Raw genomic sequence first — 72,089 nt, 5'->3', positions numbered from 1 at the left:
TTATAAATATAGGTCCCTTCATACTTCCTATTTCTTCTTAATTCATTTTTCATAATTTTTGTCTTTCAAATAGCCATCCATTCCATCCACCTTGTCAAATTTATGAACATAAAGATGTTAATAATATTTCTTTCTTATCTACGGAATATCTGTAAGATCTCTCGTGATACCTCCTCCTTTTTTCTGGCTTTGGTTGTTTGAGCATTGTCTCTTTATTTCTTGATTAGCCTAGCCAGATGTTTATTAATTTTATATATTTTATGAATAACCAGCTCTTGGGTTCTTTGATTTTCTCAACTGTTGTTATCTATTCCATTAATTTTTACTCTTCCTATTATTACTTCCTTCCTTCTTTTTACTCTACATTTAATTCTGTTTCTTTTCCTAGTTTCTTAAGGTGTAAGTTCAGATAATTGACTTTAAAGTTATCTTCTTTTTTAATATAAACATTTGAAAGTATAAGTTTTCCTCTAAAGCACTCTTCTAGCTGCATTCCATAATTTTTAATAGATTTTATTTTTCATAGCATCAGTTCAAAGTGCCTTCTAGCTTTCTTTTTGATGTTATCTTTGACCCATGGGTCATTAGAAGAATAATATTTTCTTTCTAAATATTTGGAGATTTTTCCAGATGTTGTTTGTTCTCTATATGATTTCAAGCCCTTCAAATTCATTGAGATATTTTTATGGTCCAGTATGTGAGCTATCTTGGTGAATGTTCCATGTGCACTTGAAAAAAAAAATGTGTATTATAGGTTCTGGAATGTAGGGTTTTATAAATATAGATTAGACCAAGTTGGTTGATAATGTTCAAATCTTTATATTCTTACTGGTTTGTTTTTTTTTTATCTCCTTGTTCTCTCAGTTACTGAGAGAAGAATATTGAAACTCCAACAATAACTATGGATTTGTCTGCTTATTTTTCTAGTTCTGTCAGTTATTGCTTTGTGTACTTTTAGGTCTCCTTCATGAACCAACATTTTTATCATTTAAAAAATGTCTTTCTTGGGGTGCCTGGGTGGCTCAGTTGGTAAACATCCAACTTTTGATCTCAGCTTAGGTCTTGATCTCAGGGTCGCAAGTTTAAGGTCTGCATTGGGCTCCACGGTGGGTGGGGAGCCTACATTAGAAAAAAAAAAAAGTCTCTCTTTATCTCTGGTACTATTCCTTTCCTGAGTCTACTTTGTCTGATTTTAATATAGGAACTCCAGCCTTCTTGGAATTAGCTTTTTCATGCTATATTTTCCATCCTTTTCTTTTAACCTCTGTCTTTAAATATAGTGTTAAACTAGCCCTAGAATAAAGCTTACTCTTGATGTGCCCTAAGAAAACTTAATCATTAGCCTCCAAAAATCAAGCTAACCTCTAGGTAACATCTCTAACCTGTTAAAACAAAATTTAAATATTTTATTAAAGAAGACAACAAAATCCAGGAACTCAACCACTCAAGATTACAATGACAATCAAAATCATACCAGATATGCCAAGTAGCAGGAAAATGCCATCTAAAACCAGAATACAAGTCAGTCAATAAAAACAGCCCCCCCAGATGGTGGTGATAATGGAATTAGCATGTAAGGACATACTCAGTTACTGATGCTGCCTGCCCGGGCTGTGCAGGCCTGATCAGCCACATCATTTCCCTGAGTCTTATCTCAGTATGGACTCTTCCCGAGAATGTTCATAGGAGATACATAAATGTCCTATCTGGCTTCAGCAATGGCTTTCCAGAGCCCACAGCCTCATAGAGATATGTCTTTAATATACCCAGTCAGTCATCACTCAGGTGCCCAACCAGACAGTTATGTTGTTAGTCATGGCTCAAGAGTCAATAAAATAAAACACACCTGGCCCTCAGGAGTATTGTCTATAGCAATGGAGGGTGACTTCCATTGAGGCCATTGTGCTGACCTGACCTTATCACAGTCAGTCTTCCAAAATTGTCTCTGGTTTAGCCAGCTGCTGCCACCCAGTAGACACCATCAGCTTCACATTTGGCTCAGCCCTCAGAAACCCAGCTGCTCCTGGCCAGAGACTCCAGTCAGCATTGTCATCAGTACTAGGTACCCCTACTTCAAGGCTATCCTGGGGTTCATGGGCCCCAAGAGTAGGGCTGCTGCTGGAACAGCCTGTTGCCCTGCCTCTATTTCTGCTTGCTGCTCAAATCTCCAGCTAAATTTGGCATATTTTCATGTTGTCTTATCTATTGGGCTCAACAAAACGCCTAAATGAGGCAACATTGTCTCCAACCCAAACAATCAAATAAGGAACTGGGCTCCCATTTTGGTAGTGGGGGCCGGAGGGTAGGTAACTCTTTCTTTACTGTCTCAGGAGTCACACTTTGAGCCTCATAACACATGGCTCCCAAGAATCTGGCTGTTTTCTGTATTTTATCAGAATTAACTCCTGTGCTCTCCTGTGAGTTAGTATGTGCTCTGAAGTCCCTGACACCTGTTCTTTATGTGGTCTGTGGTGTGCCAACTCTAACAAACCCCGCCTCCTGGCATTCACAGCCTTGTATGGTCCTGCTTTGGAGTAACTTGCTTCTAAATCAATAGAATACCTCAGGATTGAGGGGATGTCACTTTGTCATTACATTACATAATCTTACGTGACATCCATCCTTCTAGCAGTCTCTCTCCCTTGCTGGCTTCAAGAAGCAAGCTGCTCCTTGGAGAGGCCCACATGGCAAGAGCTAAGGTAGCCTCCAGCAAACAACCAGCAAGGAACTGAGGCCCTCAGTCCCGCAACCCTTGAGGAACTAAATTCAGCCAACGATTATGTGAACTTAGAAACAGATACTTTCCCAGTAGATGCTCTAGAGGAGAGCCTAGTTTTGGTCAACACCTTGATTGTGACAGATCCTGAGGCAGAGGACCCCAGTTAAGCATGCCAGATTACTGATAGAAAGAAACTAAATACTACCTGTTTGTTATTTTATTTTTTTAAAGATTTCATTTATTTATTTGAGAGAGAGAGCACAAGTGGGGGGCAGAGGCAGAGGGAGAGGGAGAAGCAGACTACCCACTGAGCAGGGAGCCTGATATGGGGCTTGATCCCAGGACCCTGGGATCATGACCGGAGCCAAAGGCAGATGCTTAATCAATCGAGTCACCCGGGTGCCCCAAATGTCTGTTAGTTTAAACTACTAAATTTGTAGCAATTTGTTACCCAGAAATAGGTAATTAATAGAGGGCTTGTCTGCATGACGTCATCAATGCAGTGAAACTAAACCTTTTGAATGGAGAGAGATTTACTTCATGTCCCAGCCCACCCATTGGTGACAAAGAACATGAGAATTCACATACTCCTGTTGCAGTACCATAAATGTGTATTGAGGCCCCAGCCAGGTAAAGGTCACTGATCTTGACCTCCTTATGCAAAAAGGATTTTTAAAAGGCATTAGCAATGCTCAAGGTGAAATTCCACGTGCCACCAGTTTTTTTATATACAATATCTGGAACAGCCAGGGCTATAATAACTGAACTCAGTGGCAATAATCCACCCTAAGTATCCAGTTTCTATTGGTCTTTTCAATGGCCACACTGTACTGTTGTGAAGAATTGTATCCTCAGTACCCCTGCTGCCTTTAAGTCCTTAATCATGGCTTTGAATTCCTTTACTTCTATATTATAATTCTATATTGCTTTCACTGTATAACATGGATGGAACTAGAAGCTAGTCAGTGCCTTCTTCCCACTACCATCTCCGGACAAACAACGCCTCTCAACTGGGAAAACCCTCTTGTAATTTATAAGCATTTACAGTACAAGCATGTAAAACATCAATACAAAGTATGCATTCAGCAATGAAAACAACAACAGCAGTGTTTAACAGTGGTTTCAACAGCCCAATACAGATGACTACAGTTCTCTTCCACATTTCACTGCTTTTTCAAATCTGGTCAGTTGACTCTGTGGTTCTCACTGCTCCAAAGAACCTGATAAAAGCTTAGCTTCCAGCATGGCATACACTGGCCGGGGCCAAAAAGTGCAGAAAGTGATGGTACAGCTCCTCAACCTCATCTTCAGATACTTGCAAAATAAATCTCAGGTTCAGGTGTGGCTTTATGAGCAAGTGAACATGCGGATAGAGGGCTATATCATTGGTTTTGATGAGTACATGAACCTTGTATTAGATGATGCAGAAGAGATTCATTCTGAAACAAAGTCAAGAAAACAACTGGGTCGGATCATGCTAAGAGGAGATAATATTACCCTGCTCCAAACTGTCTCCAACTAGAAATGATCAATGAAGTGAGAAGTTCTTGAGAAGGCCATGTACTCTGGGGTTTTTTTTAGATGTCCTTTGTTGGAAGTGTAGTTCTAAAACATTTGTTCATATTGCTTTGATTATCTTTATGTTATTACCAGATGACAATAAATGCTGTGGGATTGTTTTCATTTAAAAAAAAAAGAACTGGACAAAATAATCATGTGAACGTGGCAGCCAAAAATGCCATAGAATTTTGTACCCCCAACCCTTCCAACCTATGCCATTGTACCCTCAATGTAGTGTAAGATCTTTAGTTCTTTCTAAGGTCAGAGAGTTTCTTCTAGGTCCAGTTCCCTTTTGGTCCCACCCTTAATCTGTCTTTTCCTTATAGGCTGTAAATCTGGACATAAGAATGTAAGGTAAGAAAGCTCCCTGACTTATTACCTCTAGTAGCTGGAGGTTGATCACCATAGAGGAATCTGGTTCTAAAGAGTCACTTTCTGTTTCACCTGGGTGGACAACTCCCTCTTGGATCCCACCTCCCCCAGTTGATATATAAGCTAAATTTCTCCAGCGCTCACTCCATCCATCTCTTCTTTGGGAAACCCCTGTTAATCTATATCCAAATGGCCTTATTGCTGGGTTCCTTTGAAGGGGTATCGTTTTTATTCCCATTCTTGATTTTGTTTCAGATTGCAGAGACATTGCTTATTTGGGGGGATGGGAATGTATCTATACTGGGCAATCATCACAGTCTCCTGCACAGGGACTCCAGGTACCAACAACAAAATTCATAAAGTTCCCCACATTGAAGGTCAGATTTTAAGAACTCATCAATCATTCTCGGGGTATGGGACTCATTATTGGGCTTGCCATTTTTTCCATTGTACTAACCAGTTTGAAGAAGCTACACCCTCATGCTTTGAATAGCTTATTCCATGGTATTTCCTGGAACTTTGGCATGCTTGAAAAAGTCTCCATGAGTTGGCCATGTTGTAACCATTGACACAGAAATCCAAAGACTTTCTATGTAGCATGATTCTGCCCCAAGTGAATAGCTTGCATAATGGCTCGAGGCATTGGGTTACATGTGAGACAGCCGAGTTGCAGCCAGTCACCCTCTAACAAAAGAACCTTTGCTGTTTTCTCATCAACCGGAAACACCTGCCAAGTCTCTAAGAGTCCCTGCTGGAAAAATGTTTCCTTTAGATTCTGCTCAAAAATTCAATAATTTCTTCTCCAGTTCATCTCTATCGATTGATACTTTTTCATATATAGCTAAAAGAAAACCACTGATACTTTTTACTCTGCCTGGCAATCCCCTAAGCCAAACTGTGTTAAAAGTATGACTCTGCTATTTACCAGTTGTGTGATGTTGGGAAAAGATCTCCTCTAGTTTGAATTTCCTCACCTCGGTAATAGGGATTTTGATGCCATCCTTGCAAAGTTGTTGTGCAGATATGGAGCACAAAGCTCAAGCCACAAGTTCATTAGATAATATTTGCTATTTTCCATTCTATCAACTTTCTGCCAAGCTTTTGGTCATGGGTAACATGAGTCAGCTTTTCTCCGTCCTTCCAGGCCTCACTTATAGTCTCCCTGAGTCCCTTCCAGCCTCTACCCACTCCAGAGCCAAAGCCAAACCCGTATGTTACAAATTTTTGTGATTGATCTCTCACGAGGTTATGATCATAAGGGGGTGAGACGGAATCATTTTGAGGCTTCCCTCCGACACTGGCATGGATCCGTTCTTTCTCTCCATGGAGTGTCACGTGGTCTCTCCAATAGCGCAGCCAGATTTTTATATGGCCTATCAGGGCTCCCAAAAATGTAAAACCAGAAGCTTCTAGACCTTCTTAAGGCTTACACCCATTTAGGTAAGTGTCACTTAACACTGCCTTTTGTTGGTTAAGTAGTCACAGGGCAGGGAAGATCCTTGGGGGACATAAAGTCTACCTCCCAATCAGGGGCATGATAAAGGAACTGTGGCCATTTGTTAGGACTTTCATGACATTTTTAGGCTTGTTGGAGACATATTTTAAGAAGTATTTCCTCCCAGGTATATATAACTTGGCATACTGACTTGTTGGTAAAGGTTCATGAGAGCTCATCATGAGCTGTGGTGATCTGGAAGAATCACCTGACCTCTTTGCTCAGCTCTGGGCTCTTGCTAGAACAATGCATTTCATTAAGAACAGATTTTGCTACAGCTATTTTATGCAGACACATTTTCACTGACTCATTTCCTGGGATAACAATCTTAGCTATCAAGAAGAATAGACCTTTAATTTGTTCTTGGTGGTAGGGGGGAGGTTTAAAACAGAGATTAAAAACAGAAGATAAAACGACACATCTCTCGCTGCTGATAAAAAAAAAAAAAGTGTCGAAACGGAAAGCTAAAACCAAGAACACTTCCAGCTTTTGTTGCTGGAAGGAGACAGGCAGCACTGAATTTTTATAGAGTCTATTTCTGACATGTATTTTGCTCACCTGGATGTATCACCTTATCACATTAATGCAGCACCAACTTACAGAAGCATCTTCTAAACAAGTGAACTCTGCCAGTAGCACTTATATCTTTACGTAACAATCAAGTTGATCAGTGGTTCTTGCCGTATCTAAATGCTTCTCAAGAAGCAGAAGAAAATGTTTGATTATACCTCATTAAACAAAATGACATAAAATTAGGTGCCTGGGAATATTATCAGACTTGGGCAAAAATCATGGATTAATTAATTCATTCAAAATTTTGTGTTGACAAGACTGCTATGGGACAAATACTGCTTATGATTGCAGAATAAAACATAATAAAAAGCAGTATGGGAGAAATGCCTTTAAAAAGGGGGAGCTCATAAGAGGGGGTGACACTGTTAAAATTATAAAACCACCCACTATCTCTGAGGCAGGCTGGTGATGCCCTCAGGAGCAGATAAAAACGCACCCCATCAGTAATAGAGAAACTACCTATGCCGTTGGTTTGAGAATGCCAAATCCTCCTTGTGAATGAAGAGATAACTGTGCTTTGTCCTAATATGGTACATTGGTGTCACCCTTAGACTCACCTTCTAGGGAGGTCATTACGGGACCATTGGAAACATGTCAGCCTTTGGTATTAAGTCACAATCAAGACTGTTCATCCAAACTGCTAGCTGAGAGTACAGCTTGAAGTGAATGAGACGTAATTCAGGTGCAATTTGATACGAAAGTCTAGAGAATGATGTCATGCCACAGAAGAAAAACCTGGTGTAGAAAGCATTACTGTATTTATTCAACAAAGTGTCAAGACTATAAGAATAGGGAAAACAATCTCTATTCTCAAAAAAAATACCCATTACCTCCTGTTGAGCACCTCCATCTGCCTGTCATGCTATGAGCCCTTGCATAAGTTCACACTGCCCCGGTAACAATCTTGCAATAATGGGGTCAATGTTCCCAATCTTCTGGTGAAGAAACTCAGGCTAAAGGAGGCTCAATATCTTGCCTGATATGACATCATTTTGCCCCAGGTGTGCCTGACATCAAAGCCTCAGCTGGTTCTACTACATGAAGCAGTCTCAAGCAGAGAAGACGACTAGTCAGGGGCCACAAAGGAACACCATCTAAATCAGACCATCAGACCAAGGCGTTATGAAAGGTTTCAGGGAAACACTGATGCTGGGATTCGGTCTTGGAAGATCGTAGATTTATTCATTTAAATTTCAATTAGTTTGTTAATTATAAGTATAAGCTCTCGGTAGATAGTTCAAACTAAAGGAAGACATAAAACAAAGAGCAAGATCTCTCCTCTTTCCGCCCTCATACCCAGCAAGTCTAGAGTTCAGAATTAGCCATTGTTATGAATGCCTTGTATATATTTCTGGAAACTTTATCTATAAAATCCTTTAAAAATTTGCTTTACATTTAAATTATGCGTTAAAATTCTATGTAAATCTTCTATTTCAACTATGTGTTTGATTTTAAAACTCATTGTACAGATCATTCAAATCATATGTGACATGAGTTTTTTGATTTAAAATACACCAACACCTCTCTGCGTAAGCATTCATGGCTGTAGAGTGTTTCACTGTAAAGAATTTCACCATTTATTTTTTAGATGAACAGACTTGTTCCCATTTCTTAGTTATTTGCTGTCACAAATAATACTACAAGGAGCATCCCCACATACCCACATATTTTGTGCACTTATGCACAGAGGAAGAAATTCCTAGAAGAAGAATTCAAAGTAGTGTTGAAAACATGAAGACTATGGGCTTGGAGTGGGGGGTACTCTGAGGCTGAGGATCCACTTAGGAGACACCAGGAAAGTAGGTGATGTCAGGAAGACAAAAGCATCAAGAGCAGAAGTAGATCATAAACACGGATGTGACCTAAAGAAGATTGTGGAGAAAGCCTGGAACAAACTTTTTGCACATCCATCTCCTCACCAGCACCCACCACACATGACACACACGCATGCACGCACACAGCAGCCCTAGTCCGGGTGCAACCGTCCCCCATTCTAATGAGGGTTTTTCATAAAATGCTGTGAATTTTAACCCTTCCATGTCTCAGATGCCACCACATATAACTGACCCCGGGCAGGGCAATAGGGATCATACAAGCAATCCCGGGAAGACTTTTGAAACCCAACAGAGGTCCCGGGAAGCCAGACAAAAACACAGTGTGGGACAATGACCCACATGCACACTAGGGAGCAGACTCATTTCTAAAATTACCACTGTAAAATCATCATTATTTTTCTTAGACCTTAGACCTTCTTTATAGGAATCCTGGGGATGGTAAGGGAATTGAAGGGGGGAGAGAATAGAAAAAAAGCTTCATTTTTTGCAATCCCCCAAACTGCATATACATCCTCCAATATGACAAAAGTTTTCCTGCATATTGATACTGAGATGAGAACGCCTAAGTCAAAATATTATAGTTTAAAGAAAAACAAAAAAACCTCAACAAGGGCAATGGAAAAATGTAATCAAACCTCAATAGCTCCCTCTGCTGTCATTTTGGGTAATTTAAAAAATGTTTTGGTTTTATCTTTGTTTTATTTTGTAATTATTCACTTTGGAACCACATTAAACTGGGTAGCATTAAGAGTCAGTTGATAAAATCCTTACCGCTTTGGTTACAATTGAAAGCATCCCTCCTGTACCATGAACAATGACCATTTTATGATCAAACTTCTTCTAAATGGTTGAGGTGTTAGTGTCATTGAAAGAAATGTTTACAGTTCTGAAGTGAAAAGTTCTAAATGGTAGAGGTGTTAGTGTCATTGAAAGAAATGTTTACAGTTCTGAAGTGAAAAATACGCTTCAGAACACGGAAACATTAGTCTCTAAAAATGAGACTAATTTTTAAAAATAAAATGTTTGACGTTTCACTTATGTAGGCAATTTTTGGTCACATGGAAGCCGAAAAGCCCATGGCTTTGAAGAGGATCTACAGTTGGATGAAAAGAAGGAAAGAAACACTAGCCAAATTAGGAACGGAACACGATCTTCCAGGTGTGGACAGCCAGAAGCGCAGGAGGGACAAGAGGGAGGGTGGAAGAAAAGCCTGCCACAGAGCGGGCTTCAAGATGTCACGCACAGTGCTTCTTCATTTCACTCTCCAACAAATCTGTGCGTGGATATTTCTCGTTTTACAAGTCAGAAAATGGACAGCTGCATTTAATTGTTTGGTCGGTCAACAATTAAGTCAAAGGTTTGGGCTCAGATTTAGAAGTGTTTGGCTTTGAAGTAGAAAGGAGAAATTCTGGGCTTGAAGTCCTAGTTCTCTCACTCCCTGGGATCTTAAAAAAGTCCAAGCCTCCCAGCCTGTTCCTTCATCTGTAAACTGTGATTGAATCACCCCCTAGGTCCCTTCCAGCAGTCTGAGTGGTCTCAAGATAAATCACTGGATTCCCACACCTTATCTGACCCAGAGAAAATCCAATTTAAGTTAGAATTGAAGGCAATTTTGGAAAAAAAGGAAGGAAAGAAGGAAGAAGGAAGGAAGGAGGGAAGGAGGGAAGGAAGGAAGGAAGGAAGTAGGAGGCAGATCTCCAAAGCAGTTAAAGAGAATACTGAAGGTAAATGGGGATGTTTCAGCAGCCTACTTCCTCCTTGCTAAGGAAAATGAATGTCACGTAGCTTTTTTTCAAGCAGTAATTAGCAGCACCAATTTTCTCCTACTCTGTGCCTCCCCAGTTCAGAGGCTGACTTCTGGTTCCCAAGCAATGAAGGCCACCACTGCAGCAGTGATGGCGATGGTGGCCTTCCTCAATCTAAGAACAGGCTTGGAGGAGTGCCTGACTCATTCAGCAGCTCTTGAGCACTTTCTGTGCTGGGCAGCATTTATGGCAATAAAGAAGACAAAGTCCCTTAATCTCATGAATGTCACACTTTACAGAACAAAGACCATACAGAGAAAACTTTAGATAAGTTCTAGGAAGAAAATAGGAGGTAAGAGAATAGGATAACAGAGTAACTACTTCAGATATGGTGATGAGGGACTTACTCTCTGAAAGTTCTTGTAGCAGAGAAGAGAGAAAATATCCAAAACAGGCAGAGGACAGAAAAACTTGGAGGTAGCAATGAATCTTGGGTTTGTGGGGGGACAAGAAAGCCATTGTGGCTGGAGCAGAAGTGACAAGGCAGAAAGAAGGCAGGGACCCCAGCAGGGATCCAGGCTGCCTAACAAACAGGAATGAAAACACAGCTGAGGAAAGTGGAGACAGCAATCACTGATTACTCGGCAATTTCTCTGGCTCTGGTTACCACGGCCTTTGCTTGACGCGTGGTCAGTTAAGTCAGTGGCACGGGAAGAAGTGCAGAGGCCAAGGGCGGTGAGGGAATGCTGACTGAGTAGGAGGGCGGGGCTTAGGGAGACAAGTAAGGAAGACCCAGGATAAAAACAAGCACTTCCCTTCAGACACAAGTATCCTCATAAAAGCTCCTTACGCATACATACGTATCCATACTAATTTCATGGCACAAATCAAAACTAACTTTTGGTTAAACCATTCCTGTTCTTATTTTTATAGGCAATAAAGTATCAGATAAGGTGAGCAAATATGAAGTTAAAAAAGTTCAGCGATGACAAAAGCTAACGAATCAATAGATCCCTTGTAACGAATCTGCTGAAATGTGATTTTGACTTTATGTTCATAGATCAAAAAGGAATGGTGTGCACCTGCAGGAAGATAAGGGGGCCTGGGAGCGTGTATGGTGGGGAGTTGCCAAGACAGAATTCAAGAACTGGTTCGACACATCTTGAAGGATACCCATTCACACAGCGGAGTATGTACACCCCCAGTCCATCAACAAAGTGTGCCCCAGAGGGGTCTGCAGAGTCCAATGTATATTCATAATCATACTAAGACTTTTCCTCTCATCTCTCAGGAGGGCACAAGTCCAGTTTTCCAGAGGATTACATGGGAAGTGATACTGCAAAGACTGAACACAAGAAAGATGAAAATCCAGTTACTTTACAATGTTTCAGTTTTAACTTCAGTATGGTGACTACCAACAGATACAACCCGCATGAACAAAAGCTCTTCGGGTTCCTCAATAATTTGTGTGTAACGGGGTCCTGAGACTAAAATGTTTTGAGTACTGCTGCCCAACCTGTTAATAGATTTGACATTATTAATATTATATATTATGAATATTGTACATTACAAATAGGACATTTATGTTGGTGGTAGTTTTATTATTAATAAATTAGGAGAGTCCACTAAGTACTGGGAGGTAGATCCAGGTATCAAAACCATTCAAGGGGCGCCTGGGTGGCTCAGTTGGTTAAGCGACTGCCTTCGGCTCAGGTCATGATCCTGGAGTCCCTGGATCGAGTCCCGCATCGGGCTCCCTGCTCGGCAGGGAGTCTGCTTTGCCCTCTGACCTTATCCCCTCTCATGTGTTCTCTCTCATTCTCTCTCTCTCAAATAAATAAATAAAATCTTTAAAAAAAAAAAACCATTCAAAAACCACTCGAAGGTAGGAAGAATCTGAGTGTCTACTGTCGGCCTGTGCAAAACTCCTGAATGGTGTAAAAAAAGTACACAATACACAATAATGAAACATCTGAGGTTTTCCTCGAAACTACTTTAAGACCTCACCATGAATGGAAGAGTTTCCTCACCCAACTATAAACATGAACTAAAGAAGACGGGTACCTACATGTTGAGTAAAACTTGGTATTGATGGGTCTTTTTAAAATTTGAACCTTTGTGAGAAAGCTGTTCAAAGGGTCTTCTGTAAAATCTTTTTAATCCGGTTGAAAATAAATACTAATGTGAATAAGTAGTTTATTTCTTCAATTATATGCTATAGGAAAGCATTCCATTGGTTTTTCATTTGTTTTTAATGTGTGACCTTTCAAATATTGCCTGGACAGCAGTAAAAATTAACAAGCAAAATCAAAATGAAGAAAACAAGCCTATCTGGAAAGCCTAGGCTACATAATTCCAAAATAACTATTTAATGGCTTACTTCCTCTTCCTTTTTTTTTTTCCCTTATTAAAAGGGAGTAATGGGGGAAAAACCATCAGTTTCTATAAGCTCTTAGAAATGAAACACGTGCCTTTCTTTCCAAAAGAGAAGTGGTTTACTCAAAGCAATTTCTAAGACTCGAACAAGGTTTCTGCAGCTGTAAATGTAGATACCAGTAATTATTCTGGGTGTATGTCTTCTCTCCAGCATTTCATACAGAAAACATTTCTTACACTTTAGATATTTGAAATAAATACATAAGTGCTAGCACATTACATTTTCTAAGTGGTATGAATACTTCTTTCTCTTTATTAAATTTATTTGCCAAGATATCGTAACAGATTATCATCACACACGTACACATGCAGCCACATGCAGAAAACGGTTAACCTGTGTAATGCAGAGGGGAAAAAAGGTTTTGGGCTTTAAAAGAATAGTTTAGGTTAAAATCTTAAAAATGAACAATGTTAAATAATGAAATCAATGTTGGTTAAGGAATGGATTCATAAGAAGTGATACAAACAAACTTTAAGCATTTTAATTTAAAAGAGACGTAGACTTTAATTCACCAATTATTTGCTATACGTCCAAGACTTTTTCTTTGATTAGGAATCTGGTGATGCAAGTTCGTTGATGTCTTTCTTCTATGAACCATGCCTCACCTTTAATCGCCTAAGATTTCCCACGGGAGTGAGAACTGAAAATACACTCGCACACTATGTGCAAACTTGCACATTTTTCTGACTTTGCTGACAAGTATTTACAGTTTTCTGATCTATACCTAATTAGACAACTCACCTCTATCAAGTATTTCCAAAGCCGTCAATTTAGTTTTCATAGAAACAACTCGTTGTCACATTTTATCAGTTTACATATTTAAATCTCATAATAGAAGAAACAAGTACAACTGGAATCAACAAGTTCAGAAAGCAGCACAGATGACTCTTGGGCAGCATACACACATGGACAAACTACAGAATAGCCACGAGATGCGCAAACCGAGTGTGCTCCAAGCACCGGGTGCCTCCCAGAGGAATGCAAAAGTCAGTTCATACAGCAAGCCCAAGCAGAAATAATCCACTTAGTATCTTAGTTGGAGATCATAGCTTCAATATTAGCATGCAACGATATTATGTTGAAGTTGTATTTGTAAACATTTTATCTCAAGATATCTTTCTTTCAAATACATACGAGAGGGTTGAAAGTGCCATCTTGTTTCATGGATGTCAAATACCTCTTGCTTCTAAATTGCACAGTATCGCTGATGACACACGGAGGTAACATATCCACATTAGTGTTTTTCATTCTGAATTGTTACTATTCATGATGAAGCTTTTACTATTTACTAATGATAAAGTTAATTTGTATACTGGCACCCACAAAATGGAGGCTGCCCCAGGGGCCAGGCCATCGGGAAACTGAACCCACTTAAAGTCAGCCTGCACTCATACCTGAAACACCTGTCAAGGAAACCAAACACACACCAATCACAGTCCTCCAACTCAGCCTTAGCTAGCTCACCGTACCCTAGAAAAAAGGACCTGCTAACCAGTCATGACCTGTTTCCCTGTTGTCTCTTATTGCATTCTGTAAAACTGGCACTTGCCCAAAATCCTTCATGAAGCATGTTCCACTGCTTGGGAGGCACAGTACTGCCCAATCCATGGATTATTTTCCCTTGAATAAAGGGCATCAAACTCATTACTAAATTGTTTTAGCTTTGTCATCGGATACTAATACACTTAAATGGTATCAATATCAAGGATTGTTTGTAGCAAAGCAAAAAATTTCTTCTTAGGACCTAATTTTCATCTTTGGCTTCAATTTTCTTCTATTGTTTATAGGTTTTCTTATGCTATTCCCCCATATTTGCTTTCCTTTTGGTCTAATTTGCCTTTGGTTCTGCCATCTGCTCTGCTCTAGCCAGATAAACTAATTTTATGTTGTTACATTTTACTTATTTAGAAAAAGCATGGCTGACAGTCAGCTAAAACTCTGGAAACCAAAAGTTGGCAAAACAAAGATAAATGATAATTTAAGCTTTATTCAGGAAGTGACTGTTCTCAGGATCTCAATAATAAAACATGAATTTAAAGTAATCAGTTTTCTAAAATCTCTAAACTGCATGTAAGTAGTGAAGATTACCCTGACAAATCTTCAATGGCAATCAATAAATTCTAAATTCTCCTAAATCTCTAAATTCTAAATAAAAGAGAATAGAACAGTTAACATTTGAAGGTTTGCCACAGGTCCGGGGATTGTGCTAAGCACTTTCTGAATGTTACCTCATTTAATCCTCCTGGAAAAGGGTCTATTTTCATTCTTTTATTTTTAATTTTTTTAATTGATGAGAAAATCTAGGCTTGGATCTAGTTTAGTGGACCCAGGATTCAAGGACAGGTCTGTAGGCCTCCAAAGTCCATGCTTTTTGCCAGAATATTATGCAGCAGCCTCAGAAGTTATTTCAAAAGAATTCCATCAAAAGACATATGCCAAGCTGTTTAAATCACCCTTTCTTTTTAATGGAAAGAACCACTGTAACCTGTTTAGCTCCTAACTCAGGACTTTCAAACCAGGCAAATCTGAATTTGTTCAGATTTGACCATCTGTTCTTACTTATACACATAAGATCAAGATATTTTGCCATCATCTAAATCTCCTTTATTAAGATTTATTTAATACATCTTCAATCCCTTTGTTAAAAATCATCATTCCATACACAAATTTAGAACTCAGGGAGTAGGTATGAGTCTCCATTAGAATTCCTCCAATATACACCTGTTTGGCTGAAAAAAGGAGAAAGTGGAAAAAGAGTTCTAAAATGATACAAGCAAAAAGGAAAATGTATTGACACAACCTGCTGGGATGAGGCTAAGTAGTAATAAAATATGTTCTTATAATAATTCCTCTTCAAAATTACAAGCATAAGGGGGAACACAACTGCCCACTGAAGCGTAGACTGTGATTCTTTAGGAGCACAGTACGGCAAGGAGGAAAAGAGTGACTTTACAATGGAGAAACCTAACACTACCTCGGCCAGGTGACCAAGGTCAACATCAACAGGGTATGTTGGGGCTATGCATCTTTGGTATGACGTGATGGAAATGGCAATTTCCCTATGGGTTATTCCCCTTCCCAAAACTCATAACCTCAGTCTAATCCTAAGAAAATCACAAGATATAATTACAGAGAGATAGTCTACAAAATATCTGACCAGTATTGTCAAGATCATCAAAAACAAGTCTGAGAAGCCCCCACAGCCAAGAGGAACCTATGAAGACATGGAACTAAAAGTAATGTGCTATCCTCAATGGCATCCTGGACTAGAAAATGGACATTAGGTAAAACTTTAAAATCTCAAAAAAGTATGATGATAATGTATCATCAAAATTGGTCTATTAATTGTAAAAAAACATACCATACAAATGTAAGATGTTAATAGGGAAAGCTGGACACAAGGTATACGGGAGCTCTGTACTGTCTTCCCAACCTTTCTGTAAAACTATTCTAAAAAAAATAATGTACTGGGGCGCCTGGGTGGCTCAGTTGTTAGGCCGTCTGCCTTCGGCTCAGGTCATGATCCCAGTGTCCTGGGATCGAGCCCCGCATCGGGCTCCCTGCTCCGCTGGAAGCCTGCTGCTCCCTCTCCCACTCCCCCTGCTTGTGTTCCCTCTCTCACTGTCGCTCTCTCTGTGTCAAATAAATAAAATCTTTAAAAAAAAAAAAAAAGTGTACTTAAAAAAAAAATCCATAAGGATAATGTAAAATGGTAGTATAATGGAAAAAAAAAAACCAACCTTGGATTTCTTTGGAACACATTCTGTCTCTTTTTATCAACACTATGGAAAAGGTGAGGATTTTGTACCACTGAACTTCAAAATTCACTAAAGGGAAGCATATTCCCATCAAATACAATGAATAAAATCTAATTTGGGATATTCATTACTTATATTCTGAAAATAAAGGATGACTATTAAAAATTATATTGGTTTCCAAACTTATTTTCAAAAGACCTAATATTCACCATTGCTAGAATAAGTCATAGCATACAAAGCTATTGAAATCATAAATTATAGGGGTGCCTGGGTGGCTCAGTCGGTTAAGCATCTGCCTTTGGCTCAGGTCATGATCTCAGGGTCCTGGGATCGAGCCCCACATCGGGCTCCCTGCTCAGCGGGGAGTCTGCTTCTCCCTCTGCCTTTCCTTGTGCTGTCTCAAATAAATAAAATCTTCTTAAAAAATCATAAATTATGAAACGAGAACGGCAAAGAACCTTGCATGCATTCTACACCAATCTCTTGGTAAGTGCACTAAAACAAAGGAAATTTGCTCAGTGTCAACCTACCATTTAGAAGTAACTCGAAGTCTCGTCTTTCAACTTTCAATTCTAAGATCTTCCCCTACACGATAATTCCATTCTGATTGCAGACACGTCAGATAGAGCCAATAATGTTTTTAAATGACATTCAAATATCTACATCCCTAAGTGTGTTCTATGTAAGGGGTATTCTTTTGACGGGCAAGTGGGGTGACAGAAGGGATGAGGAACCCATCAGTGTTACAAACTTCACATTTAGATCTTCCTTGCATTCTAAGTTTTACAAAAATAGTGTTTCATTTACATTTAGTCCCAATGTTGTACAGGTAATTCAAATTAGAGAGGAGACAAATTCTGAACTTCATGCAGTATTTATAAATAAACTATTTAAGCTGCTACTACCACGTGTAGGTGATATATAGTTCTACTTGTCACTAGTACACCAAGAGGAATGAGAAAAGAATACACCTCAAGATTATGCAATTCGAAATACTGTAATTAGAAAGCCTTGGGTTGGTCTGTTAACTTCTGACTGCAAGAATATTTTAGTTCCTAAACTAGACTTACTAAACCTAGTATCACTAAGCAAGATAAAGCCAGGCAGGTAAGAATTAGGGTCCCAACAATAAATGAGTAGCCTTGAATATAAATATGCTGATGAGATGCAAACCCTCCCGTTAGGAAATGACCAGTAAAAAAGAGGTTTCTGATGATGCCAGTGTGGGACACCTGGGGTGATTCTGTTAAACTGTGCCCCAATCACATGCCAACAATGCTGTACGCATCTGGAAAGTTTTGACAGCACAAAACTAAACTCTGGTTTGCCCCATCAGAACAAGTACCTTAGAGCCCAGCCAATAATCAATGCACCAGCCAGATTCATCACGATCTACATAAGCTCTATCTATCCCAAAGGATAACATACAGACTGTTAGAAAAGCATTCCTTGGTACCAAAAATGGGGGATTAGGGTTATTAGACAGCTGGTACCACCACTTCCTCCTGTTACATGAAAACAAATAGGCCTCTTTCTCTTTTGCTCTAAGTTTAGTATTAAGAGCATGTAATTCAATAAGCTCACTGGAGCGGATAAAGATTAGGATAAACTGTTATCCTCCCTCTCTTTAATTCCCCCACTTAATTTAAATGGCCAACTAAAACAAGAGATACAATCTATTTGTACTCGAGAGAAACATCAATCAGGAAATCCATAATAGGACAGACAAAAATGTTATGTTTTCTGGCAGGCAATACATGTTTTTGAAGATAAAATGGAAAAAACACAGATATGAGTGAACAATTTTTATTGAAACCCTCAAAGATTAAAGAGGACCAAATGGTGAGTTTGGGTACCATAACAGAAAATCTCACCTAACTGTACCATCATTCACAGGAATGAACAAACCCAAACACGACAAAATTCAAATTCTCATGTAATTGCTACAAGTGAATGTAAATGAGCTAATCATTTTATCATAACCTTTCTTTAATCATACGAAAAAGGGAATTTACATGGCATAACAAAAGATATGCAAAACTTAATGAAAACACAATTCTCTTAAATTTTTCAAACTTATTTTTATAGGATGCAGAATGCACTTGAAATGATTAAATGACTTAAGCTGATTCTTTTTTTATTGCAAACTGTTTTAACATCAGCTTAACCCCCATGCATGGTATTCAAAAAGAACACAGCTTTTGAATTAGAAAGATCACTTGAGTTAAAATGAGGAATTAAGTATTGAAATTAGGAAAAGGCTGGGGTTTCTTCTGAAAGGAATCTTCAAGTACCAATACGTATAGAGAAAGAATACTAATTTTGGTTACATTTTCCCCCTTACTGTTAAATATACAAACTATAATACCTTTCAAAATAAAATACCCACATAAGATAACTTTAATAAGAAACATTCAAACCAGATCTTGGAAAAATATTAAGCAAGAAGTTTACTGGGTCAATAATGTCTTAATTTGTGATTATTCCAACATTTGATGATGTGTCTCCTGCTGTAGAGCCCAGGTTCTCTCCCTTTTGGTCCCTACAGTTAAGAAATATTTAGTTAGTTGTGCTATTGAGACAATCTGTAATAATTTCACTTAGAGAAAAAACTTTTTGCCATACACTGACAGACCAAAGAGGAAGAGAAGGTAGGTGCTCTGAAGAAAACTTAAATGAGAAAAAAATTACCAATTTTGAAAAGTTTTTTTGTTTTTTGTTGTTTTTGTTGTTTTTTTTTTTTTTCCCAAAGGAATGCTGCACCCATTTCACTTAATATTAGAAATCCAGGTTAAAGGCACTGGGATGTACTCCTCACCATGAGCAGACTACTCAACTACATCTGACATCAGAGTCTGCTATTGCAATCAGCCTGCTTGCTGAGTGAGTGACACTTCTTACATAGAAACCTAATGTAAATTAAACAAGTTTGAATCCACTTACAATGTAACTAGTTTTATAAAAATATTCAGAGTTGCTAATAAAGCACCAAGAAAAAGAGAACCTCAGAGAGGACTCAGACCTGTCCTACAAGGTCACCCCTTTATAGTTTTGTCTAATAGGACCTCCAGAGTGACAACAGTCATCTTTGACATGTCCTACCTATATAATCTTAGGGATGTAGAACATTGCTATGGTGACTATACCCAAATGCCAATTTTCACTATAAATAGTTAAGAGACATGTTACAAGATTTCATGGCTTACTCTTAAAAAGGTAAAATAGGTGCAATTTTCCTTTAAGAAAGTCTTTATAGTGTAATATACCATTAACATTTTGATGTTCCCTTCAGTAAACACTGATATAACTACACTGGGACTACCAAAGAACTGTGAAGTAGCTACGATTACCTACAAATACTGTATTTTTTTCCACTCGAATACAGTATTTGTACATTTAAGAAAACATTGTACAAAAAAGTTATATAAATGAAAGCCTCAAAGAAATATCTGTCACTAAATTTTTGAATTGAAGTGACCAAAGACCATAGTAAATGAAAACATTTCTAAACATGATGTAAACATAAATGGAGTAATGCAAAACATCAAGGTATTCAAATCTACTATATTGCTATTTTCACCCTTAATGTATCTTTCTACATAGTTTTCTCCTTTTGGAACAGTAATATAAGGGGCAGTACATTATCTTCATAACCTTATGCCATCAAATCAATTAATACAGATGCCTGACACATTTAATTATACAAAATCAATTTGTTTCAAGTTACAAAATTAATGTTGATATGTAATTAATGAAAAAAAATAAGATGTTAAAAAGATAACTATAAGAATACCCAGATATATGCTGTATTCCCATTTATATAGATCTGATCAATAAAACATCAACACATTCACTTAGATACTGATTTATCCATGGATCAAGGCCATATTTTCAAAGTATTTTAAGGATGCCAGGACACTGCAAAAGCTGGAGAAAAGAGTTGAGGAACAGTATATGCTTGCTAAACAAGAACTATGTTTATTTAGCTAGTGAATACCTAGAGTAATAAATTTTTACTTCATGATAGCAATCAGGCTCGCAAACACCCAGAAAAGGAATTAAGGGTTTTAAATGTAGTTATAAAGGTCATAAAAAGTCTGATTAGACTGAGGTACATTTACTCAAAATTTTGAGATTCATTAAGTGGTAGCAAACAAAATAATTCCTCAGACAAATGCACATTTTTCAGTATACATATTATTGGGGGAAGGAGGGGAGAAGAATGTGCATTAACTGGTGAAATCCACCAAGCTGCATATCAATATTCTGTTACACCAAACAGTTTGAAGACAAGGGAAATGTTCTAATATAATTTCAGATTATGTTTCATTTGGCTAAAATAGAGCTTAAGGTTGCTTTGCCATATTAAAAGTTTACTACAATAATTTTTCACATAAACATTTAGACTTGAACTCCAGGACTAAATATGGCATGATTATTTTGCTTTTAATCTGTCAAATAGCTAAAAACTGACAATTTAAAAACTACAACAAAGAAAAAGTTGAAGCAGTGTGACTCTTACATCATTGAACCACTTCTAATGGTTAACTGTTAGTATTTAACAAATTCAAAGAGTTAATGAATCCTTGCATTCATTCAGTCTTCTGTGCCTTAGCTAGGATGCATAATTACAAAAGACAGCAGATACTGGTAAAAGCTTCAGGACAGAAAGTGCTTGACAAAGTTACAGTTCTCAAGTGTGTTTGGTGAGAGTATAAGGGCAGATGCGCTGATGAAAACCATTACAAGAAGAGTCAATTCTGTGTTAGAGTTCAAAGATGTCACCTTAAGCAGAAAAAAAGCTTTAATAATGTCTTCTTTGACTTATTAGGCATTTCCAGAGTCTACATCATTAGTGTTGTAATTCTAACAGGACATCTTCATATGGTTATTGTTTGTTTCTATTTCTCTCCTGAAAGAAAAACACAAAAAATTTTAATAATATACTATCATTATTTAAAAATTTAAATTATTTGTACTATAATGCAAACCATCTTCATAAAAACTTCCTCAAATACTAATTGGAGTAATTAAAAAAGATTTACTACTACCCGTACACACCATAGAGGGATGATTACCACAAAACATTTTAAAATAAAGCAATCCAAACACAAAGACCTATTTCAAGAGAGTATGGCCCCCTCTATAGCCCTACTTTCCCACGAGATTTTATTTAAGGTGAGAATATGAAATGTCTTTTTAGGCCTTTCAGTGAGTTTTTAATGGTGACGTATCAAATAGACTAAAAGGCCTCTGAAGCAATTTTAAAACTACTGGCTAGGTAGAGTTAGAAGGAAAGGAAGAGTTGCATTAAATTGCGTTCAAGTTGCATTACATTAAGATTCTATTGTTAATTAAAAAATACTATGAATCACAAACTTCCTCTATATCACATTCTCACATTCATCATATTGTAACTTTTTCATATCAAGAAACATGATTATTTATTAATTCCTTTAAGAAAGTGGAAATCCCTTGAACAAAAAGTTAAACTGAGTGATGTTTTCACGATGTTTATTAACCAAATATTTATCTATAGTACTTCTGTCTGTGAAAAAAGGATGACCAGCATTGTGCATGTCTATCAAGTGAATGCATTATATAGTTTGTTTGCATCATCCTGTTTCATTTTTTTTTTTAAAGATTTTATTTATTTATTTGAGAGAGAGAAAGAAAGTACAAGTGGGGAGGCGAAGGGCAGAGGGAGAGGGAGAAGCAGATCCCCCCCCACCACCACCAAGCAGGGAGCCTGATGAGAAGCTGGATCCCAGGACCCCGGGATCATGACCCAAGCTGAAGGCAGATGCTTAACCGACTGAGCCACCCAAGTGCCCCTAATAAGTTCGAACTTCTAACAAGTTCACAGGTGATCCAGACACTGCTGGTCCAGAGAACACACTTTGAAAACCACCTGTGTTTAAACAAATTATAAGACTCACTCTTTCTGTTTTCACTACTCCCACTTTATTTTTCCATGAGTAATACATGTTCCATAATAAATATGAATACACTTTGCAAATGGTCAAATTAGTTTCCCATCCTGTGACAGCATCAGAAAACTGTATTTTACATTCTAAAGAGAACTTTTAAGTTCTTTGTTACTAAATTCCTTTCTTTTTTATTTTAATTTACTCCTAGAACTTGAAGAACAGTATTTTATACAGAAAGCTAATAAAATAAATGCACTACTACATGACAGCTACAAATAATTTTATACACACATAATCAGTGGGAGACTCTGAAATTAAATAAAACAAAATGAAAGCAGACACAAAGCTAGCTGACTAATCACATTTCAAAAGGATAAACAAAAACAAAAATCCAACAACATAAAGAAAAAAAAAGACAAAAAGAGAATTGGTACCGGGAAGCTGTAGTCTAATTTTATAAAGTCCCTAAGCTCTTAAAAAAAATCCTAAACATAAAATTCAGCTCTAAACTGAAGGAAACAAATAGATTTGTATGAAAAATTTTGAAGCCTGCTTTAATTAGCCAGATATAAAAAACCAGAGAAATTCATCAACTCCACGAAGAGCCCCAGAAGTACAGACAAAAAAAAAAAAAGAGGCACTATTTAAGGATATGTTAGACAAAGAGAAGTTTAACTCAAGGGAGATGATCAGCTATATCAGTGAGGATCATGTATTATTTAAATAGAAGTTAGAGATGCTATTTCAGTTTGAACAGTAATCAACTATGCACTTTAACTGGATCAAATTTAAAATATATAAATTACACATGTATTATAAATCTATGTATGTAATGTGTAACTTCAAAAAAAAGGAAAATAAAAAAGAAATCAATCCAATAGAACAGATGGGTCGGGGGTGGGGGGGCTTGAATGATCTAGATTTAATTAGAAAGTATAAAATAAGACAGCAGAAATACACATTTATATCAAGCATCAAAAAAATGTATGTTCATCAATGAAAACATAACAATTCAGATGCTTCAAAAATCCAGTTATACATGATTACAAGAAAACAACCTAAAACATAAGGACACAAAGTTAAAAGTAATGAAAAGACATAAGACAACACAAACCAAATAAAGACTGACACAACTATATTAATACCAGACAAAACTGATTTGAAGGCAAAAACCATTGTTGGGGAGATAAAATGGTCACTACATACTAAATTACAGACATTTTTAAAATAAGCTTGACAATATTAAACTAAAAAAACTTTACATATATTAGAAGTTGTCAGAGTTATAAAGAAAATTTGACAGGCTTCTCATTATAGCCGAAGAATTTAACACATTTCTCTAAGTAATTGGTAAAACAGAAATATTAGTAAAAATACAGACTGAATATACATAATACAGAAAACGGAGGCAATTATAGGGTACCCTGAACCACCACAAAAGGTGACTATATGTCAGACTAGAAAGCAAATCTCAATAAATACCAAAGAGTCCATGTCATGCAACATCACATTTTCTGACATCAGTTTTAGAAGCAAAACAGATAAACAACAACAAAACACTGTACCCACATTTGGAAATTCTAAAAACACACTTCTAAAAGTCTCCCAAAAAAACATAATGGAAATTCAAAACTTTTTACATCAGTACAATGAAAATGCTTAGTCTAAGCCCCACCGAACACTTAGAAATTTACATGTGCAAAACTGGGGGAAAAAAAAAAAAGCTGAAAAATAATGAGCTCATCATCCAACTCAATATGTTAGGAAATGAGTAATAAGTCCCCAAAAGTAGAAGGAATGAAATAAGATAGCAGAAGAAAATAATGAAACAGAAAACAAGAATAAAGAGAACCAAAGAGAATAAAAATTGGTGCTGGCGGGGGGAAGAGCTAGTGTCTGGGGAGAAAAAAACCTAACAATAGCAGAAAAATCTCTGGGAAGACTGATTTAAAAAGAAGATGCATTTAATATCATGAAGACTGATACAACTAAAAAATAAAAATACTATTCATGCCAATATGCAAAAAAAAAGAACCTTAAAACAACTTCCTAAAAATGTAATTTACCTACATACAATTTACCAAACCAAACTCAAGAATAAACAGAAAACCTGACGAGACCTGTAGTAACTAAAGAACATAAATCAACAACTAAAAATCTACCCCACACAAAAGCCTACCAGGCTCACGTTTTTGTCTGTTATGTACGTATGTATGTATGTATGCATGCATGAGTGCATGTATGTAATCTCTACACCTAACGTGGGGCTCAAACTCAAGACCCTGAGATTAAGAGCCAGCCAAGAGCCCCCAGACTCACATGGTTTTAGATGTACATTTAATTGAGTTTGTCCTAGAATTGATCATTCTAAACTTATCACCAACTATTCCAGAGACTAGAAAAAGGGAGACTATTTCCTGAGTATTTTGAGGTTAGCAATACTTTGATACTAACAGGGTCAAGAGAAGAATGAAAAAGTAACAGTCTAGTCTCACTTGTCACAAAAGGATCTCTTAAAGGCTGATTTGCTGGTAACAGACTGTAGAGGAGCAAAGGTGAGAATGGGAAGGCCAGTAAGGCTAGCACAGTAATAATCCAGTACAATAATAATAGCCCTTAGATGGGGATGAAAGATGCAGAGCTAGTGAAGAGCTTGGATTCGGGATACATTTTGAAAGCAGAATCAACAAGACTGACTTACTAATGTGTCAACTGATTAGATGCGGAGTGAGAAAGAAAAGTATCAAGAATGAGTCCCGTGACTGGAAGGGCAGTGACCTGTACATAGAGAAGGTTGGGGGCAGGCAAAGAAACAGGAGAGTTATATTAGATTTCAGATGCTTATTAGACAGCCATGAGAAGACAGGCAGTTCGGTGAGCCTGGAGACAGGAGGAAAGCTCCAGGGTGGGCATACGAACTCGGAAGTCCTCAGCATAGTAAATGTCCACCAACTTTTAAAACTCAGGTCTTCCTGAATATGATCAATACCTTGGCTTTGAGACAACAAAACCCACATTTACATTAACAAGACCTAGAACTGAGCCTGACACTGTTAATATTAAATAAATATTTAAATATAATGAGAGATCTAGGGCATGCTATCAACTACAGACCACCAGAAATATGAGACTAAGCAGTATGGAGCTATCAGTGATAACTTCTTGTGCTGTTGTAAAATGAGATACAGATTACACAGCTGACATCATAAATTACATGTACTGGTGTGTTGTTGGGAAGTAACACAGGGAGAAAGAAAACCTGAATTATACAGAGGGAGCCCTGGTCCAGGACACCTAAAGGACTATGTCTTTAGTGATAGTTCAGAAGAAGGCACTTTAAACACACACTCTTTAGGACACAAACTTTCCAAACTTTTAATAATCACTGACAATTCAAAAAACAATTGGCAGAGAGATCCCTCCCTCTCTCATTTTCCATTAATAGAGCTAGGCCTCAACCAGGCAGATTTGGGGATTTGAGGGCTTTTGAATCTCTGGTATAGGACTTCTTCCCCACCTTGAGCTGAGCAGACATTGGAGACCAACATATGATCCTAAGGCCCAGACCCAGAACTTGGCCTGTGGAGACGAGCTCCAGGAGGAAGTTTACTTGCCAACCCATGTCTTTTTGACTGAGCATAATGGATGAGCTAAGACTTCCCTACCTAGTAAACAGCTGGAAAACGAAATTTTCTTCAGGGTCCTCAGAGGGGCCAACAGCTTGCCCTTAATGTTATTTCCTTTTAATCACTGGTAGGTTTATCACTATTAGTGATATTTCAGTAACCAGACCTGATACTACATAAACCACAAGGGAAAAAGCAACTGTGTATCTAAGAAGCCACACCATCCAAAAAGAAAATGAGAATGAGCACTAGGAACATAAGTACAATACAAGAGAACTGCAGAAAGAGCCAGTGAATACCTGGGGGGGTGGGGGAGGAAAGAAAGAGAAAGAGAGAAAGCAGGCAGGCAGGCAGTCACTTGAGACCCAAATGCAACAAACACCTTTTGTCTAGCTTAAAAATCTGACTTTCAAATTGAAAATTTCAGTAGATGAATTAAAAGGGGAAAATGGTCACTGCCTCATTTAAGGAGTAGAATATTAAGTCCAAGAATTACCTCAAATTACAAAGCAGGAAAAAGAGAGCTGGATATCACAAAGGAAAAAAATAAGAGAACTGTAGGATAGATCTAAAACAAAATGAATATTCTAGAAGTAGGAAAAAGAACAAATACAAGAGCTAAATAAATAACAACTAAATAACAACAAAAAGAATTTCACAAATTCTTTAATATTCTTTCCTGCATAAGGTGGGGGGGCTTGCTTTTCGTCCTCTAAAGTGTGGGGCTGGACATTCTGACTTGCTTCTAAGAACAGAGTATGCAAAGAGAAAAAAGGGATATTCACATTAGAGAAGCCTAGCAGACACAACCTTAACCAAGTAATCAAAACTAGTATCACTGAGTAGTAAGTTACATATAATCAGATGAGGACACACCACTTATGCAGTATTCTTCCCATAAACTCAGTCTAATCGTGAGAAAGCATTAGGCAAACCAACAATGAAAGACACCTTATAAAACACCTGACCAGCAGTCTTCAAAAATGTTAAAGCCATGAGCGGCAAGGCAAGACAGAGAACTGTCATAGCTTAGAGAAGACTCAGGAGACATAAAAACTAAATGCAAAACTGGTTTTCCAAATCTTGAACAGAAAAAGACATTAGTGGGAAAAGTGGGGAAATCTGGAAAAAAGTCTGTAGTTAACAGTACTGTACCAATGTTAATTTCTTAGTTTGGATAAACATACTAGCATTATGTAACATATCAATATTAGGAGAAATTATATATACAGAAACATCCTGTATTATCTTTGTAACATTTCTGTAAATCTAAAAATTATTCAACATAAAGTTTTAAAAAAGCATGATAAAAAGTTAGAAAAGCACAACTCCCAAATATATTAAATATCAATGCTATAGAAATATGAAATACATAGATGTTCTACAGGGTATTGTTAATTTAATGGCTGCCCAGCTTCTCTTTTTATTGTTTATGGGGATATGTGTTAAATTCCTAAATTTAAAGTTAAAACCAGTAAATTATGACTTCATTTTTAAATTAAAAAAAAAGGGGGGGATAGGCATGTTTCAAAAAAGACAAAATTATATATGAAGAATGACTATAGTTAAAATATATAATACATTCAATTCTTCAGGAAAATTAATTACTTACCAGGAATAAAATCTACTCAGATTGCCTTACACGACTGAAAATTTCACACTAGAGAGTAGAACAAGGGCAGTAACAGATGGATAAAACCCCCAGCTGTTCAAAAGCCTGTACATTTGTCCAGATCCATTAAAGTGCTTTAATACTGAGATAAGCTTCTGACCTGCACTGTCCCAAAAACATGATCAATCATTTTGCATTAAGAAAGCAAAAGACAAAGAATATAAAGGAAACAAACCAATTCTGTACTGTGAAATAAATTCAAAATTTAAAAAATCATCACAGGAAAGGACAATGATTATGCTTTGGAGGCTCTGTTTTGGGAAGCCAACTTTTCAATTTTTTTAAACTTGCATGTCTATGTAACCGAGACGTAACATTCTTGATCCTCTGCATGACCACACTATAATAAAAAAAAACTGCTTTAAAAGATTCCAGTGCCCAAGTTTGCATTTACAGAATAAAGAAGTATTTCAGGGTTTGAATAAGTATATGCAGTCTGATAATTCATAAACAATTCAGCTGTACCAACCAAAGATAAGTAATCTCAAAGTGTACTATAAAATGGAAGAGTTAAGAGTAAGTTCAAATAGTGAAAAATGGTGAAAAGCCATATGTGTCAGTTTAGGTCCAAATGAGAGCAACAACACGATTCTAAGGAGTCTTAGAATTAGGACTAATTTTGTTTGAGCTGTGATTTAGTTTCAACAAAACAGCATCACTCATCACACTAAATTAACTTTTTTGTTGATGTGTAGCCTTATTTTGGTTTTAGAGTTTTCACTTAATTTCACATTTAAGTCACACTATATAATCACATACAAAAATGAAGCATAAAGATCAAAAAGAAAGAAAATGGTCTCTATTTACACACAATGGGACTGTGAGGCAGAAAATCCTAAGGATGTTCTGTTAGAACTACTAGAACTAATAGGTGAATTTACGAAAGTCACAGGACATAAAATATTTCTATAAATCAGCAATAAACAACTGAAAAAACTGAAATGACAATTACATTTACAATAGCATTAAAGAATATAAAATACTAAAAAAAAATTAAAAATTAAAAAATACATATATAAAATCCTTAGAATAAATTCATCAAGAGACATGCGCAGGTCCCCAACACTGAAAAATATAAAACTTCACTGAGAGAAATTAAGTGTCTGTCTGTCAAGCAGATTGAGTTCTACAAAGAAAGGGCTATTTATCTTTAGTGGCTCACTGGTAACCTTTAATATTTACCTGTTGACTGAATAAGAGATCACAGTTAAGAAAAGAACATACAGGATCAAAATATATGGTGATATAGGTTGACCAGAACACAAGATGTGTGCTAGTTTTCTCACATAAAAAGGATGGTCTGGGGACCCAGGAACAGAGGTTCTGAAAGCCAAACAAAGGAATCCATATGCAATTCCATTTGGGATCAGATTCTAGTCTGTTTACAATAAAATGAAAATAATAAAATTATTACATTCCAGACTTTCATTCACAAGTGGAATTTTTCACTAGTAGCTTTTTTATATCTTAGTTCTTTTATTATATATCCTATAATCTTTTTTATTCCCTTATGTTATTTCAAATACAAAAAAATATCAGTATTGAATGTGTAATGTCCAAGAATTGAAATACCTTTCAATAAATTCAGTTTTCTGCCAAGACACAGTAAAGTCAGTTTCACTCAGTAATTAGAGTGTGATATAAATTTCTAAATTAAGAAATTGCACATCAAAATTTTAAAATAATTATAATAAGAAAGATAATTCAACAACTTAAGTTACTTCCTGAAACTTAAAAAAGATATTTCATATTAACCTAAATACGTTCCTGCAGTTAATCATGTATTTGCTGCTCAAGAAAAATAAATAACTGAAATACCATTAAATTTAATGATGACTGTTCATACCGTAATAGGTATGAAAGAAATATCTCCGAAAGATCTGTAATTAATCCAGTAAATTACAGATAGTTCATTTACTAAATTCCTAAAATTCTTTATCAGCACTGGAACAAAATATAGCCACTATTAACTCTCCTTTGGGGCAACAATATTAATCTGAGAAAAAAACAGAAACAAATCGGTATTATAAAATGTTAAATCAAAGCACCTCTTTTCCCACCTCTGGCCTACAAGGAATATTTACCAAGTTCAAAACAGAGTCTACTACAATTAAAACTGTATCATCTTTTTTTTTTTTTAACTGTATCATCTTGAATATACAAAATGTCACTCAATGTTTTATCAGAGAATTTGTCACTTAAATATGCAATATAAAAGTTTATGGTATCCGGGTACCTGGCTGGCTCAGTCAGTATAGCATGCAACTCTTAGGGTCATGAATTCAAGCCCCACGTTGGGTGTGGAGCCTACTTAAAAAGAAAAAAAAAGAAAAAAAAGCTTATGGTATCCAGGTGCCAAAATCTACTTTCCAAAGAAATATTCTCCAAATTTTACAGTAAAGATAAAAGGAAAAGCAAGATTTTATGTACTAAATTTGTTTCTGTTAATCATAATCAACTCATTCAATAAAAAGGAAGTCCATCCATCAAAAAAAATTTACCAAAATGTAGTTGAGCACAGACTTTGATTCATTCTTCATCCTAAGCACTATAATTTGATTAATGGGAAAGCATTAAACTAAATGTTCTACTTGAGAAAAAGAAATATAGAACTGTCAGGGAAATGCTTACTGTTGTCACAGGTACAGTTATCATTGAAGTGACTTTTTTTTTTTAAGATTTTATTTATTTTATTAATTTGACAGAGAGAGACACAGCGAGAGAGGGAACACAAGTAGGGGGAGTGTGAGAGGGAGAAGCAGGCTTCCCGCTAAACAGGGAGCCAGATGTGGCGCTCGATCCCAGAACCCCGGGATCATGACCTGAGCCGAAGGCAGATGTTTAATGACTGAGCCACCCAGGTGCCCCTGTTGAAGTGACTTCTTGTATATTAACAAAATCTTGGTTACTCTGAGAAAGACCTATCATCTCAGAATTAAAATTATTCCCATTATGAAAAATACTGTATGAGGTACTAAAACTTACTCTTTCAAAATACCTAACAATATAAAATAGTATACATGACTAAAATTCATAGAAGATTCTAGAAATTAAAACCATTTAATAAGGATTTTATTATAATTATGCCTTGCTTAATTCTACATAAACTGCAGGTTTTCATCTCTTTCTGTGCAACTAGGTAAATGCCATATTTTGGAAATCCATCTCGAAGTTACAGGCAATTGAAAACTCTAATTTCTATCTAGAGATAAAAGAGCTATTAAACAAAAAATTTCACTTGAGATTATGTTTCCTGGTCAATAAGGATTTATAAGAATGAAAGAAACTAGTAGGATCTAAATGACTCACAATCAAGTGCAACAAAAGTAAAATTTCAATAAAAGGATTATCTAGTCAAAAGTAAATTCTGTCGTGCAGATTACTTAATCTGTACAAATATACTCAGAACATTATTGGTTCTTTGTTTTCTTTCATTTTCCAATTAAACTAGCTTTATCATTAGAAGCAATACGAACAAATAGCAAGTTAAAAGTAAAAAGTAAGCTCCCCTATCCACCTCTAGCCCTTCCTATTTTAAGTTCCTCCTATGGGTTGCCACTATAAGTAGCATACTAATACATCAATTTCTCGTTTTCTCAATGCAGACACTATCAATTCCCATTGTATGTAAGTAATTTATCACAGTGGATGGATATGTTATATTCTCCTTCTCTTCTCCCTCCTTACACTAGAAGCCACACTATTTTTAGTTTTAGTGATGATCTTTATGACTCTAAATAATATGCAAGGCACAAGTGCTTGATGTATCATCTTTAAACAATTCATTGTTACCTTCAGAAAGATGAGAAAAATACTGCATTTAGTTGTTACTCTTCCTCAAATCTTTCCTTCCCATTCCATCTCATAACATTTTGTTCTAACTATAACTAAATCTTTTACATGTTAGTGTCCATTTCTACAGATGGAAAAACCAAGAGGCAGCCTTCATTATGTAACTTGAATGATCAAGTACATAGTTCCTAAATTTAAAAAGTACAGCAATTTAAACCAATAAAGAAAAATTCAATGACATTCAAACTTTCCAAAGGGAAAGAGATTCTTCAAAGCATTTACTCATTTAACAAATATTTAATCACCTATTTATTTATCAATCATTAGGTGCTAGGGATTCAGCAGAGAACAAAGCAAGCCCTGCTCTCACAGAGCTTATGTTCCAATGAGAACATGATTAGCTAGCAATGTTATTTTCTTTTTAGCTTCCTTCACTTCTCCAAGGTCAGTGGTTCCCCACTGAGGGCTCATTTTCATTTGTCAGGCTTCGAAGACCACAGTGCCAATTTAACAGACTGAGTGGAGATGCTTATAGTCCTGAGATAAACTACATACAATGAAGACCTATCTGATGCACAGTCCCTGTTGAGAGATACTTATTCTAGTATAACCAGTTACCAGGTGTTATCTTTCTTGAAATCCTTTTTCTGCTGAAAAACCTCTTCAGGTTACTTTCTCATGAAGCATAATGTGGCTACTCCTGTACACCTGAAATCTTTATTTTGCATTTCCCCTTCAATGATAAAATGTGACACTCATCTTTAAGAACATAATTCTATATACCCCATTCCCCTCCACTCTGAAATAAGATTTTCCCTATGAGTATCCAGAGTTGTAGATGGAAAAATTCTGATGATAATCTGATTCTCCTTTGTCTGTAGTAGGTAATTTGTCTTTTGCTCAGGAAGCTTAAGATTTTCTCTTTATCCTGTCTTTAGTTCTTTTCAATTTGAAATAATCCTGCTACTTACTCACCTTGAGCCCATTCCTTCTGAAAACATGTTATCTTTTGTCTTTGGACATTTTTCTCCAATCATTCTTCCCTTTGTTTTGGGAAATTTCTTTGATTTGAAATTTCAGATTAACTGGATTTAAAACATTAACATTTTATTATCTGCTGCGCACCGATTTTTTTTTTGACATTCATGTTTCTCATTTCCAAGAAAATTTTCTAGTTTTCTTTTCTTTTTACATATGAATCCTTCCTCACTAACAAATTAAATTTTTTTATATTTTAAATTATCTTCTGCTCCCTAAATTCTTTGAGTTTGTCTTCACTGTTCTGCCATTAAGCTTGATTTTAATCAAATATATCAAAAGTATGTGTTCAAATCTAAGAATGAAGAACTAGGCAAATACTATGATAACTAGCATGGATTCCTCTTCCAGTTTTAAGTTTCACCAATATCCCTTACTCTAAAAGACACAGCATGACTTTCCAAGTATTATATTAACCTGACAAGATGTCTAGCAGACTCTTCCATGGGGTGCTTTGATGGCAAGGTAACCTGGGGACTTACTCCATTGTCAAAATAACCAGAAGAAAAAACAAAAAGAAAGTCAATTAAAGACCCAGTGATGAAAAGATGGAATTAGCTTCTTAAAGTCCTTGTCTTCTATCACAAGTAGGCCCAAGAACTTAATGAAAAACATGAACACACTAGGAAGAGAAATGAAAATTACTGTAACCACAGACCCAAATGTAAAATTTAAAACTAAAAACCCTAGGAAAAACCATAGGAAAAAATATTCCTAAACCAAGGAAAGGCAAAGATTTGGGGTCAGATTAGTATAAGCCTTCTAAAATTGTTTTTACTATTTAAAATTGTTTTGGCTATTCTAGGACCTCTACCTGATCTTAGCCTAGGGCTTATACTAGAAAAAAGGCATAAAGGACACCACAGATCAACTGATAAGAGTATTGTAGCTATGTAAGAGAATATCCTTATCCTTAGGAAATATACACTATACTTTTTGGGGGTAAAGAACCATGATATATGGAACTTACTCTCAAATTGTTAAAAAAAAAAAAAACACACACATAAAACAAACAGGGAAGAATGTTAATAGGTAAATCTGGATAAAAGGCATATGAGTGTCTCACATACTATTCTTATTCTTCCAAATAGATTAAAAATTATTTCCAAACAAAAAAAAAGAAGGAAAAAAAGATTTGCGAATATTGTTGCATGCTCAATCATTCCACTATATTACCAAGGCATCAATGTATTTTGGCTATTTTCCTACTGATGAACATTTAGGTTGCTACCAGTCTTTTTACTTCATTCTATTTACTTCATTCTTGTGTGTTTTCTGGAGTATTCGGGAAGTTTCTCTTGGGTATATATCCAGGAAAACTGAATTATAAAATATATGAAATGTTCAGCTCTTTAAGAGAATGCAAAACTACTTCCCCACATAGCTATTATCAATTTAATGCTCCTATCTGCAACTGCAGAAGAGATTTTGTTCATCTAGTTTCTCCAATACCTGATACCATCAAATTCCTTAATTTTGCCAAATGAATGGATATAAACTATTTTCTCATTATAGTCCTGACTTGTATTTCCCTAATTATAAGACTATCTTTTAATATATTTATTAGCCATATTTGTTTCCTCTTTCATGAAATGACTATCCATCTTTTGCCCATTTTTCAATTGGGTTCATCTTTTTCTCAAACTGATTCACGGGAGTTCTTTACATATTCTTGATACTAATTTTTGGTAGGTTACATCCAACATTCTTGCAGTGCCTAATATGTCTTTCTACTTTCTTTAAAGCATCTTTGGATGAACAGATTTTTTTTTTAAGTAGACTCCACGCCCAACGTGGGGTTTGAACTCACAACCCAAGAGTCACATGCTCTACTGACTGAGCCAAGTAGGCGCCCCTTAATGAACAGATTTTAATCCGGTCAAATTTTATCAATCTTTTCTTTTATAATTAGTACTATTGTGTGTCTTAAGAAATCCTACTTTACCCAAAGACCGAAGAGTATGCACCTGGGAAAATGTGACCTCCATATATTAGAAGGTTTGAAGAATTTCAGCAAAATACCAGAGGGGTCATGTTAAAAGAGAACACTAAACAATGACTTGCAAATCCTTTTATTTCAAAAAGAAAAAAGGCGTAACAAGTAAAAAGAATTCTACCAAAACACCACTAATTTATCCTTCTTGATGTAACCACGGAGGACCTACAACAGACAGGGAACAAGCACATCCTTCATCACTGGGATGCCAAGAGTATTTAAAAGCAGTTATGCTGGAAAGCTAAGCTAAAGTGCAAGCATGAGCTTATCTAAGAGAAAATCTACAAATAAAAGTCTACACATTCTTCCTGGACAAGGGATAAGAGCACCAGGAAGAAAACTGGGCAAGGATATATGATACCGCAAATGCTGAACAGTTAACAAACAGGGAAAACTGTTTTCTGACATGGTGGTTTCAAACTCAAAGCAAAGTTAAAGTACGCCTACTAGCACATCCATTGTACTGGTTCTCCCTTCTTACTCTCACAGGCTGATGAATCACTCTTTGAGTGGTAAAGTTGACAATCAACATGATTCTCTCATCTCCACATGTGCAGTGTGGGAAGAGAACGTGCAACTAACACGAAGCATTGAAAGGAAGAAAGAAAAAAACAACACAAACCTGTTTTGCAGCAAATACCTGACCTGGATGATTCTCTTCCAGGTTCAATGGTGAAAGAAAAAAAGTCAAAATGAGTCAAATCGTTTCACAAAAAAGGGTACTAATAAAACTATAATGAATCAAACTAAAAAGCTTCTGCACAGTGAAGGAAACCATCAACAAAACTAAAAGGCAGCCTACTGAATGGGAGGAGATATTTACAAATACAAATGACATATCCACTAAGGGGTTAAAGACCTGAATGGACATTTTTCCAAAGAAGACAGATGGTCAACAGACACAAGAAAAGATGCTCAACATCACTAACATTAGGGAAATGCAAACACAATGAGATCTCACCTCACACCTGTCAGAATGGCTAGTATCAAAACGACAAGAGATAACAAGTATTGGTGAGGATGTGGAGAAAAGGGAACCCTTGCGCAGTGTTTGTGGGAATGTAAATTGGTGCAGCCACTGTGGAAAACAGTATGAAGGTGCCTCAAAAAATTAAAAATAGAAATACCATACAATCCAGTAGTAATCCCACTTCTGGGTATTTATCCAAAGAAAACCACACTGTTTTAAAAATATGTATACACCCCTATGTTTATTGCTGCAGTATTTATAAACAGCTAAAATATGCAAGCAACCCAAGTGTCCATCAATAGATGAACGACTAAAAAAGATGTGGTGTGTATTGTATATATACACACACAAATACAATAGAATATTACTCAGCCACAAAAAAAAAAAAAAAAAAAAAATGAAATCTTGCCAAATGTGACATGGATGAACCTAGAAGGTATTATAGTAAGTGAATTGAAAGACAAATACCGTATGATTTCACTCACTTATATGTGAAACCTAAAAAACAACAAAACAGAAACAGGCTCATAAATACAGAGAACGGTACAGGAGTGAGGGAGTGGGGGGTTGGGGGGGTGAGAATGGGTAAAACAGGTGAAGAGGATTAAGAGGTACAAACTTCCAGTTATAAAATGTCAGAGATCAAATGTACAGAACAGGAAATAGCCAATACTGTTAATTACTGTAGTAACTTTGTATGGCGACAGTAACTATACTTATTGTGGTGAACATTTTGTAATGTATTATAAGTGTCCAATCACTAAGTTGTACACCTGAAACTAACACTGCAGGTCAAGTATACTTCAATTAAAAAAAAAACAAAACTATATTGAATCCAAATCATGGCTGCCAGAAGTTAGACATTGGGGAAGAATGCAAATACAAAGGTATAGTACAAGACAATTTTCCGGGGATGATGAAACTACTCTGAATCCTAATTGTGGTGGTTATCTACAAATGTGTTAAAATTCATTAACTGCCCACTCCAAAAAAGTGAATTATACTACATGATTTAAAAAAAAAAAAAACTTTTAAAAAGGATATGTACACGAATTTATAGGCGTTTCATTTACATTCTCCAAAAACTGGAAACAACCCAGAAGTCCTTCAAAGGTTGGATGGATAAACTGTAGTAAATCCACACAATGGAATGATGCTTAGTAATTAAAAGGAACAAAGAACTGATATATAAAACAACATTAATACATTGCAAAGATATCATGCCGAGTGAAAGAAGCCAGTCTTAAAAGATTACACATTGTGTAATTCTGGTTATATGACATTATGGAAAATGCCTTATAGAGTCAAAGAACAGATTAATCAAAGGGGGAAGGAAGCATTTGACTACAAAGAGGCAACAAAAGGGAATTTACAATTTTACTGTATGTAAATTTTAAAAAAGAAACAAGTTAAAAAGCATATGAAAGAGGAAGTTTCAAAAATGGTAATTATAGGAAGCAGAAATAAGCTTTAAACAGTCAGCTTTGTGCTCAATAAACAAGATGGATTCTGGATCAAAAAAAAAAAAACAATCAACAGATGTAAGTGGTAGCTAGATGTAATAATGTAAGCAAACTAATATTGTCACTGAAGAATTCAAAACTTGACAAATCACAAAATCAACACAAAGCAAACCAAATTAATGACATGGAAATTCAAATTTTAAAGTCTCCAAATGCAGAGAAAAATGATAAAGAACCAATAGCACCCGAGGACAAAGACGCACTGTATTTTTCGACATAACCAGAAAAAGGAAAATATAAATTAAAAATTCGGCCTATAGACAGATTAAGGAAAATTATAATAGAGGTCCATATTAAACACATTCCACATACATATTCCTATTCCAAGAATAATCTTTTGTGTACACAAACAGAAATAGCTATTTCCAAAGAAAGAAAATCTAGGCTGGCCTCAGACTTCTCCATGATATAAAACTATAAATAATGTAATATAAATATAAAACTGTAGGTCTAAGCCTGAATAAAAAGCCTGTGACCTAAGAATTTTATATCCAGGTAAACTACTGTTCACATATCATGGTCAAAGAAAGACATTTTCTGAATCTAGAAGGACTTAATATATTTATTATAAATATTTATATTATATATAAATATATATACCAAATTACTCTTCCTAAAAAAAAAAAAAATAAGTTACATAAGATTAAAAAAAAAAGGATTCAAAATAAACATGTCAAAGGTGGGTTAGACATCATCAAAAGACTGGCAGTAAACCATGAAACAATTTAAATGTACAGTTTTGAAGTTTAAAAATTATTAACTTTAAATCACTATGGTATGTGATTGTAAAACAATATGTAACTGTCATAAATAATTCCTGAGACAATTATATAATAAAAAAATAATAAAACTAGGACTAAAATTTTCAGACTGGGTAGGGAAGAAATGTGGAAGACATACAAGGGTGACCTCTCCTTAGTAGTGGGAGGGAAGAAAAAAGTTGAGAAATAGTTCCTTGCCATGCATCTTTTTTCCCTGAGCAATCTCATCCCACTTTCACAGAATCAACTATTTAAGAACAGAAAGCTCCCAAATCTGACTCCCACCTCTAACTGCTTAATCAGAGATCTCACTGTCTGTATTTCTCCAAAGCATCTTACAGTCAGCACATCCTAAAAGGAAAACCTGTACCCCACTTTTCATACCCCAAATCCATTCTCCTGATCCACTATTCGTAATGGCAGTTACAATATGACCATTTACTCAACTGCTGAGCTCAAAAATTCAGGAGCTACTTTCGATCCCTTTTCCCTCATTCTCCCACATTTGACTGTAATCACTAGCACCAGAATCAACTAAGGTTAGCTCATTAAAAATGTACACCACCAGGTCCCTTATCAAATTACAGTTGACCCTTGAACAACATGGGTGTGAACTGTGTGGGTCCGCTTATATACAGATTTTTTCTGTCAAATACAGTCAAATACTGTCAAATACAGTACTTTCTCTTCCTGATGATTTTCTTAATACCATTTTTTCTCTAGCTTACTTTATTTTAGGACTACAGTATACAATTCATGTAACATACAAAATATGTGTTAATCAACTGTGTTATCAGCAAGGCTTCCTATAAACAGTAGGCTATTAGTAGTTAAGTTCTGGGTGAGCCAAAAGTTACATACAAATTCCAAACTAGGAGTTTGGCACCCCTAACCTGTACATTGTTCGAGGGCCATCCGTATATAAGATTTTCCTGCAGTGGGTCTCAAGAACCTGCACTTCCAAGAAGCACCTCAATAGTTTAAGTGCCCCAAGGTTTACAAACGACTGCTCTAGAATCATTATTTCAATTATTATTCACCAGTGAGGAATGTTCACCAAAATAATTCCCTTGTCTGCACAGACCAAGAAGCCACAAGACATGCAAGTTCACACATAGAAACAGAGTGTTGACATTTTACAGAGTTAAGTTCCCACTTTACCTTAATTTCTACATAAGAGCTTTCGATAGTAACCAACATAAATTATTAGAAAAGCTTCTAACTTTATCCCTGCTGCATTTGAAAAGAAATTTAAATGTACTACCTATGGAAAAGTCTGCTAGTTGTCTACTCCCTCCATTCTTTCTTTTTCAAAAATAGGACCCAATTTTCTTTTGTGGTTTGAAACAGAAAACATTCCCCAACCTGTCTTGCTCTGTGTGCCCTGTGATCAAATTCTGGCTTATATGATGCAAGCAAAAACAGTGCATAACTTCAGGGAAGTCTCCCTTAAGAGTCCCACAGAGGGTCAATAACGGAGTAAGAAATGAAATTCTGCAGTCAAAATCGAAAAGTCCATGCCTACCCAACTCTAAGCTGCCTTCCTAAAGTCAAATCCTTACTATACTTTGTACAAGTGCTCTAAGTGTACAAATTACAAAAATGACTCAGGAAAGAGTTTCAGGGAAAAAGTCTATTTTACTTCTCATAAATATGAAATAGTCAAACATTTATTTACAAAAGCTGTTTCAAACTCCTAATACATTTTTGCATAAAATTAATAAAATAGAATTAGTACTAGAGTCCCTCACCAGTTCCTAAGTCTGCTTAGTTATAAATGCAGAACTTATGGAACTTTGATGAACACAACTCAATGACCTTTATCCCCTGAGTATGAAGAACAGGCAAATTCAGAGTCAGGATGACCCTTGGGAAGAGAAAATGATGCCCATGTGCCATGAGAGGCCCTGAAGGGAGTTTGCAGGGCTCTGTTTCTTAAGCTAAGTAGTTGGTTTCCTTCAGAGTAAAGCTCCTAAACTCAGAATGTAATATTAAAAGGCATTAAAGAACACCCATCCATACACACCACCCCAATAAAAAGACCCTACACAAAAAATTACTGTACTCTTACCCTACGCATGGCTTCCTCCTCTTCTTGACGCTTTTCATAATGTGCAAAGTCATCAAAGATTGAGGTGGTATGCTTGAAAGTAGCAATTATTTTAAGCACTTGCTTAGCTTTTTCTAGGGGTACCTCTTGAGTGTCCCTTGAATTGGTAACTGGTTTGTTGTCATTATTTTCTAAGCGAATATGCCGTAATTGGTTATTGGGAACATCTTTGACAAAGATCCATTTAACTTCAAATTTGCCCTTCCACTTATCCTGAGACCAGACACCAGCATATGCATTATAGTCCACAACAGACTTCATTTCAGCCACTCCACAAAAATGTCCACTGCCATTCACACTGAAGAGTAAATACAGTGGGCCTTTCCCATTCAGGGAACGGTAAGCTGCATCCAAACGCTTATTACCATGCTCAGTACTACACCAGATAGAGTACTTAATTGAACGGTGTATGTCATCCTCAGAATAGCTTTTAATTATAAACACACGTCCATTCTTCAGGTTCCAGTCAAAGTCTTTGGGATTATAATTGTTTATGGCCTTTAGCTTTTCCAGCACTGGATGCACTTCTACGCTAGAAGGTGAAGCACTGACAGGAACAACACCTAAACCAAAGTTTTCACCGCCCACTCCATTGTTCTGGTTGAATCCAGCTCCCCTATTCCGAGGAGCTACCCAGCGGTTCTGCAGCTGCTGCTGTTGGGGCTGCACTTGGTGAGGCTGGGCCTGTGGCTGAGGTCCTTGTTGCTGCTGTGGTTGTGGTGGCTGAGGCTGCTGTTGAGGCAGTTGGCTTTGCACCAATGGTGGTGGTTGAATTAATGGCTGAGGCTGCTGGATTATAGTTTGAGGAGGCAGAACTGGTTGGGTTGGTGGAGCCTTTACCACTGACCCCTTTTCATCCCAAGTTCCAATATTCATGTTGTGTTTTATAGGAGGTGGTGGCACAGCAGAACCCCCAATTCCCACATTGCCCTTGGGTTTAAGTTTCGGTTGAGGTTTGGCAGGCTTTCTGGCAATGGCAGCCCAGGAGGTTGGTTTAGGCGCTGCACTGCTAACTGGGGGCACACTATTGGTTGCAATGCTAGTCATACCACTGCTGCTCAAGGCTGTACCTACAGTTTTTGTCACTGCAGCTGTCAGGTCACCACCAATTTTCAGTCCGGTCATGCCTTGCTCAATACTACTAATGCCAGGCACCTTACTCAAAGTATCATTGCCAAATCCAGCCTGTCCATCTGTAATAGCTCTCCCAAGAGAACTAGGTGGATAGCCATAACTGCTACTATAAGCAGAACTTTGTGTTGATTGTCCCTGAGATCCACTTGTCCCCCACGTAGAGAAATCAGCATTACCAGGAAAAAAGTTAAATCCATGTTGACCAAGAAATGGAGGGGTATTTCCTAATGCCCCAGGTTGACTAAACACACCATCTGGTATATAATGATGTTCTCCATTACTCATTTGTCCATAGGTTGTCAGATACGGCATAGGTTGGTCTCCAGCTGTGGACCATGCTGCTTCCCCAAGAGAATATGGAAATCCAATGGATGGAGCATAGTAACTAGGCATGTATGGATCTGACATTGGTGGATAGCTGTTACTCTGGAAGACAAAAGATCATAATCAGGAGCGAAATATCCTCTGACGAGCAGGGGAAAAAAAAGACTCTGAAAGATTAAAATCAAATATTTTTAAATAAATGAAAAACTGATGTGCCCATTCCAGATAAAATAAAAATCTCAAATCCGATTTTATCAAGACAAAGATTTGCTGGTAATTTTATTTTAAAATATTTGTTATAAAATTGCAGGATTTTTTGGGGGGGAGGAGATGGGTAGGATGGGGATAATTTTTAAGAGTCAGATCCTCTGGCACAATTTAAAAATACCATCATTTCTACAAAAATCTGAATTATAAACTCCGCACACACGAATTGATCATTTACAGCCAACTTTATTTTAAGCAGCTGATGTATCCAAAAATTTATATGTAAAGATTAAACAAACCTGGAAGCTATGCCAAATAATAGAGGAACTATAGTATACCTATCTATACGATGGAATCCAATTCAGCAATTAAATTTTGTACTTTTATTAAAATACTCAAACTGAGAAAGAAAATAATGATTCAAGATTATACCTATGGCATGATCTAAATGTTTGTTTTGTTTTGTCTTGCTCGTTTTGAAAAAGAATCAAAACAAAATCCTTACTTACTATGGTTTCTTAATGGTGGGATAACAGGTGCCTCTTTTCTTTGTATTCTAATTTCCAAATTTTACCCAATAAAATCACCTTCCTGTTCAGAATTTTAATTTAGAAACAGTGAGTTCCTGTATTTTTTTCCAGAATTACTGCAATTAAATCTCGTTTGTTTTGAATACTAACTAATCATTTAGTAATTTGCCAAAAATGAAGGCACCAAATTCTATTTAAAGGAAAAAAAAAAACCAACTTTGTTACTAGCCAATGTAAAAAATAAGGTATTTTAAGGATTTATTTTGAAATGGGTTTCTTAGGCCAAAAACATGTCTGAGAATAGATTTTCACTCTGGTTTAGCTGTGATTTTTTAAGTGTTGGACAAACCTTTAGAATGTATAGAATTAAGCAAAATTTTAAAATTAAATCCAGTCGGGGCAACTAGTACTCCCCCTTATAAGGGTGAATACCATTCTAAGGGCTGATAATTCACTTAATATATAGAGGCATTCTTATCCTAAGTCCCCTGGAGCAAAGTATTTAACTTTTTTTTTCTGTTACCCTCTCAGAACTATGCTGCCACTACTTTCCCATCCAAGAAAGTGTATCAATATAAATATGTAACAGTAACTTCATAAATACTACCTGGAATTCAACTGAAATTTCTTTCAAAGGCCTATCAATGAACACTGAGATATTATCACTATTAAGTTAACTTTGACACACCTCACAACTGTTGAAATTGTCCACTATCTATGAGAAAGTTAATTTAAGATTTTGTCCTTTGAAATGATTCTGATATAACTGATATAAAAATAACTTATGAGAATCAAATAAAGGTTGCATTTAAATTAATAATTGTGACATAGACTTACTGAGTATTTCCAGCAAAGCTTGGACTTAAAAACAAAAACAACTCTGTCACTTAGGACTACTTAAAGAAAAAAAGGACTTTTTAAATATACTCAATATATTTTACTATATTCAAAATGGGAAATAAATGGGTTACTGTTTACTAATTTAATTGAACATATTCTTTAACGGTATTACATAATTATTAACTATATTTAAAAATATATTCAAAGAATGCTCACAATATTAGTATGAAGGAAATAACGAACATTTTTGGAACCACAACAGTACTGGCAACACCACACAGTCCAACACTGGCCATACTGACTGCCATACTGAATAAAAGAGAAGCCCGAGGAAAGCTCACAATCACCAACAATGTTTTTCAAAGGAAAAAATCTTTCAGAAATTAGTAATGATTAAACTTTACTAGCCATGAAGAGCGCGCGCGCATGCGCACACACAAGTGTGTAACCCGATCACTGAATTATTTGCTAAAAATAAAAGTACTCAAAGGGCTTCACACTGACAAGGAGGTCCCTGTGATATAAAACACTTAAAAAGCTTAATAAAAATGAATAGGTCAGCCAATATAACATATATAATAGATTAACATATTTTTTTTAAGATATTATTCACTTGAGAGAGTATGCAAGAGAGAGCACGCAGGGGGGAGGGACAGAGGGAGAGGGAAAAGCAGACTCCCCATTGAGCAGGGAGCCTGATGCGGGGCTCGATTCCTGGACCCCGGGATCATGACCTGAGCCAAAGGCAGACGCTTAACTGACTGAGCCACCCAGGTGCCCGTGATTAACATAGTTTTAAAAATTATCTTTTTTTTGAAGTTGCTAAAAAAGATCCTTTTATTACTTTATTATTTATTTCAACCACTTACTGAATGCCTACATTGTGAAAAATACTGATACGTTCATTCTAAAAGAAAACCTACAGTTAAAGAGACACAAAACACAGGGAAGTGAATAAATCCCACATCGGGGAAGAGCAAGAGAGCTGTGCTGAATAGGGAGGTAATCAGTTTCAAAGTTTTAATTTAGAATGCTGGCACTGAAATCTGGACTCAATACGTCCTTACCTGGATGTGAGAGTGAAAAATCAGACCAGGTAGAAAGTTTATTTATTTATTTGAGAGAGTGAGAGAGACCGAGAGAGCACAAGCAGGGGGAGAGGCAAAAGGAGAGGGAGAGGGAGAAGCAGACTCCCCGCTAAGCAGCGAGTCCAATGTGGGGCTCCATCCCAGGACCTGGAGATCATGACCTGAGCCGAAGGCAGATGCTTAACCAACTGAGCCACCCAGGTGCCCCGAGGTAGAAAGTTTTTAAAGTTCATTCCTTATAATCAAGTTTTTCCAAATTACACTTCTAACTTACATTGAATTTTTTTTTTTTAAAGATTTTATTTACTTATTTGACAGAGAAAGACACAGCAAGAGAGGGAACACAAGCAAGGGGGTTAGGAGAGGGGGAAGAAGGCTTCCCACTGAGCAGGGAGCCCGATGCAGGGCTCGATCCCATGACCCTGGGATCATGACCTGAGATGAAGGCAGCCGCTTAACAACTGAGCCACCCAGGCGCCCCATGTTGAATATCCTTATTTCACCATCACAAACGCTGAATTTTGCAGTTACCTACCAAGTTCGTAACTTATCTGTATCATCTATATCATAGTAATTCAGAGGTTAGCAAACTAAAGGTCAAAGAGTAAATATTTCAAGCTTTGTAAGCCAAATAATCTAGTTGCTGTCAGTCATCTTTCTTTCTTTCTTTTTTTTTTTTTTTTTAACAACCCTTTAAAAAGCTACTAGCTTAGGGTTTTTTCCAAAGAAAACAGGGCATAGACTGGATATGATCCCCAGGCTAGTTTGTCCACCCTGTTTTAACTGATTATCTAATCTGTACTAATTCCTAAAAAAAGGAAGCCAATATTCTCTGGGGAATGGGAAAACAAATTCTGCCAACTCTGTTACCTATGGGGCTGGACCAGGCCCAAACTCTTTAGGGTATGGGGCTTTTATTAGGTAACTTATCAATTATTTTTTTAAATCATAATTTTTACTACTTCACCTGTGAATTATTGATTTTATCAAAATAATAAGTTTAAATTACTTTAAAGTGTGTTCTATTAGTCACAACTGCTATCAAACAGACAGCTCTGGCTAATAAGCAGAAATACAGTGCTGTCCCTACCTGACTATAGAGCTGTCCAGTGTTACTGCTGCCACCTATACTTGAGTATATTGGATAAGTGGCTTTCTACAGTTTATCAAACACTACCCATTCATTTTTCCAGTTTTTTCAGTAGTTTCAGCTGAATGAGACGTTTTTTTTCCTTAGCTCCATCAAAGTACTTAACCAGCTTCTAAAGGCAAGGCTTCATTTTGGGTTCTAGTAAGAACAAAGCTATAGGAAACTTTCAGAGTTTCAAAGTAAGATATGGTCAACACATTTTGAATTAGTAGAATTTCAACTGTAACTGGAAATATTTAAAAATATGTTCTGCTAAATTTAAGACATATTTTTAATTGCTAGCTATATGGAATATCAATCAAAGGAATCTACCTTAGTAGTGAAGAGAAACAAAAGTTCCACTTACTGATGATGGAAAATAACAACTGAAAACTTACTTTCATCTTTTACTTCAAACCTAGTTATAATGAGATATAATCAATATAACAGTTTATGTTCAAATAATCACTTTAATAGTACACTCATAATTTGGAAACTGGTTATAGTGAAATTTTACTATATTCTTTAAAGATATGCAACCTTTAAACCAAATGATGTGAAATGTTTGAAGTTTCCCTCACAGTCAAAGTACTATTTGGAAGAGGAAAAATTACATCAATACATAAATATATAAAGTGACTAAAAAAAAAAATCAATGAATATAATGAAACATACTTGTAAAAACAGATCCACAGACCCTTTACCCACAGCATTAACTTAGAAACACAATCCGGGGAGGCCATTTAACATAAGGTTGAAGTGAAGCCATGAGATGTCTAAACTTTAATCCCAGCCCAGGTACTTATCAGCTATGTGAAAGTAGCCAAGTTACTTAAACTGTGAATTGTTTTCTCATCTACTAAAAGGAAATAAAGATACAGTGCCTAAGACACATGAAGTATTCAATCAACAATAGTTATATTTGTTAATACAACTTGCTCCTTTAAAATGTAAATTAATCCCCAAACACAAGATATAATTTCAGACCTATACCAGATCTTAAAGAATAAAAACTCATGGTGTTATGTAGTAGTCAAGGATATGGACTCAATTCTTTAATCTTTTACTTTCTATGTCCGTGATCTCATCAGATCATGTAATTTCTCTAATCCTGACTTCGTTGGTAAAATGAGGATAATACCTGCTGGTCTTATCAATTGTAAAGATTTTCTAAAATCTACCGTGCTAACTACAAACTGCTATATGAAAGTATAGGAGTAAGGCCTTTTACCTTTAGTTTTTAAAATTTTTTAAGATTTTATTTATTTGTCAGAGAGAGAGAGAGAGAGTGCACGCACAAGCAGGGGGAGCATCAGGCAGAGGGAGAAGCAGGCTCCTCCCTGAGCAAGGAGCCCAATGAGGGACTCGGTCCCAGGACCCTGGGATCATGATCTGAGCCAAAGGCAGACACTTCACTGACTGAGCCACCCAGACATCCCTAGTTTTTTTTTTTTTAATTTGCAATCTAAAATACAGAAAAAATTAAAAGATCTTCCTTATAATTTTATTATAATTATTTCTTAGTCTTATGATATACATCAACTGTTTTTCTAATATCTCAAAACTTGAACAAGAAGTTCATGATTACTGCTCTGACTTGAGACATTTTAATACAACTCAATCATAGCTTGTCTTTCACACAGAAACTTAAGATCCATTTTTACTTTCTTTCCAAGAAAGAAGCAGCTATAAATATCCCAGAAGTTCAATTAGAAAGGGAAAGGCGTAATTCACCAATAAAAGCACTTCCGTACAGAGAAAAACAAAAACTGTTTTCTATTAAGAACTTGAGGTACTTCAAACTCCAGAACAGTTTAGAATACTTTTAATGCTTATGTGTATTTTCTTCTAAAACTTTAAAAATATTATTATACTTTTCAAAAAGTATACCCTACGCATATCTAATCACAAGGATGTCACCAAAAAATGTATTATACGTGGTACCCAGTTAACCTAAATATTTCAGCTGTAATTCTTTGTTCCCTAATTCTAGCAGATAAAGCAATCCATTAATTCAACACTTAATAAATGCCTACTATGCGCCAGATACAGTGCCAGTCACTGGAGACAAAAAGATGAAGAACATGGACTCTGACCTGGAACACTTCCCAGGTCTAGTGGGGAAGACACATATACCCTGAAATTTGATAGGTACTGTAATGGAAGTACAAGCAAAGCAAAACAACCACTCTAGTACAAAGAGCAGGGAAGCAAGTAACTGGGAGAATCAGAAGAGACTTCATCAAGGGATAGATATAGGAGTCTGTGTGTGTGTACAGATCATACAAAGAGTGAGATCATGAAAGAAAATATTCAGAAAATATTTATATTCTTAGAAAACAGTGACTCCTATATCCTCAAGCAAACTAGAGAAAGTTGACCAAAGACAAGGCAGGGAGGGAAATGGAGCAATTTTAAGGGCACTCATAGATCAAATGTATCCACTGTTGTGAAGCTGTGGTAACTCTTTAACATGACAGTGGCACAGACTTGGACTTTAAGAAGATTGCTGAGTGGCAATATAGAATTACTAGTTAGAAAATCACTCCAACAGGCAGAGATAATGAAAACCTTAACTAAGGGCAGTGATGGCCAGGACGATAAGTAACAAAATTCAAAATATTTTTTACTTTCTTAGTTCTCTATTCCACTTCTCTGACAAACATGGCTAGGAATTTATTTTCCCATATAGACAAGCAGACAAACTCAAACTTAATTTTTCCAAGTTATTCTTCAAATTTATATGCACAAATTACACGGCATCTTTAACAGTACCATTTAAACCTAAATCTTCCAATCAACTTAATTACCCGATTATTCTGAGGAACTTTAGAGAACTAATTTTAAGACCTGAAGGATGAACAGTTACTTTTCAAATAACTATAAAAATTATCCCTTAAGAAACTGAGCACTAGAAAATAGAACATGCTACCACGGAAGGCCAACAACCTGTTTTTAAAGTATCCCTGGATTTGATCTGAATTAGATCTAAAGTATACAAAACAATTTAAGTCATTAGCCAAAAAATTAAACACTTTTCCAGACAAAAGATTCATTTTTCTTATTCACAATATTAAAATCAGATGAAGGAATTTAATTTAAAGACATACGACACATTTAATTGAAAAATTTTTTAATTGAACATTGAACTATAAATGCTTACATAATTTTAATATGTTACTAATGGGGCGCCTGGCTGGCTCAGTCGTTAAGAGTCTGCCTTCGGCTCAGGTCATGGACCCAGGGTCCTGGGATTGAGCCCCACATCGGGTTCCCTGCTAGGCAGGAAGCCTGCTTCTCCCTCTCCCACTCCCCCTGCTTGTGTTCCCTCTCTCTCGCCGTGTGTGTGTGTGTGTGTGTGTGTGTGTGTGTGTGTCAAATAAATAAATAAAATCTTTAAAAAATAAAATAAAATAAATAATATGTAGCTAATTACTTGAGATATTTCACCAATATTTCTAGTTTTCACTAACCTGCTTTAAAAGGTCAATTTTTTAAAATTTTCTCTTTTACCTAGGTGTTATGAGTAACTTGAAGTCTTATACAAATCATCTCTAAGATTTCAGATAATTTTCAATTTTTCTCTCCAATAAACCCAGTTTTCAACATTCTATAGTGTGAGTACTCCTTCAAAGGTAAATAATATGTGCTCTGGTTACAGTAATTATTTTTAGTATTACAGAAAGCTAATTGCTAAAAACCTATTCGTTAGTACTGACAAGAAGAGGGAGGAGAGTACAGCCTTAGTGGCATCAAATTTTAAAACTTCTCTTTAAATAGCACATGAATATATATTCAAATATCATAAAAAACCTATTAATAGAAAGCATACGACTTTCTATTCAAACATCACATTAAAACAAATCTTTTTTAGATTATTTTTGTCCCAAAATAAGGAAACTTTTATAAATACAATTTAAAAATTGGGTTCACTAAACAAATCTCTTCTACTGTTAGAAAATAACAGTTTTCTGACACTTCCAAAGTTTTTTTTTTACAAGTGCAATCTTCTGCAGAATTCCAACATATAAAACAGATAAAAAGCAGAGCACAGCTCTGGTTGCTTCAGGGGATGGGATCAAGAGTACTCTCCCCTGGTTTTCCCTAGGCAGACCTGAAGCACCTCTGTGGAATGCCAAAAAAACAATCTTCTAAGCCCCTGTGACAAATAAATTATATAATCTGTTACCACGTAAAACAAGAGAATTCTTACTGGTTACAATTCTCAAACATTTACATTCCATTAAAATTCCTTGAAAACAGAGGTTGTTTGAAAACAAGAGGATCTTTGTAACTATATCCTTGTCTTAGAAAATCATTTTACATTGTAACACATAAAGTATAAAATCAAGTAGCAAAAAAATTCAATTATTTAATATTTAAAACAATTTCCCAAACTCATCTGATCATGAAGACCTTTCTGAGAAAATATCTACTATACTTCATAATATCAGAATTTCTAAAAAAAAGTTGGAAACACTGCCATAAGAGATGTTAACTGAGATTACTGTATGGGCCCAAATAATAGGATACTGAACATTTCTTTTAAAACGTGCACTGCAATTCAAAACAATGATCTCCCTAATTTCCAGTTATACATTTCTTTCACAACCTTTAAGTGCAAAGTAAATCTGTTACCAAGATCATAAAGTTAGATTATATAAGAATGAAATAATTTTTTCATTCTTTTATGAGCAGCCAAACATTCATAGATTTTATCAACCGTTTTTATTCTTTCTCATTTATTTATTCCCTCCCAATACAAGCTATGAATGTAGATCAACAGACAGAAGTGGGTGGTTAACGAGAAATGACCAAGGGGTAGATCAGGTTGAACAGAACCATGGCTCTCCACACTCCTAAAAACAATCCTACATACCACAAATTGGGAACTACTTCTTTTCAAACTTTCCCTACAACTCTAAAGGCCTACAATGATATTTGTTTCCTTGTTCTTTTACAGTTTAAAAAAAATCTAGAAGTTAAGATTTCATGGTACATTTTTCATATACCTTTTTTTAAGCAAAACAACGAAAGCAGTTTTAATATTCTTTCCCAAAAAACTGGTTAATAATGAAAGTTTATTTTTTTAATTTACATTAACAAATGAATGCAGAAACAGTATATAGAGACCAAAGAGACCAAAGAATACTCTTTCGTTTTTCAATGCTTAAACCTAAATTATACCTGTATACAAACTCACACAATTATCTGTGAAAAATCTAAATACAAAAGAACCTCAAAAGTCACCAGTTTATTTGATTTTATGAAATTCTCCAAGTCTACAACATAGAAGGCAAGCGTGTTTATAAATCTTCTATTCCCTACATTAACTGGCTGTATTAAAACTTTAATTCTCAACGAAATTCAAACTGGAATACCTTATAAAAGAGAAAACACTACATTTAACCAGAATTTCAGGCATAATTACTCCTTTCCCACAAACGTGTAGCTAATTAAACCTTGTAATTTGCTTTGGCTATGAAGATATGGCAGCAACATTAAAAGGTTATTCTTTCAAAATTAAAAAAAAAAAAAAAGTCTACCATACCATATACAAATAATGTCCATCTTAAAATCTTTATATTTCACAATCTAGTTTCAGCCACCTAGAATTTCCAAAGAATTCTCCTGTACCACAAACCTGCAACTGTTACTCAGTATCATGCAGGCACACTAGATTGCTACATGTCATGGTTAGCCTCAATTAAAATAACTATTTGAAAAATCCATTAATACTAATGTAAGTTTAATTTCCTAAATATGGGACTGTCAGACTTACCTGATTTGTCTGGCTACTTAAGTATGGCTCAAAATCATCATCATTTACAGCATCTTTTTGATGAATCGAACCGTTTTGTACTGAAACTAAAAAATATGTTTATATTAGATGTGTGGTAATTATCTTTATGAAACTGACAGAATAACCTAACATTTTCAATATTTTTTGACCAACTCAGAAAAAGTTATCCTGAGTTGTTTTTTGTTAAAAATTTAACTTAATATAGGTACAAATATTTATGTGCAACCAAAAACTTACAAATCTTGTATATACCCAAGATTACATAAACTATATATACACTTCCCATTACCAAAAACATAATGTAAATATCTCAATTTCAACATTGTTGCAAGCAGTTAAATTGTTGGAAGGGTTCCCTGATACTATATTTGAATCTAAAATAAACACTTCAAATAGTGTTGTAGACAATCGATTGCTGAATGTTCTCTACCTTTGTTAAATCTCTATATACTTTAGTACAAGAAAGGTAAATAAAAAATGAAATAACTTTCCTTGGTAACTTAAGTTAGAGTAAATGTCTTAAATGTTCCCAGTTAAAGAAAGTGGCTAGAATTCATTGAAGCAGTTATCACAAGGAATAAATTATAAAAAATCTAAATAAAAAGGCCCCTAATTCTAAACCAAAAAATTACAAAAACTTTCACTTGAAAGTACAAACGAAGACACTAAAGATAACCATGATTATTCTTCAAACACATAAGAAAACCAGAGAATAATTTATAATGCTGTATTTGTTCAGAGATCATTTCCCAAAATGCTTTATAAAGTTGTTATTCTCTGAATGCAGTCTCAGAGTGCTTTTGAGCACAGACTAGAAGTCAAGTCCTGGGTTTGAATCCCAAGTCTAACACTGAGAAGCGGGGTGATCTCTAGTTAGTGGCTTAGTCTCTCTAACTCTACTTCTCTGTTCAAGGAGGTAATTAACAGTACCTACCTCATTTCATCTGAGAATTCAAAGACAGTATTCAATAATCTTGGCTATTATTACTACATAAAATATTACAAGATCCAAAAAGACTAAAAATTACTTTAGGACCACATAAACAGAAGTTTTACAAGGCTAACACTTGATATGATGACACTGTCTAAATATACTATTCTACTTTTGAAACACGTGAGATGAAAAAAGCTGAAAGTTTCTTATGTTTGTTGACTAATCCCTTAGAAACAAAAACAAAAAAAACCCTTTCAGAATCTGAAAATTCCCTGCTTAAAAATACAGTGTCACAGAGTTACTATAAATTAAGGCTGGGGGCAATGAATTTAAGTTGTGTGTTCCTCTAGAGCATCATCATATTTTTATTTTCCCTAATTTTCCAAGAGTTTAGATCACCAAAAATGTAATTATTACAAGCTGACAGTGGCATGGGAGCAAAGATAGGTGAAATCCCTTCACTCTTTGCCACTAATGATCACTCAAAGAAATGATACTACTCTGTGAAGCCTTCAAAGTAGACCTCTTATGATACTACATTGCCCTCAAATCACAAGAGCAACATGAAGGTCACCTTGATCTTGGCTCCACTGAGGTGGTTTAACTGTATTTGGTAAGGATTCCAAGAACCAGAGTTGAGCTAAATGTGCTCCCTAGAATTTAAACATATAACAGCTACTAGAAACAAAAATAAAGAGAAGGGTACCTTAGGTTTTTTCTGGTGGGCTAATCATTTCAGCCCAAGAGATTCTAACATACCTCTTGTCCTTCACCACTGGCTTTACCACCCCTTTATCAAAGGTGGTTATGCAAGGTCTATTACCTCTGGGAAAAAAAAAAAATCCTCACTACACTATTGGACTATGATACTAGTATATGTTATTATCTGAAACAGCTACCCATTTCAAAATCACAACTATCTATTTCTTGTATTCATCAGATTCTCAGAAATTTAGTCCATGCTGCTAATAATAGTAAAAAGTACCCACTTAAAATCTGTCTAAATCTATATTATGGTGCTACTCTTACTCATTTCCTCTGTTCTATTCTTTATCTTCTAATTCTAAGATGCTGAGACTAAGAACAAAATATTCTCATGCACTAAGTAAATATACAGTCTACGGTCTGTGCATAAATGATGCATAAATATGTCTAAAAAGTTCTAAAAGATTATTCAAGGAGTATGTCAATCTAAGGAAAAAATATTTAATTAAAAGTATTTCATGAATACTAACAAGCAATTTGCATTAAATTAGAATCTGAATAAGAGGCTAGCCCTTGAATTTCAGAAGCATACCTTTCCTTAAGAAATTCAACTGTCTTTAAAGACTTTAGTTTTTGAACATTACTTAATGACAATCTAATGTCTTGGAGACTGAAAGCCATTAAATAGCAAAGATATCCAAGCCAGTCCCATAGTCTGTACAAGTTCTTCAGGGAAAAAAGAACAGATGACTTACATGATTCTTCGCCTGTTTCCTCTGCTCTATGAAGCAGAGTCAAATCAAGATAGAACATGGGCCTTAGGAGCCAGGTGATTCTTTGCTCTGGTCCTGACTACATCAAGTTAGGAAAGTCAACAGATCTGTGCATCATGTTTTCCCACCTACAAAAACAGCGACAATACCATATACCCTCTATCTCCTTAAAGGAATGTTTTGAGGATTAATAATAAAATGAAGCCTAAAATGACAATAAAGTGCTTTGCAATCATTTCCAGAGGGAGTGTGGAGACAGGATACAAAAGAACACTGCCAAAACACTGCATTTTCCACTACTTTTCTGAAACACTAAAATACAGCCAAATTCAACCTAATTCTTTTAAACTGCAATTTTACCAAACAATTCTGTCTCTCTGTTGGGAAGGGATGGGGGGAAGAGAGGAGGGAAAAGATAAATTCCTTTCCATATATTTGTCTATTTATACACTTAAGGCACAGGAGGAAGCTGGTAGCAAGGCTGCTAGGAGTACAGGATCTGACACTTTTATCTGTGGTGCCTGCAGGGAAAGGAGAGGTACCCTTTTATTCTGGCAAGCAAAAATTCTGGTTATTAATAAATAAAAGTGATATAAAATCAGTTTCAAATTATGAACCAATAAAAATAAATTATGGACCAATAGTTAAATTATCCTTAAATTTCTACTATCCTTCAGTACTACCCTAGCCAAGGATAATAAAGAGTTCTAACATTTAACATAAGGAAAATCTATTAACTAAAAAGAACTCAAACTTACAAAAAAAGTAAACCTAGAATTATTACTTATACTAGGAAAGCATTTTTGCCTTACAAAGAGATTGATACAGAATTCCTTTAAAATTTTAGCTGTTAGTGCACTTAAATCCTTAAGGATATACAGGAAAAAACTTAGAAAATCAAAGACACTAAGACAGGTGTTAGGCTCACAGTGTCAAATGAAGATAATTCAGAAAGGAAATACAGCATCTCTGAAATTAAGTCATCTGAAAAGGATTATGCTTTCACAACTTTGACAACTCCTCAGCGACATGTATTTTTCATGTTTGAGAAGTTGAATTCAAGTTTAATACTCAATAGTCTTATAATATTCAGGCTGTAGTTCAAGAAAAATAACTGCTTTCTGCTTCACAAAAGTAAACAGAACTGTAAAACAGTTTTACTGGCTTGAAAACCAAGTCAGCTAAGGCACAGTAGTTTTTCTCAAACACACACAAAGCTACTTGTATCAGTTCACTGCAGGTGCTGCCTTCGCCTTGTAACTCTCCCTGCAGGGGCATAAAAATACAAGTGACGTATACGTGTATTTGTGCACTTGCAGCATCTACCATTTGAAAGCATCTTAAATGATTACCAATACTCTTAGGCCAGTAGAGTTTTTCCCTCCTGCCATGTCTTAGGCAACAGTCTCCCTGCACCTTGAAAATAGATGAGGTGAGGAAGGTGAAAATAAATCCAGCAAATAAAATGGCAACTAGAGCAGTGGACTACTGTAATTGTAATTCATCATAACATATAATAGGATTTACAGCTAGAATTATCACTTTTATTTTGTAGATAGAGGGGAAATTCTGACCAAAAGGTGCAATGTGTTCAAGCTCACTTGGCAAGTCAGTAGCCACAGGAAGTATTAGAACACAGGTCTCCTAGGAATCCCAGTCCACCGTTCTATCCATGGCTAAAACTATGAATGGAACAATAAGGGTGAAAGAAAGAAAATTTCTTGGAATAAAGAGCTATCCAAATAAATACCCTGTGTGTGTCTAGATACATCTAAAAAAGGCTATGCTGATGGATCAAAAAAATTTTAACCCAAAAAATACTTATTTATAAATGTCAATATGCAATTATTGTCATAGATAACTTATATCTATATCAGGGAAATCACTAGGACATACCTAAGGGAAATGACTATATCACAATCAAACTTAACAGTAACTCAGTAATGGCTTACAATGCTGTAGATGCTTTATTCTGTTTTGTCAAACAAGTAAGTACTTCATTGAACTTGCATACTTACCTTAAAGCAGGTAACACAAAACACTTAGCATTTCAAATAGCCTTGCAAAGTGCCACCTCCCCACAGATCTAGGATAAAATAATTTATGCTAGGCAATAATGACCACAGATTTCATATATCTCCAAGTCTATATACTTCCTCATGAGCAAACTAGCAAAAAAAAAAAAATTAATGGATCACTCTTTTGAAATTTACAATATTTTAAAACATTTAAAATAAACAATATCAAACTCTGAGGTTTATGCTTACAACGGAAAATAATCCTAAAATTGAAGTTTTAACTCTAAAAATTAGAACTTCTAAATGTGTATATACTCCCCCAAAATACATCTTTAATCAAAACAAAACAATAAATTTATGCTACCTGATACAGTGCCATTTATCTGGTATGTACAAATTCTCAAACTGTACTACAACTCAAAATTAACTGACCTGAGTACTCAGAACCTATTCTTTTCAAATTTGCAAAGGCAAATAAAAACCCTAAGAATATAAAGAGCACCAATAAAGACCTTGAACTTACATCTAAAAAGCTACTATACATATTATTTTCTAGGTAATACTTTACTAACTGAAATAAAAAACAGGAAGCATAATTCTATTTAGTCTAATTTCAAGCCCTATTACAAAATGTTATAAATCTATAATTCACTGTAATGTTAATTGGCACTATCCCAAGAAAGCAGTTATTGTTCTATACTTACTAATGTCACATGATTAATGTCATAATGTTTCAGTCAGTTGACTGTATTGTTCCATATTAATAGACACAAAAAACACTTATTTTTTTTTAAATGCTTTACTTTCAATGGTTTTTTGGGGGTTTTTTTAACTGAAGAGTAAAATCATACAGCCAGAGCAGAAACCTCACAAATTATTTCCTTCCCAGTCCTTTCTAAAATACCAGATTGAGTCACACCTTGCAATCAGGGCTACACAGCAAGATTACATGCCTGTTCAGTTTTGATCTCTCTCATGTTTTAACTGACTTCACTAGAACCAGTGGTTAACAGTACAGTTTTCACTAATGTGACATGGAATACAACTTGAGTTGCATTTTTTAACATAACCCAGCAATGTCGAACAAAATGTCCACTTATCTGCACGCATTTGGAGAAATTTTTGTGGTAGAAGTTACATAATACAGATAAATTGCAAAATTAAAGAAATGTCACCACATTTATAATACCTCCTTAACTGAAATACAACTAAGAAAACTGTTTTTTTTTGTACGGTTTGGTTTCTAAAAAAGTAGCTTCAAAGCAAGGAACTACCGAAGTTTTGGGTAGCATTTGGCTGGTTTGGCCGTGATGAGTATTTCTCTAAACATACATTTCAAAACAAACAAAAAACTGGAGAAAAACAAACAAAAAGGCCCTGGCAAAGTTTAAAAGTGACATCAGACGAACATTAGGAGATAAGATAAAAATACTCAAACTCACCTTTATTTCCTTGCCCTTTAGGTCTCTGCGCAGCAAGACGAAAGAGGTGGTAATGAGAAGAAAAAAAAGAGAGAGAAAGTGTGTTAATCAAAGACCTTATCAAAGACAAGTTATTTTCAACAATCCGCGTAGGAGGAAAACCCACCACATCCTCCATAGCCTCCAATTTCCCAACCACCCCCAGTCTTTAAACCTCCTACCCGCCACTCGAAATCCGTCTCCCAGAGGTCGCCTGGTCTCAGCCCCACGTCTGCCGCCCTCAGACTGCCCTAAGGCCCCTAGGAGCGGTCGTTCCCCCACCCACCGCGGCTCCGCAGCCGCCCGTCTCGGCCGCAGGCTCCCGGGCAGGGCGCACGCCCCGGCCCGGGCGGCAGGACCGCAGCAACTTGCGCCCGAGGCACCGTTATGGGGCCGGCAGCGGCGGCGACGGGGAGGAGCCGAAGCCCCACGCGAGGGTGGAGCTCCAGGGCTCGGGCCTTCGCCGAGCCTGAGGCCTCTGCTCCCTCACCTGATCCACGCTAGTGGCTGACATTCTTCACCGCAACCCGAGAGCTGCTGCCGCTGCCGCTGCCGCCGCCGCCGCCGCCGCCGCTTGGGCCTCTCCCCGTGCACTCACAGCAGTTGGCTGCCGCCCTCCGCCGAGTGACTGATCCAGCCGCCGCCGCTGCCGCCGCTCGTTCAGAAGCCAGAAAGAGGGCCTCGCGCTCGGGGGTCCGTGGAAGGGGCCCTTCTTTTCGGCGTGCAGGCTCCTCTTCCCCCTCTCGCTCTTCGCTCCTCGGGTCCACAATGGCGGACAGACTCCCTAGTCTCACTTCCGCTCCGAGCCTCCCTGACCTTCCGCTCTCCACTCTGACGTCCCTGCTCACCTCGCTCTTCCTCCCCCACCCGCGCGCCCGCGAGCTACCGACCTTGGCTCCGCCTGCGCATCGCCACGTCACCGGAGACGGGGACCGCTGGTCGGCCCCTGGACGCATGCGCCAGGGAGGGAGTGCGCCTGTGCGGCGGCGAGCGCCACCTTCCAGGGACGCTTCGGTGGCTTCCTTCTGTGCGACTCCCGGGATGCAGGGCGCGCGGCGGGCGGAGACAGCGGGAAGCGGGCCCGAGCGGGATGCCCTCGCACGCTGGGCAGGAAGTAGGCCTGGGCGGGAGGCGGCGGCTGCCTGGGAGTAGAGCAGTGCCGGCGGCGCGCTCCTGGTGGCGGAGCGGACCTTGGTGGGTTGCAGCGTCGCAGCCGCACCGGGTGAGCGAGCAGCGGTGGCCGGGCCTCCTTCAGAGCCTCCTGAGGCCATCCAAGGCCACGTGGGCGGCCGGGTTAGTCAACCGCCCTCGGGACAGAGATGCTGGGCCTTCCGCACAAGCCAGCACGTGCAGCGAAAGTGGCTGGGTTAGAGCTCTGGGCACTGAAGCAGAGAGGAGGTGCGCCCGCCAAGTGTTCGTTCTCACCAAACCCCAGGCACATGCTCGGAATAACTCATGATTAATCCATAACCTCTGGAGTCAAATTTACCACCCAATTCCTGCACTTGTGTCGCCCTCCCGTAATGTTATAATCTCAGGAAACATACACATAGTTACAGGTTTTTCAGTCCTAAAAGTTAGTTTCAAAAGAAACTGGTTAAGTTACTTTTTGCAAACTGGCAAAACCAAAGCAGCCGATTTGCAACATTTTGAAAGTTTTGTTGAAATAACATTTTTGCAATAAAGGCAAAGATTCCTTGCCTAACAGGTGTGACGTGGACTCTAAAAAAAGAAATAATTTAGATGACTAAATCCTTTCTTTACTTCAAAGCCATCAGATAAGTAATAATTGAGAAAGTATAACATTGTTGAATTATAGGATTCATTTTGTGTTTCACGATGCAACAGTATTTTAGAAGCACTGAGAAATAGAACTGAAACTTATCTTGAGAGTCCACTGCTTCATATAAATCACCAAGAGGCATTTTTCAGATCTGGTCAGCTTCCCATGCTCTCTCATTTTGCGACAGGGCCCAGGGACTCAGCCGGATTTTTGGCTCAGGCTGAACACTCTTGCCACTTCCCAAGACTTCTCCCACCCTTCCAGTTCTTGTTCTCAGTCTCTCCAGTCTACGCATCCTCCACTCCTTACAGTGTGAAAGAGTTTGCTACTACATTCTATGAGTGGGGAAAGAGTATTCAAGAGGAAGCTTGTGAAATCTTGCAGGCCTTGTCCTTAATTATCTTTGTTAAAAAACCGTGGCTTTGGAATCCAATCTACCTGAGTTTGAATTCTGGCTGGGCTAGAATTAGTTGCATAACATTGGGAAAGTTACTGAATTTTTCTAAGCCTTAGTTTCCTGATAACTAAAGTAAGGTCAGATATGTACAATTCCTGGCAAAAAAAAAAAGCTTTCAACAAGCATGGCTAGTTTTGGGTTTCTTTGCTAAATAATTACCAGAATGGTGGTAATACCTTACGTTCATTGAGTGTTCATTATGTGTCAGGCACTGTAATAATTATTCAAATCCTCACACCATCCTTGTGTGTTAGTTCTGTTACAAAAACTGGCACACAATAAGGTTAAGAAACACACCCAAAATAACACAGCTAGTTACAGAGAGCCAGGATTTAAACACAGGCCTCCTGGCTGTGTTTAGCTCCAGAGCTTGTATTCTACCCACCATAAAACACTGCCTAATGACATAATGTTTGATGAGCTTCTGTTTTCTTTTATTCCTGCCCCTCAATAGTCTCCTTCCTTGCTTCTTGCCATTTCTAGCACTGAGGTCTGAACTTGCAGAATGGAGTGGTAACTACCATGAAATATATAAGCCCATTTAATTTAGTATTAAATTAAATTTTGAAGTACATTAAGGAGACTACCTAAAATCATTTCCAATGCCTCCAGGAGTATGCAAATGAAATTTTGGAAAATGCTGCTCTGGAGTTTTGACTCTAGACAAAATTTCACTTTTCTACAAGGCCACCGGTTTATCAGGCTCTTGGTAAACAAAACACTGTTCAAAGCTTGGAAAGGAGAGGGTAGGTTGGGTTTCAGCCCCCATTTACCCATCAGCCATCTTGGTGCCTTATCCAGTGGACTTCTACTCTGTATAACTCTAAGCAATGGCCCTATACTTCTGCATCACTTTTTGTATCAGTTAAAATGAGTTTTGGCTGCAGGTGACATCAAGTCCAAAATAACAGGAACTTAAGCTAGGGGTCTGTTTTTCTCTTATAAAAGAAGTCTGGAGGTTGTCAGTCCGGGGCTTGGGCTATTGTCACAGTGTTAGGTATCCAGACTTCTAGCCTGTTGTTCCACCGTCCTCGTGATAACACTTCCACCTGTGATGCAAGATGGCTGCTCAACGTCGTAGTCACATTCCTGCCAGAGAAAGCAAGGTGAAGAAAGGCATGTCTCTTTCCTTCATGGACATTTTGAGAAATTGTATTTCCTACTTCTACCGACCCCCTGGTTTTTCTTATGGAAATACCTGGTTGAAGGAAACTTGGAAACCATTCTGGGTGGCTATGTGCCAGAAAGTTTACTACTAAGGAAGAAGGGGATGGTAGATCATGAGAGATAGCTAATTAGTACTAAACTGTGTATGCGTAATTACACAGATTCACTTCCTTACTTACCAGAGTATTGATTATGAGATTACAAATAAATTTTAACTGAGTAGGCATTTGCAAATACAGAGTCCAGGAATAATAGGAATCAACTGTATTTAAAGTGACAAGAATAGTGATTGACACAATGTAAGTAAGAGTTCTTTTCTTGTGTAGGTACATACTATGATACTGAATTATTAAAATTTTATATGAATACTGCGATTCTCTGAGTAAAATATATTAGAAAGCAATGTGTAGATTAAACAAATTTTATGTCATTTTCAGTTGATTAAAAGTAGTGGGTAAGTCATAGAATGTCAGATATAACCTTCTAGCCCATGGGAAAATCAGATTTAGCTTAAATGTTTGAAAGTTACAATATTTTTCTAAAAAACAAACAATCCAATTAAAAGAAGGCCCGAGGACCTGAATAGACATTTTTCCAAAGGAGATAAACAGATGTCCAACAGACACATGAAAAGATGCTCAAATGCAAATCAAAACCATGATGAGCTATCACCTTACTCTTGTCAGAATGGCTAAAATCGAAAAGAGAAGAAATAACAGTTGGCAAGGATGTGGAGAAAAAGGAGCCCTCATACACTGTTGGTAAGAATATAAATTGGTGGGCGCCTGGGTGGCTCAGTTGGTTAAGCGACTGCCTTCGGCTCAGGTCATGATCCTGGAGTCCCGGGATCGAGTCCCACATCGGGCTCCCTGCTCAGCGGGGAGTCTGCTTCTCCCTCTGACCCTCACCCCTCTCATGTTCTCTCTCTCATTCTCTCTCTCAAATAAATAAATAAAATCTTTAAAAAAAAAGAATATAAATTGGTGCAGCCACTGTGGAAAACAGTATGGAGGTCCATAAAAATTAAAAATAGAAATACTGTCTGATCCACTACTGGGCATTTACCCCACCCAAAAATGAAAACACTAACTCAAAAAGATATACACACCCCTATATTTATTTTAGCATTATTTACAATAGCCTAAGATATGGAACTGACCTAAGTGTCCATTGATAGATGAATGGATAAAGAAGATGTAATACGTGTACACAGGTGCACACACAGGAATATTACATAGCTGTAAAAAAGGATGAGATCATGCTATTTGCAACAACATGGAAGGATCTAGAGGGCATTATGCTAATAATAAGTCAGAGTGAGAAAGACAAATATGATTTCACTCATGTGGAATCTGAAAAAAAGAAATGATAAACGAAAAGCAGAATCAGACCTATAAACAGGGGAAGGGGTGGAGGAATGAGAAAAATGGGTGAAGGGGAGTGGGAGATACAGGCTTCGAGTTAGGAAATGAATAAGCCACAGAAATAAAAGGCACTGCATAAAGAATATAGTCAATGATATTGTAATAGTGTAGTATGATAACATGGTAGCTATGCTTGTGAGTAGAGCATAATGTATAAACTTGCTAAATCACTATGTTGTATACCCAAGACTAATGTAACATTGAATGTTAACTATACTCAAATTAAAAATTTAAAAAAAATAAAAATACAACATTTTTGTCAATACTAAATCCACCATAAGGTCAAGGATTGAGTACATGTTATTAAATGGGATTTGTACTTACCTGAATTTCACATATATATCAAATAAAAGATTTTAAAAGGAAAAATATTCATTTTTAATGTGAAAATGTTGAAAAATTCCAGTTTTATTTTGTTTTACAAGTGGGTTTTTTTGGAAATCAGAAACTTCAAATAGAAAATTTTGATATTTCTGACAAATCTAGCATAAGCAGTAAAATTAGATTTGGATTGTAAAAGAGTACAAAAAGATAATACTTGTTTGTGTCATTCAAAAATCAGAAAAATCATGGGATTTTTAAAACACTGAATGAATATGTTAATTAAATTTTATTTAATAATAGAGCATACAAATCTCCCGAAATTGACCAAAAGACCTCTTCATTAGTAAAAATAATACTATTTCTTATTAATTGACAAATACTGAATGCTTTCTGTGATTATAGCACATCATGAATCATTTTGGGAAATGCAAAAAAGACATGATCCTTATACTCAAAAGAACTTGTCTAGTTATGAAGATAAAATATGCCACATTAATGCCTCAGTTGGACAATGATTTACAGTTTGTGATTCACATTCTTATATGAGCATCACCTCAGTCCTCTGAGGTAGGATAGGCAGCATACAGTTCATTTGCCAAAGAAGAAACTTAGACTTAGATCATAATAGTAGGTGATAAAATGCTAGAGCTGGAATTAGAACATAGTTTTTCAGATGATTAGGCCAGTTTTCTGAACAAGTTTTAGGCAATTTTTTTGGAAAGTCCTCTGCCTTTTCCAAAATAATTAAATTAATGTGCTCAGTGCCATGGAAGTTTTAGGAGATCAGTAGACATTAGGAAGTGGGCCTTGAAGAGTGGATAACAATTACATGGGCAGTAAAAGAGGAAAAATCTAGATGGTGGGAGCACGGTGAACAGGAGCATGGATAACTCAGCAGTGGTATGATGGAGGGGAGGGGGGCAAGAATCCTGGAACTGATGACTTGTAAAGAAATACTGATTCTCTCAGAGTGACCTTGATAGTCATAGCAGTTTTACCCCCTCCCCTCCTCCACCCCCAATAGCACAATGGGACTAGACAAGAGAATTCTCTCCCAGGCCAATGAGAAATGAGTTACCACTGATTTCAGCCCAGCAGGGTACATGTGGAAATAAAGTAGCTACTTGCCCACCAGCTCCAAACCAAAGCGCTCACCTCTCCCTTATGGGTATGGTGGCTCACTGGTCTCAGGCTGCAGGTGCGACAGTTGTAGAGAAGAAAAGCATCCGGTACCTCAGGCTTAAGATACAGAGGGCCAGTGCAGTGGCTGCATCTATTTCTATCACTACAAAAGTGACATGGGTAACTGGCAGTGGTCCACACATGTGAATACAAAATTACAAACAGTTGATAGCTGCGGAAGGGATGTTTTTTGAATTACTCATCAACACTGGTGGAACTAATAGATGTGGGGGTCACAGTTCCCATGATTTCATATGAAAGCGCTCAATATTGTGATCCCCATTGTTCTTCGAGGCAGGGGCAGCTTGCAGAATCATCTATTTATTTCTAAAAGGCTTCTGTGCCTAGAATGTCCTGCCTGAGATCCTTCAGGTTGCTGTAACAAAATACCACAGACTGAGTAGGTTAGAAGGAACAGAAATTTATTCCTCACAGTTCTGGAGTCTGGGAAGTCAAGACCAAGTCTCCAGTTTGGTCACGTTCTAGTGAGGGCCCTCTTTCTGGTACGTAGCTGGCACTTTTTTTTTTAGATTTTATTTTTATTTATTTGACAGAGAGAGAACACAAACAGGGGGAATGGCAGAGGGAGAGGGAGAAGCAGGCTCCCCGCTGAGCAGGGAGCCCGATGTGGGACTCGATCCCAAGACCCTGGGATCATGATTTGAGCCGAAGGCAGACGCTTAACCAACTGAGCCACCCAGGCGCCCCAAGCCAGCACAGTCTTGTGGGGCCCCCACTAGCAGAAAGGGTGCGGGATCTCTGGGAGTGGGGGGTTATCTTTTATAACAACACTAATCTCTTTCATGAAAGCTCTGACCTCATGAGTTAATTACTTCCAAAGGCCTCACACTTCCTAATACCATCACATTAGGCATTAGGATTTAGACATGAATTTTGGGGGACATGAACATTCAGACTATAGCATGCCCTTCCTCGCCTGTTAACATTTTCCCATTAAGATCTAACTGTTACTTATCCTGTAACACCTTTGATATTACCAGTCAAAATCAATTGCCCTCTCCTCCAAAACCCCTGAGTACCGTTTAAACAATCAACTATCCTATCAGTTGACTCATAAATGCAATAAACTGAATGTCTATTATGTGGCAGATGTGTACCAGGTCATTTACATATATTATTTAATTTAGCTTCACTCTAGTATATTTCCTTTTCACATGAGAGACAACTGGCATTTGAAGATATTAAGTAACTTGCTTAAAGTCATTTGGATGGTCATACATTGGTTTGTAATGTGCCAATAAACCCTCTTAAGTTGGTTTGTAATAGTGTAACAAGAGCCCAAGTGACGAGGTCTCTGAAATGGAGACTGTCTAGGAAGGCTTCACAAGGTCAAGGAGGTCACATAGAAGTGATTAAGAGGGCAGACTCTGGAGTAGGACCTCTGAGTGTGTATCGTGGCGTTAGCATTTATGAGCTTTGTAGCCTTGGGCTAATTTCCCTCCATCTCTGTGCTCTGGTGTTGCACCTTCCTCTTAGCGTTCTTGAAAAGATTAAATGAGAGATGATTAAGTGCAGTGTTTGCCACGGTCCTCCAAAGATAGTAAACATTCAGTAAGATTAGCAATTATCATTATTACCATCTTCTTTATCACTGTCATTAAATATTAAAATGTACCAAGCAAGATGTGTGATAAGAGCTCCAGGATTTTACTAACAAAATCTTGGTTCATATCCCAAGAATGCCTCTTCAGAAGGCATGTCTTAAACAAGTATGTAACACTCTCAATGCCAATTTCTTAATTTCTAAAATGGAGAAAAATACATTAGGGTTGTTTTGAGCATTAAGAAATCATGTCCAAAAATATTTTGTGAAACTGTTAAGCGTTTTTGCAACAGTGGTTTTTATTATGAACTGATCAGTAAATATTTTGAGTATTTTATACACTGCTCGAGCACTTAAGTTTAAAAAAATTGTGAAATCCAAAAGTGTATGGCTAATGACAAAAAATTTGAGATATTCACATATTCACTATTATCTGTTTTTCTTCTCACTTTATGAGATGTTAATGACCAGGTGGTTAATTCTCTGTAGTAAAATGGTAACTATGTTGCTTAAACTGTGACAATTCAGTCTTTTTTTTTTTTTTTTTTTTAAGTAAACTCTAGGCCCAACATAGGGCTTGAACTCACAACCCTGAGATCAAGAGTCAAACACTCCGCTGACTGAGCCTACCAGGTGCCTCTGTAACAATTCAATCTTAAAGTACTTAGAACATACTTATTATGGATTGAATTGTGTTCCCCAGAAGGATATGTTGAAGTCTTAACCCCCGTACCTTAGCCAAATAGAGCCATTGCAGGTGTAATTAGTTAAGATAAGGTAGGAGTAGGGGAGACCTTTAATCCAATATGATTGGCATCCTTACAAGACAAACACAGATACACACAAGGGAAGAACAGAGTGTGATGACAGAAACAGAGATTGAAGCTGCAAACCAAGGAATGGCAAGGATCTCCAGCAAGCCACCACAAGTTAGGAAGAGGCAAAGCAAGACCATGAACCTGCTGACACCTTGCTTTTGACCTCTAGCCTCCAGAACTAAAAGACAATAAATTTCTGTTGTTTTAAATACCCCCCCCCCAGATTGTGGTACTTTATTACAGTAGCCCTACCTAACCAGGACAATACTTTATGAATCCCTTTTAAGAATATCAGATGAACTTAATTCCAAAAAAATCAGAATTATCTTGGGGAATTTAAAAAATCATAAAAAAACTGAAAAAAATAATAAAATACTATCTTGGACCAATGCGATTCATGAATCCAGAATTCTGTGAGAGGCAATGAAAAATAAAGAGAAAGCATGGATTTTTCCAGTCATATGTATTTGGCTTCAAATTCTTGCCAAGCTACTGAATAGCTGTGTGAACTTAAGTTATTTAACACTCACTCAATTTCCTCATTTTAAGAATGGGATCATCATGCCTATGTCACAAGGTTGTTGAGAAGCATTTGTCCAGCATCTGGGCCAAGCAGGCACTTAGCCAATGTTCTTTCTGAGAAGATGCCAGGGGGTTTTCTATACAGCACCATGGTGATTGCACTTTAACTCATTCTCAGATTAAGAAATGCAAATAATCCTAAATTCCCCTTTAGTAACCCATGAGAAATATTTCATTGGAGCCAAGATTTTACTTATGACTCTGAAGCAGAATGCTAATCTTGCAATATTTATCAGTGTTCACCCAAACCCTCTCCCTTTCGTCAATACTTCCTGTCATCTTGGTCCTTTCTCCATATTTAAGCAGCAGCTAGGCTTTTCTGTTTGTGTTCAGAGAAGGAATGTGGCTGTGGGGAGCTGGGGGGACTCTCTTCCCGTCTTTGAGTTTTTTTAAAAGCAGAGGGGCGCCTGGGTGGCTCAGTTGGTTAAGCCTCTGCCTTTGGCTCAGGTCATGATCTCAGGGTCCTGGGATCCAGCCCTGAGTCTGGCTCCCTGCTCAGCGGGGAGTCTGCTTCTCCCTCTCTCTCTGCCACTCCCCCTACTGGTGCTCTCTCTCTCTGTCAAATAAATAAATAGAATCTTTAAAAAAAACAACAACAACAAATGAAAGCAGAGGCCTAGAGATAACAAGAAGATCCTAATGAATAGACAAAAGAGTGGAGAGATTGCATCAGCAAGAACACGGCTTCCTCTCTCTTCCACAATCTCTCTGTATACCCTGGCAAATGAGAATCCCCAAGGTTGAAGGTTGAAAGGAATTTCAGGAGTTGGAGAGGAGGCATGTTGCTGGGGCCCTAGAGAAAAGTGCTGTCCCTGTTGAGTGACAGATGTAGCACCAGGCTGGTGGGTGTGAGAGGTCCCAGCTCCCTGGTGCTCTGTTCCTTACCTCTGGGCCAGGCTCCAGGGAGGCAACAGGGCTCAGAGGAAGCCCTAAGTGCCCATTGCAGTACCGAGGTAGCAGAATGAGTCCCATGGGCCCAAGGATGGTGACAGGTAGAGGAGAAAAACCCTTACTCAAAAGAGTCATAAAATAGGAAAGAGAAGTCTCCAGATTAACCTTCTTGGACTAATTCAAAGAGGCCAGATGGGAATTGATATCTTAAGTGACTGAGGGGACAGATGATACTACAGATAAATGAGCTTTCATCTCAAGATCCTGGCTTTATGCAAATATTAGAGAAACAGAGGGAAAGATACTGAATAGACCAAGACTAACTTTGTGCCGGCCCGGTAAAATGATGCTTTGAAATAGAAATCAAGGGGCGCCTGGGTGGCTCAGTCGGTTAAACATCTGCCTTCAGCTCATGTCATGATCCCGGGGTCCTGGGATGGAGCCCCGATTCAGGCTCCCTGCTCAGCGGGGAGTCTGCTTCTCCCTCTGCCCCTCCTCCCCATTCATGTGCGTCCCCCCCCACACAAATAAATAAATAAAATCTTTGAAAAAAAAGAAAAAAGAAATAGAAATCAAGTTGAATTGTAAAAATTAAGTTTTGTTTCTCGCACATAAGACTTTGTAGATGAAGATTCTGGCCTTATAATATAGCTGATTTGTAGATTTGGCCTATATAGCTCAATTTCATTCAATTAATATTTATTGAGTGCAAATCATGCCCAGCAATGAAATCCAGTACAGCTAGAGAGTAGTGAGCATAGGGAAGAATAGCCTTGGGCTTGAAGGAAGTTTTGTTTGTTTTTAGTACATGATTTCTTTGCTAGGTAAGTTGGCTGGAAGATAAAGTAATGTAGCCTATTTAGGTCTAAAGCAAGAGGGAACGTTTAGCCATTATTTAAAATAGCATTCTATCACAATGTGCCAAGTGAACTTGCAATGACTGATAGTTTTGGAGTAAAAATGTTTCACTCCTACACCCTGTGCCTATTTCTAGACATTATCTGTAGCTTTATATTGTGTCTAGATGGGAGCTTTCTGAAGGTTTTAGAGACTCTGCTCTTGTAATTATGTCACTATCTTTCACAACATTTTATGGTTTTTACAAGTATAAATGAATTCAGAACTCTAAACCACTTCCACTGGAGTTCATTACATTTCAAATGTTTCTTTTGATCAGAATATGATAATGTGTGTTTACTTCTGGGTCGAGCAGTCGCCAACAACACGTTTATTGTGTCATATCTGTGGGGGCTGGAAATTTAGAACTTAAAATGCATTCTTGCATTAAACGAATATTACCAACAGTGACTTACAGCAGGATATGCATCCTGTAATATCGCTGAATTAATGTTTTCTACATTTGACTTTTGATTTGGCTTATCTGTTGTCATTGCTTCACACAGCATCCATCCTCTTCTTTCTGTTTCTGTTATTTCTACTCATTTTCCCTCTGCTTTGCACAAAGCGTCAGTTTACCAAGCTCTATCTGAATCTCATCAATCCCACCAATCCCCAATGATGAGTTCAGGCTCTCATCATTTCTCACTTTGACTAATGCCTCTGAACTGCCCACATGCTCTCTTCCATCAACCATCCTCCACCCTGCTGCCAAAGTTTCAGATCTTGTTGTCATTCCTCCCTCCTTCAAGCCCTTCATGGTTTCCCTTCACCTAGAGCAGTTGTCTCCAAGTTTTACCGAACCCAGAAAAACAATTTCAAGCATTTATCAGCAATACAACCAAATTTATTTATATATTTATTTATTTGTTTGTTTATTCATTCATTCATTCATTGTAAGCTCTACGCCCAATGTGAGGCTTGAATTCATGACCCTGAGATCAAGAGTCCCATGTTCTACCCACTGAGCCAGCCAGGCGCCCCCCAGCCAAATTTATTTTTAATAATTTGTATATTTGTATTATTGCACTAACATTAGGTCTAATATAAATTACATTACAAGAAAAATTTTTTAAGACAAAAACTAAACTACACATAAATAAAAATGGGAAGTTCTCCACACTGTAGAGTACTATACTGAGCGTACTCCTTTTGTAGATTTCTATCTTATGGTCTTCCCTGTAACTCCCACCAATTCACACACACACATGCTCCTACCTGCTAACCTCACTATACATGTAAAATTCTCTCAACGTGCCACATTCACTCTTGACTCTCTATCTTTGCATAGGTTGTAGCTTCTGCCCAGAAATCCTTGAACACTCCCTTTCTCCCCAGCCCTTTCTTTGAGAAACTCCTACTCATCTTCAGGACTCTCTTACATTACTATCTTCCTGGATACCTTCCTTGATCCTATTAGGTGCAGTCAGATACCTTTCTCTGTGTACCTTAGTAACCTGGTCATCCCTTATGCTGCCCATGTTCCTTCCTGGTTCTTTAAGCTTCTTGAGGATAAGGATCAGGGATTTCACCTTGATGTCATCATTCCCTAGCACACTGCTCAGCACATAGTGTAACATTACTCTTCAGCTGGAAATAATTTGGCCGAAGGTGGTTTGGTGGAAAGCAAGCTGGACAACGAGTCATTTTGGTCATGGGGGTGGTCTTGTAACATTCTCTGCATCTTTAAGAATTGTTGCCTATTTTGCCTTTTCTTTCACCCCCAGGGGGCAGGATTGTACTTTTGTTTGTTTGTTTAAGACTATTTATTTGAGAGAGAGAGAGCGAGAAAGAGAGCACGAGCAGGGGGAGTGTCATAGGGAAAAGCAGACTCCCTGCTGAGCAGGGAAGCCTGACCTGGGGCTCCATCCCAAGACCCTGGGATCATGACCTGAGCGGAAGGCAGATGCTTAATGGACTGGGCCACCCAGGCACCTCGGGATTGTACTTTTTAATACTAATTTTTTTCATCTAATTTTAACTGTTCTGCACTATTCATCATTTCAAAAATTTCATATAACCTAGGTATCCAATAATTGGTAAATTGCAAAAAGGTACACATGATATTAGATTACAGAAAAATAACATTTATGGTTTTTTTTTTTTAAGATTTTATTTATTTATTTGACAGAGAGAGACATAGCAAGAGAAGGAACACAAGCAGGGAGAGTGGGAGAGGGAGAAGCAAGCTTCCCACTGAGCAGGGAGCCCGATGCGGGGCTCAATCCCAGGACCCTGGGATCATGACCTGAGCCAAAGGCAGACGCTTAATGACTGAGCCACCCAGGTGCCCCTAACATTTATGTTTTATATAGAAGAAACATGGAGGATATAATCTAAGGTATTAATAAACATTTTATTTCAAAAATAAGCTTGTAGCCATCAAAAGGAATGAGATCTTGCCATTTGCAACGACGTGGATGGAACTGGAGGGTATTATGCTGAGCGAAATAAGTCAATCAGAGAAAGACATGTATCATATGACCTCACTGATATGAGGAATTCTTAATCTCAGGAAACAACCTGAGGGTTGCTGGAGTGGGGGGTGGGGTGGGAGGGATGGGCTGACTGGGTGATAGACACTGGGGAGGGTATGTGCTCTGGTAAGCGCTGTGAATTGTGCAAGACTGTTGAATCTCAGATCTGTACCTATGAAACAAATAATGCAATATATGTTAAGAAAAAAAAAAAGAAGAAGATAGCAGGAGGGGAAGAATGAAGGGGGGAAATCGGAGGGGTAGACAAACCATGAGAGACGATGGACTCTGAAAAACAAACTGAGGGTTCTAGAGGGGAGGGGGGGAGGATGGGTTAGCCTGGTGATGGGTATTAAAGAGGGCACGTTCTGCATGGAGCACTGGGTGTTATGCACAAACAATGAATCATGGAACACTACATCTAAAACTAATGATGTAATGTATGGGGATTAACATAACAATAAAAAATTAAAAAAAAATAGGCTTGTATTATTCAAACGCTTCCTGATCATTTCAGAAAATCAGAAACCACAAACAAGGAAATAAACAAAAGAGCAGTAAAATTTCATCATCCTAGAAACAACTGCTTTGTGGGAGAGAATGGGAGGAGAGGAGAAATGTATATGAATTGATTAGTGACTGATTAGGAAAAGGGCAGCCTTGATGAGATTTTGGGAGGGACACATAGAAGATCAAGTGACTTTGATGGGAATCTAGGAAGGATAGCTTAAAATAAATGAAGAATTTTTTTGAAGTAGCTAAACTGATCTTCTCCTCCCTCAGATTAAAGCATAATTCATTCATTTGATTTGCTAGCCCCAAATCTCAATAAATTAAGCATACATTCCCAAGCCTTTATTTCCAGTTTTATTTTCTTCTGATACTCTATTTGGTGTCAAATTATGCTCCTCGGGCTTCCCCAAAATTTGTCTCTAGCATTCTCTTGACCTTACGTCTATGCACAAGTTATTTATTATAACGAATGCCACCAATCATTGTCTGATGAAATATGTTCGCCTTTCAAAGCTCATCTAGAATGTTTTCTTCATCATGAAGTCTTCACTTCCCACCCAACCCCTACCCCCGTCCTACAAGGAATCTCTTCTCTGTGACTCTCCATAGCACTTTGTATTTTGTTGATAGCCTCTATGTTCCGATAGTGTGGGAAGGGGACAGAGCAGTGAATTTGCAAGACCTGACAGTACTTTGTAAACTTAAAAGCATTGTACAAATGTACGATGTTACAGTTGGTTTCATCCTCAGAACTACATTATAAGCTCCTTTAGGGCAGAGACTATATTTTATTCAACTTTTTGTCCCCATTGCCTAGTGTGATGCTTAGCACGTGGTTATTTAATAAATATTTGTTAAGTAGCATGTAACAGTTATTTTTTGTCTTTCCCTTGCGCTCGTTCTTTAGGATTGGCCGTGCATCATAAGGAAATGCTTCTTGTCTTTATTAACCCCTTATCCACAAATTTTACAAAAGCCTCTGTGCTGATCATGAAGGCTAAGAAATGCATCTTCCCTGCTGAGTTTGTGAGGTGTAGGTATATAAAGTTGTTTATTTCCAGGCATTACACTTTTGATGGGAAGATAATGAGGAATTTTCTTGGGTCTTTAGACTTAAACCAGTGTACAGATTTGTGTTTGGCACAGGTGAGGG

The 72,089-nt window shown here is 37.1% G+C and overlaps 3 protein-coding genes across 9 annotated transcripts; 2 read left to right on the top strand and 1 right to left on the bottom strand.

Moving 5' to 3' along the window:
• Nucleotides 1-3,711: 3,711 nt before the first annotated feature.
• Nucleotides 3,712-4,546, top strand: LOC116643195 (small nuclear ribonucleoprotein E-like). Its single transcript, XM_032421991.1, has one exon. It carries the CDS (start codon nucleotides 3,963-3,965, stop codon nucleotides 4,239-4,241), a length of 279 nt encoding a protein of 92 aa, XP_032277882.1. The 5' UTR covers nucleotides 3,712-3,962; the 3' UTR covers nucleotides 4,242-4,546.
• Nucleotides 4,547-18,031: 13,485 nt separating this feature from the next.
• YTHDF3 (YTH N6-methyladenosine RNA binding protein 3) lies at nucleotides 18,032-57,743 on the bottom strand. 7 transcript variants are annotated; one of them, XM_032421613.1, is made up of 6 exons: nucleotides 57,348-57,743; nucleotides 56,840-56,864; nucleotides 53,362-53,507; nucleotides 50,947-51,032; nucleotides 39,874-41,472; nucleotides 18,287-21,406 (listed from the first exon to the last, which is right to left on the bottom strand). In XM_032421613.1, the coding sequence occupies exons 3-6, from the start codon at nucleotides 53,417-53,419 to the stop codon at nucleotides 21,383-21,385; spliced, it is 1,767 nt and encodes a 588-aa protein (XP_032277504.1). In that variant the 5' UTR covers nucleotides 53,420-53,507; nucleotides 56,840-56,864; nucleotides 57,348-57,743; the 3' UTR covers nucleotides 18,287-21,382. The 7 variants fall into 7 exon arrangements, with proteins under 7 accessions (XP_032277509.1, XP_032277508.1, XP_032277503.1 ...); XM_032421615.1 differs by lacking the exon at nucleotides 57,348-57,743 and adding an exon at nucleotides 57,144-57,332; XM_032421614.1 differs by lacking the exon at nucleotides 57,348-57,743 and adding an exon at nucleotides 57,040-57,133.
• A 24-nt stretch (nucleotides 57,744-57,767) lies between these two features.
• On the top strand, nucleotides 57,768-58,625 carry LOC116642959. The gene has a single exon (XM_032421610.1). The coding sequence runs from the start codon at nucleotides 57,948-57,950 to the stop codon at nucleotides 58,314-58,316; it is 369 nt and encodes a 122-aa protein (XP_032277501.1). The 5' UTR covers nucleotides 57,768-57,947; the 3' UTR covers nucleotides 58,317-58,625.
• Nucleotides 58,626-72,089: the final 13,464 nt, after the last annotated feature.

This window comes from Phoca vitulina, unplaced genomic scaffold (assembly GCF_004348235.1).
Source record: "Phoca vitulina isolate PV1807 unplaced genomic scaffold, GSC_HSeal_1.0 scaffold25, whole genome shotgun sequence".
NCBI classification, from domain to species: domain Eukaryota; kingdom Metazoa; phylum Chordata; class Mammalia; order Carnivora; family Phocidae; genus Phoca; species Phoca vitulina.
This window is presented reverse-complemented; position numbering and strand designations above follow the sequence as displayed.

Bases quoted from the DNA above. Each gene is read 5' to 3' on its own strand.
- LOC116643195 (XM_032421991.1), top strand. From the start codon at position 3,963: ATGGCATACACTGGCCGGGGCCAAAAAGTGCAGAAAGTGATGGTACAG.
- YTHDF3 (XM_032421613.1), bottom strand. From the start codon at position 53,419: ATGTTCTATCTTGATTTGACTCTGCTTCATAGAGCAGAGGAAACAGGC. The intron at 51,033-53,361 runs GTAAGTCATCTG...CATATTTTTTAG, and splicing joins GGAAACAGGCGAAGAATCAT to TTTCAGTACAAAACGGTTCG. The intron at 41,473-50,946 runs GTAAGTCTGACA...TTTGTCTTCCAG, and splicing joins TAAGTAGCCAGACAAATCAG to AGTAACAGCTATCCACCAAT.
- LOC116642959 (XM_032421610.1), top strand. From the start codon at position 57,948: ATGCCCTCGCACGCTGGGCAGGAAGTAGGCCTGGGCGGGAGGCGGCGG.